The sequence below is a fragment of the Ornithorhynchus anatinus genome, chromosome X3 (genome assembly GCF_004115215.2).
Source record: "Ornithorhynchus anatinus isolate Pmale09 chromosome X3, mOrnAna1.pri.v4, whole genome shotgun sequence".
NCBI lineage: Eukaryota > Metazoa > Chordata > Mammalia > Monotremata > Ornithorhynchidae > Ornithorhynchus > Ornithorhynchus anatinus.
In genome coordinates this window covers 713,707-785,067 of record NC_041751.1, presented here as the reverse complement: position 1 = coordinate 785,067, position 71,361 = coordinate 713,707, and the positions used below count along the sequence as shown (strand labels likewise).

At 51.4% G+C, this 71,361-nt stretch overlaps 1 protein-coding gene across 1 annotated transcript; it reads left to right on the top strand.

The window, feature by feature from the left end:
- Positions 1-15,445: 15,445 nt before the first annotated feature.
- On the top strand, positions 15,446-63,789 carry CDH20 (cadherin 20). Its single transcript, XM_029053679.1, has 13 exons — positions 15,446-15,566; positions 44,969-45,107; positions 46,997-47,361; positions 47,826-48,120; positions 49,308-49,427; positions 50,018-50,185; positions 51,399-51,586; positions 53,550-53,803; positions 56,282-56,418; positions 57,777-57,898; positions 58,766-58,883; positions 59,996-60,247; positions 62,403-63,789. The coding sequence occupies exons 3-13, from the start codon at positions 47,137-47,139 to the stop codon at positions 62,903-62,905; spliced, it is 2,382 nt and encodes a 793-aa protein (XP_028909512.1). The 5' UTR covers positions 15,446-15,566; positions 44,969-45,107; positions 46,997-47,136; the 3' UTR covers positions 62,906-63,789.
- The last annotated feature ends 7,572 nt before the right edge of the window (positions 63,790-71,361 follow it).

Sequence of the window (71,361 nt, the reverse complement as noted above, 5' to 3'; positions counted from 1 at the left end):
TTAGGTAACACTTCACCCCTCCCCACCCCCATTCACCGCTATCCGAGTTCAGCCCTCATCAAGGAAGCTGATCCATTTTAATCCAAATCCAATTGTCTTTCTGTCCTCTTTTTCAATATTGTGCATTTGAGCATTTTTATATCGTGCCCGTACGGCCAGGTAATGATGTACATAAAGGCACTAAATCAAACTGGCTGGCAGGAAAGATCACTGCGTTCTGAAAGCAAAGTTAAATCTTTTAAAGACCAAGTCCCAGTTTCCATAATACCCCCAGTGGAGTGCCCGTTATAGCAATTTTCTTTCTTTAATAACCACATTTGTTTCCCAAATAACATTTTTAGGCGGTTTTGAATCTTCATTGTTAAAGGCTTTCCAGTTCTTTCATCCTACAAACGATCAGTGCTCCACGTTTCTATTCTGGCGCTTGTGAATTTATTTTCTTCACGGAACCCGTAGTCTTTTCTGTCCCCACAGATAACGTCTGTTAAGAGGCACCTCTGTTGACTGCCACATTTGGGGAGAAAAGTTACTAATGGAGTCAGATGATCGAACGCATGCTACGAAAAGTGATTCTTCTGCAGCTGTCACAAAATGCTTCTAAATTATTTTGGTTTGGTCAAGGCTTTTTGCCAAGGACTTAAAAATAGTCTTCTCTGGGCATTTTTCCCCTGCTCGAGTCTGTCAAGTTTGGGGCTGTGAAATGCTTGGCTAGCTCTCACAGGGTCTAGCGAGAAGTAGCGCGGGCTAGTGGAGAGAGCACAGGCGTAGGGGTCAGGGAACCTGGGTTCTAATCCCGGCTCTGTCACTTGCCTGCTGTGTGTCCTAGGGTGACTCAGTTCACTTCTCTGTGCCTCTTTCCTTATGTGTAAAATGGGGATTCAATATCTGTTCTCTTTTCCCCTTACACTGGGAGCCCTGAATGGAATGGGACTGTGTCTGATCTGATTGCACCGTCTTTACACCAGCACTCTGTACAGTGTTTGGCACGTAGTATGTGCTTAACAAATCCCACAGTTATGATCATCTCTCCGCAGGTAGCACTATGCCGTAGTGGATAGGGCAGGGGCCTGGGAGTCAGAAGATCATGGAATCTAATCCCAGCTCTGCCATTTGTCTGCTCTGTGACCTTGGGCAAGTCACTTCACTTCTCTGGGCCTCAGTTACATCTGTAAAATGGGGATTGAGACTGTGAGCCCCAAATGGGACAGGGACTGTTTTCAGCCTGATTTGCTTGTAACCATTCCAGTGCTTAGTACAATGCCTGTTGCATAGTAAGAACTTAACAAATACCATGATGATGATGAGATTATTATTACTATTAGTTCCAACCTGCTTTCCCATTAATGTGAACGGGATCAAACGGCCAAAACCCCAGAAATTTGCTGTCATCTCTGCCACAAGCCGCCTCTCCGGGTTTTCCCTAAGCTACAAGGGACCAAATCCATCGGAGGTCCAAACAGAAACGTTCTGTAGCACTGCAAAGGTTTCTCTCTGAAATACAGCAAGCCTTCTTAATTCTTGCCCAATTTCCATCATTGGCCTCACTTCCCTACCTTGTTAGACTAAATTCCTTGAGAAGGGGGTTCATGTCTAGTAATTCTGTTGTACTTTCCCAAGGGCTTAGTTCAGTGCTCTGTACAAAGAAGGGGTTCAGTAAATACTACGGATTGGCTGACTGATTCTGGGCCACGCGGTTAGTTGACTCCTGGCCCAGCAGGATTGGATGGGAGCTGGGTAGTGTTGGTCTCCCACTCGAGACTGTAAGCTCATTACGGGCAGGGAATGCGACTCCCCCATGGAGAGCTGAAGCAACAGATTTTCCTAGGGGGATGGCCTGGCTGGGACTCAGCCCGGGAAAAGAACAATTCAGCAGGGAGGCAGGACAGGAAGATCTGCAGGGGTAGGGGCCAAAAAACTCTTTTCTCTGAAGCTACTTCAACGGCACCTGCCGACCTCACCATCACTTCCGTGTCAGGGGAGATGTGGGAGCCGAGAGAGATGTTTCAAGCTCTGTTTTGGCAGCAGGTCGTGTGTGGGAAAATCCAGATGGTACAGACACTAATTCCTTTTATTTTTCCAGATTTCTCTTAACGTTTTAACAATTGTCTTGGACAGTTTGTTTCTCTCTGAATGGCAATGACTTAGCAGACTCTCAAAAACCTCCTCAGAACTGTAATTAAACTGGATTTGTGGTAAACATTCTTACAGGGTAGTTGCTCTTACTCCAAGTAATTTTTTTTTTCAAAAAAAGTATAACTACTTCATAAAATTCCCGAGAAAGTGAACAAATCATGATTCATTAACGGGTCTTTGGGTCTGCCTCATTATTAAACCTTCTTGGCTCCTGCTCTCAACTCTGAAACAGGCTTAGCCTTTGCTTTCTCCCCGTTGACCCATCTGATTGCTAAGATAGATGGCTTATCATCGCTTCCTCCCAGATGCTTCTTGAGGGGACTAACTAACCAATCAATCATTCGGGGGTATTTGCTGAGCACCTACTGTGTGCAGGACACTGTACTAAACCCATGGAAACTAAGAGAGGAGAAAGGCACAATGAATCCTGCTCTCAAAGAGCACAAAATCCAACAGGGAGACCACCGACATGCACACGTTATTTTCAATTTGCAGTTAGACCTGTGACCTTTGGCCATTTGATATCTACCTCAACCCTCAGCCTCACAGCACTTGTGTACATATCTTTAAATTACATTTTATACATTATTTCTTTACATTAATGCCTGTCTCCCACTCGAGACTGTAAGCTCATTATGGGCAGGGAATGTGTCTGCCAGCTATGTTGTATCGGTTACTCTCCCGAACACTCTGCACATAGTAAGCCCTCAATAAACACCATCCATTGTTTGGAAGAAAAACAGGTGAACAGGAGGCTCTAACAAGAGAAGGGAGTGTGGCCTAATGGATAGAGCCAGAAGGACCTGGGTTTTAATCCCGGCTGTGCCAATTGTGCAGTGCTTGGAGCATAGTAAACCCTTAACAAATACCACAATCATTATTATTATTACTAATAGGGAGCTCTGGGTGAGTAACCAATCAAGAGCTGAACACACAGTAGACCACACCTGCCCTGCCCCTAAGCCAGCCCTCCTCCTCACGAGTAGAACTGCATGGGCATTGCCGACTCACCGCTCTGTACTTGACTCCCGCTTCCTCCCATTCCGCTTACCGAAGACTAGTATTACTGAGAAGTAATATTACTGATCCAAGGGGATAGAAACTTCAAGGACAGGATGGGCTGGGTTGATCCATCCATCCATCAGCGATACGTGCTTGAGCGTCTACATGAACATAGTGCTGTACCGAGCACTAGGGAGAGTGCCGATCTAAGTGGACAATTCCCACTGGTCTGTGGGAGAGCTGAGAGTACAGTGAAGCTCTAGGGGGGTCAATGAGCAATTACGCAAAGGTCACGTGGAGCGCCAGACCATGAAGACAGAAGGGGGACGAGGACAGATGGAGCCCGGTGACCCCACCTTCACTCTGAGTGAAGAACTTTTCACCGTCCACAGGGAGTGGGGGCCGATGGGCCGGCGGAGCTGAAGTTGTAGCTGCGGCCGTTAACTCTGCTTTCTGCTTCTCGTTTTTCCATTTTGTGTGAGATTAATTTGTGACTGAGATTTATTAGCCTAAAGGGGCCTGGGGTTGATGAGACTCCTCTGATATATGACCTGGGATGCATATCAAGCCAACGAAAAAAGATGAAAAATGGAAATGATAAAGTTGCATTGCGAGTTTGTTGCTGAGGTAATTGAAGTGGATTGTGGGGTGTTGAGTTGTGATGGGTTGGAATAAAATCCGCGCAGATTTATCAAGATCACACTTCTGGAGGAAGAACTTCAAAATACAGATTAGTCTGCATGCTAAGATTTCCCAGTTTTTTTTAGTTAGCAGTAACATATTGAAACAAAAATCAAATTGACCCAACATGAATCCACTTCAGCCCCTGCTTACTCTTTCTCACTTCAAATCCTCCACATCACATCACTCCCTAACTGCAAAGTCCTTCCTAAATCCCACCTCATCCAAGAAGCCTTCCCTGATTAACGCCCACCGCTCCAGGTGGTGCCAAGCCAATCACCGCCCTTCACATCGCTTCCACATCCTCCTCCTGTCCATGATCCACCACATCACGCAATAATAACAAGAACAATAATAACAATTATAAAAAAATACTTGTCAAGCACTTACTCTGCAGCAAACACTTTTCTAAGTACTGGGGTAAGTACAAGTTAATCAGGTTGGACACAGGCCCTGTTCCACCCAAGGCTCACAGTTTAAGTAGGAGTGAGTAGGATTTAATCCCCATTTTACAGATGAGGTGAACTGAGGCACAGGGCAGTGATCTGCCTAAGATCACACTGCAGACTGGAGGGCAGGCAGGGATTAGAACCCAGGTCCTCTGATTCCCAGGCCCATACTCTTCGCATTAGGCCACACTGCTTCTCTAATTAATGAAGATTCCTTGCCTAACCATCAGAGAGCACCCACACACTGCATTGTTTTGCCGCTGCTGGGCAGGCTCGATATTCAGCTTATGCCTGAGCCGGCCCCGCCGTGGGGTCTCCGACTCCTTCTCTTTTCTGCAGCCTCCACAGCCGACGGGGAGAGCTGAGGGGAAAGGCTTTCCTCTGGAGTCCCTTCGTGTAGGCTGCATCCACAGTGTTTCTCAAAAGAAAAACAACCAAGAAGATGGCCAATTTTCAAGGCTCACAGTTGTTTTTTTCCCGGTCTTCCCTTCTGCAGAGCTCATTTCCTACTACTGTGTTTATATTTTATCGTTGCGTTTAGGTGTTGTCGAAGCTATCTGCTTACTGCCACGGGCAGAAACTGCAATCGTGTGATAAAGACGAATGGAAAGTTTTCTGACTTCTGGGGAAACAGCGAGACTTTCGCCAAAGCCCCACAAGGTTAATTGCAAGCCTCTTGGTAAAAACAGCCAAAGCCTCCGGGTGGTATATATGATCGATGTAGGGTTGGGCAAGGACAGGAGTTGTATTAGTTGAGAATTTCTGCTATATCCGGTGTTAGGCAATAGTAGGGGGAGGTGCTCAATTACCCAACTGCGAAGCAGCGTGTTCTAGTGGAAAGAACAAGGGCCCGGGAGTCAGGGAACCTGGGTTCTAAACCTGGATTTGCCACTTCTCTGCGCCTCAGTTACCTCATCTGTAAAATGGGGATTAAATCCTACCCCCTGCCTACTTAGACTGTGAGCCCCATGCGGGACAAAGAATGTGTCAAAGCTGATTACCTTGTATCTACCCCACCACTTATTATAGTGCTTGGCACATAGTAAGTGCTAAACAAGTACCATTAAAGAAACCAAACTAAAAAGCAAACTGCTTTTGCAGCATGGCCAAATGGAAAGAGCATAGGCCTGGGAGTCGGAAGACTTTTTAAAAAACAAAATGGTATTTGCTAAGGGCTTACTATGTGCCAGGCACTACAGTAAGCGCTACAGTAGATACGAGGTAATAAGGGTGGATACAATCCATGTCCCACATGGGGCTCACAGTCTTAATCCCCATTTTACAGATGAGGTAACTGACTAGATCTGGATTCTAATGCCAGCTCCACCACTTGCTTGCTGTGTAACCTTGGGCAACTCATTTAACTTCTTTGCCTGTTTCCTTATCTGCAAAACAGAGATAAAATACCCATTCTCACTCCCTCTTAGACAGTGGGGTAGGTACTGGGTCTGACCTTATGACACTGGATCTGCCCTCAGAGTTTAATATAGTGCTTGACAATTAGTAACCACAGAATACAAACTACAGTTATTATTATTAGTAGTAGGGAAAAGCATATCCAGCTTGGCCTGGTTTGGTGCTGAATGTGTTTCTCGGGGGCTGATGAAATGTCTCCAGAAGCTGGCTGTGCCTCCTGGGGCAGGTCCAGGTCTCCCAGCCACATAGGAGACAAACACAAACCTTCAGCTTGGTGCCCAGCCATCACCCCACTCTTGTCAGTGTCCAAAGGCTACACCGGCCCTTCAGCTTCTGTGTTCTCACTTGCCCCGATGAAGGCTCAGACCCTGAGGCCTCTGCCTAGCTTTGGCTCTAGCACTTATGAACGTGAACAGAACGTGTTTAAGCCCACCCTCGGCACTCACACACACATGATGGTTTGAATATTTGTTTTTGTATGTATCTCGATGTCCACCTCCCACGTTAGAACATAAGCTCAAGGTGGGCAGAATACTTTCATTTTTGTATTCTTCCCACGTGCTTCTCAAAGCGCATTGCTCCCAGTGGACTCTCCAGAAATAGCATTATTACTTCTCTCTCCTTCCCGGCCAGGGCAAAGGAGTGTGCCAAACACAGAGGGTCAGATAGCTCCCTGTCTGTCCTCCGGGCTAAGGCTCTGGTGACAGTGATCGCATCTCAGGGGGAGTAGGATTCACAGTAACGGCTGAGCGTTTACCTGCGTTGAGCACCAGGCCGAGTGCTGGATGGATGCAAATAAGCAAATTCAGGCACGTTTCTAGTGCCCAGATTTAGAAGCATTTCCACTCTCCAGAGTCGGTCTTCCTAATGTGCTCACCACATCCCTCCCCACCTAGGTTCAGAAGAACCTGCCGGTACCTATTTGTTTCCCCTGACATTTTTTTTTTTACTGACTCCTGCAAGATGTTGAACCTATCAATATAGAGCATATGCATTTCACGAAGTTTGGGGTGCTGATTCATTCAATAGTATTTATTGAGCGCTTACTATGTGCAGAGCACTGTACTAAGCGCTTGGGATGAACAAGTCGGCAACAGGATCTATATGCTGATCTATAGGTTTGTGTGCTTTTTGCATAATCTAATCATTAAAAAAAATAGAATGGAAAGCCAAGATACCACTTTATAAAAGCGGTTTATCCTATTGATTCAGACCGAAAAGGGGGAAGACTTCATCCTCAAGGAGGACTTGAGCCCCAGCAGACACAAGTGTAGATAGGTCCATCCATGGCGAGGGAGAGCGCTCAGTAGAGTGCACTGCATTCAGTGGGTGCTCAATAAATGTCATTAGTTCAGTTGCATTTACTGAGCACTTACTGAGTGTAGAGCGCTGTACTAAGTGCTTAATATTTATTAAGCATTTACGTGCCAAGATAAAAAGAAGAAAATCCATTCAGACAAAATTCCTGTCTCACACAAGGCTCATAATCTACAGAGGAAGAAACTGAGGCCCATGACTGGCTCAAGGTCCCCCAGCGGGACGGGGATGGAGGTGGGATTAAAAGTCAGGACTCCTGACTCCCCATCAGTGCCCCTTCCCCTAGGCCACACTGGCTCTCGTGAACTACTGGGAGACCAGAAGAGGGCCAGAAAGGGTAGGTGGGAGAGAAAAAGCAGAAAAAAGAACTCTAGGACATCACAGAACATTAACAAGTTTCGTTTCATTGCTTGGGGGTCGGTCACTTGAAAGATCCTTGGCCTCTTTGCTTCTGCAATGGAAGACAGAAGGACAAGGAAGAGAAGTAAAGCCCAAATATGATGCTATCTCTTGCAAAAACCCAACTTCATGTGATTACTGAAATGGTGTTATGTAGAACAAATGCTATTTCCTAAAAAAAGGATATCCTAATTTTTCCTCATCCCCAAACTCTATATTTAAATATTAGTCAAACTCTATTTTTAATGTTTTCATCAGTCATCTTAACATTACATATTGTTGGATGCCAAGACACCACTTTAAGCATAAGAATTTCTTCATTTAGAAGACATCCCCATATTTTCTCTGAAAAAAATCATTCTCAGGGTCTACGCCAATTTTAGCTGGCTAGATTAATTTTTGTAAATAATGTATTTTACCCAGGCTTCCTTTTTTTACGGTTGAGGATAACGACAGCGGCGTGTATGTTACCCTAAGTAAAAATATGTGATTTCATCATGTGAATTTATCCATTTGAACACTATCTATTCCCTTTATAGCTCTCTGGCAGTTGCATCATCAAGTAGTTACTGGATGCCTACTGTGTGCAGAGCACTGTGCTGGGTATCTGGAGAATACACAAGAGACAAAAATCCCTATCGTCTAGGAACGTACAGCTGGAGATTTTCCAGGAGAGGGGTGTGTGGGGGTGAGCATATGAGAGCGTGAGAATGGTACTGGGGCCTGTGAATCCAGCTGACCCCTTCCTCAGCCACAGCGCACTTATGTACTTATCCATAATTTATTTCATATCTGTCTTGACCTCTAGACTGCAAGCTGGTTGAGAGCAGGGAACGACTCTATGAGCTCTGTCATACTGTACTTTCTCAAATGCTCAGTACGGTGCTCTGAGCACAGTGAGTGTTCCATAAATACCACTGATTGATCGATCTAGGCCTCAGGGCGGAGGGGCCGAGCCTCAACACCCACAGAACCACAAACCAAAAACATTTGCTGGTACCCACCCTACGGCTTAGTACAGCGCCTGGAACATAGTAGGCGCTTGAAAACCAGCACCATCATCATCATCACTGTGGCCGGGAGCCTTGGGAAGCGGTAGTGAGTGCAGGTGGCCAGTGGATGAGCAAGAGACAACAGGGACAAGGACTGGGAGCACTAGACACTGAAGGAAACAGCCAGAGGTACGAACCACGGTGCCAGCAAAGAGGAGCTGCAGTTTGGCTACCTGGGCTCCAGCCGGGGACTGCAGCCGGGCCCCGGAGAACAAGAGATGCCCCTGGTCTCTGTCTCGCCCAGAAGGGGCAACCCAATGTGACTCTGGGGTCAATTCAATTCAATCATATTTATTAAGCGCTTTCTGTGTGCAGATCACTGCACTAAGCACGTGGGAAAGGACGCTACAACAATAAAAAGTGACCATCCCTGCCCACGACGAGCTCACAGTCTAGAGGGTACGGATGCGCTCTCGCCCCCAGCAGCCTCACCTTCCGACTCAATAATAATAATGACACTTGTTAAGTGCTTACTATGTGCCAAACACTGTTCTAAGCACTGGAGTAGATACAGGGTAATGAGGTTGTCCCATGTGGGGCTGACACTTTTAATCACCATTTTACAGATGAGGTCACTGAAGCACAGAGAGTGAAATAACTCGCCCAAGGTCACCCAGCTGAGAAGTGGCGGATTAGAACGCACGACCTCTGATTCCCAAGCCCCGGCTATTGCCGCTAAATCACGCTGTTTCTCGCTGGGTCGCCCGTCTCATCACAGCAGCCCACCCGATTTCCTTCCCTCCTTCGTCATCTAAATCACATCCACCGACCCTGGTCATTTGAGGCCAAGGGTCCCATCTTACCTGTTGAGGGCAGGGGTTGAGGAGTGGCTTTGGGGTCCGTCCCCGGTGTCCCGGCGGCCTATTGGTATTTTGATGGTATTGAGGCCTGTCTGCTCGATGATGATAGCATCTGTTAAGCGCTTACTCTGTGCTCAGCACTGTTCTAAGCGCTGGGGTAGACACAAGGCCATCAGGTTGTCCCAGGTGGGGCTCACCGTCTTCATCCCCATTTGACAGATGAGGTCACTGAGGCCCAGAGAAGTGAAGTGACTTGTCCAAGGTCACACAGCTGATCAGTGGCAGAGGCGGGATTAGAAGCCATGACCTCTGACTCCCAAGCCCGAGCTCTTTCCACTAAGCCACACTGCTTCTATCTGTTTTGTTTTGTTGTCTGTCTCCCCCGTTTAGACCGTGAGCCCGTCGTTGGGCAGAGATGGTCTGTATCCGGTACCCAACTGTACTGTCCAAGCGCTTAGTCCAGCGTTCTGCACAGAGTGAGCGCTCAATAAATACGACTGAACGAATGGCTCTCCCGGCATCGCCCGCACTGCCGAGGACTTGGCCGTCCGAGCCGCGCCCGCCGGGGGGCTGCCGCTCCTCGGGACGCTCAGAAAGTAGCCCCGGAGACCGCTGATGCCGCTGCCGCCCTCGTGCCGCCCAAAAAAGAGCTCCGGAGCCCGCTGATTGGCTCCCTCTCGCCGGCCACTGGCCAATCCCCGCCCACTCGGGGGGCTGCCGTCCTCGTGCCGCCCAGAAAGTAGCCCCGGAGACGTCTGATGGGCCCCCGCGCACGCTGCTTGGAGAAGCAGCGTGGCTCAGTGGAAAGAGCACGGGCTTTGGAGTCAGGGCTCATGAGTTCGAATCCCAGCTCTGCCACTTGTCGGCTGTGTGACTGTGGGCAAGTCACTTAACTTCTCTGTGCCTCAGTTCCCTCATCTGTAAAATGGGGATTAAGACTGTGAGCCCCACGTGGGACAACCTGATTCCCCTATGTCTACCCCAGCGCTTAGAACAGTGCTCGGCACATAGTAAGCGCTTAACAAATACCAACATTAGGCCCCGCCCACCGGGGGGGCTGCCGCTCTTCCGACCGCTCAGAAAGTAGCCCCGGAGACGGCTGATGGACTCCCCCCGCTTGGAAACCAGGGAGAACTGGGTGGAGCCGGGGCGGGGAAAGAGGGGAAAGGGAGATGCCTCTAGACGGTAAGCTCGTTGTGGGCAGGGAATATGTCTGTACTCTCCCAAGCGTTTAGTAAAAAATAAATAATAATAATGTTGGTATTTGTTAAGCGCTTACAATGTTCAGAGCACTGTTCTAAGCGCTGGGGTAGACACAGGGGAATCAGGTTGTCCCACGTGGGGCTCACAGTCTCAATCCCTATTTTACAGATGAGGGAACTGAGGCCCAGAGAAGTGAAGTGACTTGCCCACAGTCACACAGCTGACAAATGGCGGAGCTGGGATTCGAACTCATGAGCCCTGACTCCAAAGCCCGTGCTCTTTCCACTGTGCCACGCTGCTTCTCTAGTACAGTGCTCTGCACACAGTGAGCGCTCAATACATACCATTGATGATACTACGATTGACGAGACTGCTGGGGTCTCATATTGCACTCTCCCAAGCATTTAGTACAGCGCTTATACTCTCCCATATATTTAGTACAGCACTCTGTACACGGTAAGTACTCGATAAATATCTCATTCATTCAATAGTATTTATTGAGCGCTTACTATGTGCAGAGCACTGTACTAAGCGCTTGGAATGAACAAGTCGGCAACAGATAGAGACGGTCCCTGCCGTTTGACCGGCTTACGGTCTAATCGGGGGAGACGGGCAGACGAGAACGATGGCAATAAACAGAATCGAGGGGAAGAACATCTCGTAAAAACAATGGCAACTAAACAGAATCAAGGCGATGCACATTTCATTAACAAAATAAATATCTCATATTGTACTCTCCCAAGCATTTAGTACAGCGCTTATACTCTCCCATATATTTAGTACAGCACTCTGTACACGGTAAGTACTCGATAAATATCACCGATTGACTGATGGCACCGAGAGAAAGACACACACCGGAACGCCGGCCCACCCGCCCCTATTTTTAAAAAAATAGTATTTATTAAGCACTTACCGTGTCAAGTGCTGTTCTAAGCGCTGGGGTAAATATTTAATTAGGTCAGATACAGCTGTAGCTTAGTACAGGGCTTTGCGCACAGAAAAAGTATTGAGTGAATGAATACGATCCCTGTTCCACATGGGGCTCACAGTCTTAGTTTTTAATCCCTATTTTATAGGTGGGGAAACTGAGGCACCAAAAAATTAAGTGAATTGCCCAAGGTCACACAGCAAGCAAGTGGCAGAGCTGGGATTAGAACTCCAGTCCTCTGTCAGGTCTGTGTACTTTCCATTAGGCCACACTACTTCCTATTTTCTCCCTCCTTAGACCACACTACTTCCTATTTTCTCCCTCCTTAGATCTTGTGTACATTATCCCGTGATTTTTCCTTGCATCTTATAGGTTTACCTACCTACACCTTCAATTATTTGTCCACTTGTTTGGTCCTGGTGTGCTTGCATTGCTTCCTGCTCTGTCCTTCTGCTTCTTTTCTGTCTCTCTCCCTTAGGAAACCGTGAGCGTCTTGATGACAGGGAAAGTGGGGATGTTCTTTCCCAGGCATGAAATCCAGAGCCTGGCACTCCGAAGGTGCCCAATAAATGACACCATTTGATGGTTTGGAAGGGTCTTTTTGGTCTACTGTGGTCAGAAAGGCTGAGATGGACATTGCGCAGAATGTTAATGTTGGTATTTAAGCGCTTACTAGGTGCAGAGCACTGTTCTAAGAGCTGGGGTAGATACAAGGTAATCAGGTTGTCCCATGTGAGGCTCACAGTCTTCATCCCCATTTTATAGATGAGGTAACTGAGGCACAGAGAAGTTAAGTGACTTGCCCACAGTCACACCGCTGCCAAGTGGCAGAGCTGGGATTCGAACCCATGACCTCTGACTCCCATGCCCGTGCTCTTTCCACTGAGCCACGCTGCTTCTCCGATGGCCTTCCTGGAATGGTGAAAAATCACTGATAGACCTATGGATTCTGATGCCAGACAGGATACGTGTTCTAAGGAAAAGCAGGATGGGCCAACATCATACAGTAACCAGCAGAGTCTGAACAAAAAGTGGCCACCTTTTCCAGCAGTTACTTCACACACAAGCATCACCGGAACTCTCAATGGCATTTCTTTTCATGTATTTTTAAGACAACTGCTCTGTAGTGAATATGTATGGAAAGTGCATGCCCCAAAAAACCCCACCAAATGGTTTTTGCTGTGAGTCTGTCATTGGTCCGGCCAAATAATTATCACTGCAAACCCAAAAATATCTTAAATGACTAGATCGCCTAATTGCAATACCAGAGTGCTAGCTGACTCAGGAAAAGATAACAGCAAGAAAGGAAGCCCTTTCCCTCTCAATCCAACAGGGTTCACACGGCCCACCAGTGGACATGGGGGGCCGGGAAAGGCCCAGGTCTCAGAAAGAATAGAAGGGTTTTTTTTTTGTTTTAAAAATACTTGTTAAATACTTTCTATGTGCCAGGGCACAGTATTAAGTGCTGGGGTAGACATAAGCAACACAGTCCATGGCCCACATAGGGCTCACAGTCTTAATCCCCACTTGACAGATAGATGAGGTCACTGAGGCACAGAGAAGTGAAGTGACTTGCCCAAGGTCACACAACAGACAAGTGGTGGAGCCAGGATTAGAATCCAGATCCTTCTGACTCCCAGGCTCAGGTGCTGTCCATTAGACCATACTACTTCTCAGCACGGATCTTGCAAAAACAAATCCTCCAGAAGGAACACCCTACCTGCTGAAGGGGCCCCTCCGCATCCCACATGCCCACCCCACATATTCACACATCTTTACTAATAATAATTATATATAATTGTGCTATTTGTTAAGCACTTACTATGTGCTAGGCTCTGTACTAAGCACCGGGGTAGATACAAGCAAATCGAGTTGGACACAGTCCCTGTCCCATATGGGGCTCACAGTCTCAATCCCCATTTTACAGATGAGGGAACTGAGGCACAGAGAAGTGAAGTGACTTGCCCAGGGTCACACAGCAGACAAGCGGTGGAGTCGGAATTAGAACCCATGACCTTCTGGCTCCCAGGCCCGTCCTCTATCTACTATGCCATCCTGCTTCTCTGAGTGTTTGGGGTAGATGCAAAATAATCACATTAAACATAGGAAGCTCACGGTCTATCAGGTAGCCAGGTCAGATACTTTAAACAAGGAAACCAAGGTCCAGAGAGGTTACAGAGACCCAAGGACACCCAGCGGGCCAGTGGCATAGTTGGGATTACAATCCAAGTCTCCGGGCTCCCAACCCTGTGCTCTACACTAAGCTAGACTGCTTCTCCTCCATTCCCCACCACAATCACTCTTCCTGTCTCCACTCCAGTGCCACACCTTAAGGCTCTAAGGCACAGTCTCACATGGGAAAACGGGCATTCCGTCAGTCATTAATCACATTTATTGAGCGTTTACTGTGTGCAGAGCACTGTACTAAAAGCGCTTGGGAGGTACAATATAAACAGTATAATAGACACATTCCTTGCCCACAACGAGTTTACAAGTCTAGAGGCAGTTCATCCTCACCTTCACAGATGAGAAAGAAGTCAAGAGACTTGCCCGAGGTCACACAGCAGGCAAGTGGTGAAGCCGGGATTAGAACTCAGGTCTCCTGACTCTTGGGGTCCATGCTCTTTCCAAAAACTACGTTGTTTCTCATTAGCATGAATTTATGCTCTTGTTCACAGTTAGATGGCTAGATAGTGGAGTCTCTCCCTTCTCCAGTCCATACTTGACTCGGCAGTCTGGCCCATTTTTCTAAAACCCTGGTCTGCCCATAAAAAACCTGCAATGGTTGCCCATTCATTATTCCTCTCCCCATCAAGCCAAGACTCTTAACCAAGGGCTCGAGGTACTCGGTCAACTAGGACACTCTAAGACACTCCCTGGAAGGGGGATGTGGTGGGGAAGGGGATTAGAGTTAGGGAGGGATGGAGGCGTATTGGTGTGGGGGTGAGGATGAGGTAGAGGAGGGGTGTGGGGTCCGTTCCCCTGTTTGGGAAAGGCCCAAGAACGGTCCGGGTGGCAAACGGTTCCCGTGCCTCGCCCGTCGTCCAAATTTCCGCGTGTCCCACGCATTTGTCTTGGGTGGAGGAAGGGATCGGGCCCCGTTTCAACCTGTGGCCGGCTCCGGTCCCCCCTACCCGGGCCGAGCGCCCCCAGAACTGCCCTGAGCGCATCCGAGCCCCCGGTCTGCCCCAAGGAACTGGCGTAATGGCTAGAGCCCGGGACTAGGAGTCCGAAGTCATGGGTTCTAATCCCGACTCCGCCACTTGCCTCTTGCGTGACCTTGGACAAGTGACTTTACTTCTCTGTGCCTCGATTCTTTCATCTGGAAAATGGGGATTGAGACAGAGAGCCCCGCGTGGGACAGGGACTATGGCCAACCCGCTTTGCTTCTATCCACCCCAGTGCTTAGTACAATGCCTGACACATAGTAAGCGCTTAACAGATATGACTATTATTATTATTATTGCACTCCCGCCTCGCTGCAGAGGGTGGGCCGGGGGTGGGCTAATTCCGTTAGGTCCGGATGGTCCGGTCCCCCGCTGGAATATTGATGAGGAGCTCACAGCTCCCGCGGCAGGTTGCGGACACTGGCGGGGAGGAGCGGGATCGGGACAGAGAGAGGGGAAAAGAGACAAGGGGAAGGGGACAGAAAGCCAGAGCCGGAGCCGGCTGCGGGCACTTGGAGGTGGGAGAAGCGTGGAGAGGGGCACAGGAGGAAAAAAGAGAGGGGAAGAAGGGGAGAAGGAGGCCACGCGTGGGGTAGGGAGGACGGGGGACGGGGGAGGCAGAAGGAAAAGGAGAGAGGGAAAAGGGGAGAGGGGGAAGAGGGAGAGGGGCACCCTTTCTAAGTGGAAGGGAGGAGGAGAAGGAAGAGGAAAAACGAGAGGGGTGGTGGAGGAGGAGGAAGGAGGAGGAGGGGAAGGAGGAGGAGGAGGAAGAAGAAGAGGAGGAGGAGGGGAAGGAGGAGGAGGGAAAGAAGAAGGGAAAGGAGGAGGAGGAGGAAGAAGAGGAGAAAGGGAAGGAGGAGGAGGAAGAAGAGGGAAGGAGGAGGAGGGAGAGGAGGAGGGGAAGGAGGAGGAGGGGAGGGAGGAGGAGGAGGAGGAAGACGCGTGTGCCAAGGAAGAGGGGTAGTCGGACGGGCAGAGGGAGCGAAGAAGGAGCGGCCGCAGGACGGAGCGGGGCAGCGGTGAGTGGAGGGGCTGGGGCGGGAGGGCTCCCGCGCCGGGCAGGTGCCGGCCGGACGGCCGGACGGGAACCCCGAGAACCCACGGGGAAGGGGGTCTGCCGGGCGCCGCGGCTGCTGAGCGCCGAGCGCACGGTGGGAGCGGGGGAGCCCGCCACTTTTTCCGTGTTTCGGGGGGCTCCCCGCAGCCCGGGGGCGGCAGGTCCGCGGGCTGGACGCGGGGCCGCTCATCCCCGGGAGGGGCGGGCAGGACCCGCCGGGACATCAATTTGTATCTACCCCGGCGGTTACAACAGTGCTGGACATATAGTAAAATGTCCCTGCCCTGCCTCAACTTTCCCCTGGGGGGTCGTTCCGCAGCCGAAGGGGGATGCTTTTTTGGGGGGTGGGATCTGGTGCTGAGGAGGCTGAGAAGGGGGGGGCAGAGCAGGACCCTGGTCGGGCCCCCCGCCTCCTGCCCTGGGCCAAAGCTGCGAAGGCCTATGTGTAGGTGGGATGCCCCACGGCACCCTGGCATCCTGGCATCCTGGCCACCCGGACCGGAGGGGTCCGGGAAGGGCCCCGAGCCCCGGGACCCCCCCCCCCCGGGCCCTACCCCCAGCAATGGCCCGAGTCCCGAGTCCCGCCGCATCCCCACGCTTCCTTCCCGGCTCCGCCGGCTCCTCCGGAATCGCCCTCCTGAGTGGGATAAAATAATGGGAATTGTTAAGCGCTTACTCTAGGCCAAGCGCTGTTCTAAGCGCTGAGGAGAAACGAGGTGATCAGGTTATCCCACGTAGGGCTCACGGTCTTCATCCCCATTTTACGGAGGTCACTGAGGCACAGAGAAGTTAAGAGACTTGCCCAAAGTCACACAGCTGACAAGTGGCGGAGCCGGGATTAGAACCCGTAACCTCTGACTCCGAAACCCCTGCTCTTTCCAATGAGCCACGCTCCTTCTCTAAGCATCTCGAAGGTCTAACTAACTTCGGACCACAGATACGGGCGCTCTCTCTCTCCTTTTCTCTCTTTCACACACATACAGACCCACACAGACACTCACAGACACACACACACGCAGCAGGGTCAGGATCTCCCAAACGACCTCTTAGTCCGGGGAGTGGCTGCATCTGCCCCATGGCCCAGTGGCAAGACCCCGGGCTCGGGAGTCAGGGGACTTGGGTTCTAATCCTCCCTCCGCCACTTGTCTGCTCCGTGACCTTGGGCGAGGCACTTCACCTCTCTGGGCCTCAGTTCCCTCATCTGGAAAATGGAAATGGAGACCGTGAGCCCCACGTAGGACAGGGACTGTGTCCGACCCAATTTGCTTGTATCCAGCCCTGCGGTTAGTACAGTGCCTGGCACACAGTAAGCGCTTAACACATGCTCTAATTATTATTTAGGGGTCTTCTCCCCATTTTACAGAGGAGGAAACTGAGGCCCAGAATTTGGCAAGGAAGGAGGAACTGTTGTGACCCCCCTCCCCTCCCGCCGTCTCCCCGTCGACCTCTGCTCACCAGGAGGCCCCCGGGGCTTCAGCCTGTGCTGCAGAGGAGGAAACGGGTCACGGCTGGACAAGAGGCACGGTCAAAGGCTCCCTTGGCTGACTGGCCCCCGGCTCTAAGGACTGGGGAATGGACTGATTAGCCCCTGGCTAGTGGGGAGCTTGTCAATACCTATCTCTCCAACTCAGACTCGGAGACAGGTGGGACAGAGACTGAGTCCAGCCTAATCAGTTTGTACCTAGTCCAGCGGTTAAACGGTGCTGAACATATAGTAAGTGTTTAACAACAATAATAAGATGATGATGATAATGATTTGATTGCTATATTTGTTAAGTGCTTATGATGTGCCAGGCACTGTTCTAAGCGCTTGGATGGAAATACATATATATGTGTGTGTATATATATATACATATACATATGTAATATGTATCCCATATAGGGCTCACAGTCTTAATCCCCATTTTACAGATGAGGGAGCTGAAGAACAGAGAAGTGAAGTGACTTGCCCATGGTCACACAGCAGATGAGTGGCAGAGCCGGCTTTAGAAGCCAGATCCTTCTGACTCCCAGGTCCGTGCTCTATCCACTAGGCCATGCTGCTTAACATCAAAAATAATGATTATGATGATAATTCTATTTATGATTCTATTTATTGCTATTGTTCTTGTCTGTCCGTCTCCCCCGATTAGATTGTAAGCCCCTCAAAGGGCAGGGACTGTCTCTGTTACCGATTTGTACATTCCAAGTGCTTAGTACAGTGCTCTGCACATAGTAAGCGTTCAATAAATACTATTGAATGAATAATAATAATAGTAATATCAATAATAATAATGTTTTAAAACCTCTTTTTGACCAGTGCCAGGAAAGCTGGCTCCTGCCTCTGGCTCCTTACTTTTAATGGTATTTGTTCAGCACTTACTAGATGTCAAGCTGTGTTCTAAGCGCTGGGGTAGATACAGTTAATCAGGTTGAACTCAGTGCCTGTCTCACATGGGGCTTACAGTCCAAGTAGGAGGGAGAACAGGTTTTGAATCCCCATTTGACAATTGAGGAAACTGAGGCACAGAGAAGCTAAGTGATTTGCCCAGTCACACAGGGAGCAACTGGCAGAGACAGGATTAGAACCCAGGACCTCTGACTGCCGGGCCCAAGGTCTGTCTTCCCACTAGGCCCTGCTACTTCTCCATCTGGCTCCTCTCCGAGGCTCTGGCTCTGCGCCCGTCTGGCCAGAGCCCAGGCGAAGCCCTGACCTCTGCAGAGTCTGCCTCCTCCAACCTCTGGGACACTAGGCCCATGAGCTCCTCTCCTCCTAACAGGGTTGTCCCCCGGATCAGGAAATAAAATAGGGACTTTTTTCCCAAGGGTTTGAGGCATCTTGGAAGCAGACAGCATTCAAAATAGTTAACATATTTCGGAATTTAACTCCTTGTCCCGGTCTCGGGGGAGTTTATTGGCAGGTCTGCCCCACTTTAGGTGGGAAGGATTCGGTCTTAGCAAGGAGGGAGGTACGAGTGCAATGGGAACTGCAAACAGAAGAGGGTTTTGGTCATTCTTGACGTTTTGATGCATGCTTGTGGAAATGTTAATTCCACTGGGGACTGTTGGTGTGGGAGATAAAATGGGTGAGTCTACTCCTTCAATCCTGTTTCTGGCCTGTCTATGAAATGTGGTGACCCCCACCTTCCTGGAAGGCAGAGGTGATGCCATCGCTGAGGAGGGTTGACAGGGCAGAGATTACAAAGGCTCCGGGAAAGATGAGGGGCGGTGAACTCACCGAGTGACTGCTGGGCAAAGAGGCAGAGAAGGCCATGACTCCTGACCTCCCGGGCCAACATCGAGCAGAGAGTTTGGTCTCAGGGCTAGACGCCGTTGGTCACTGCTTCCCTCCCCGTGAACATACAGAGTCTCTGTGGGTCTCTCCGGCCAAGGTCTCGATCGTGCTAGAGATGACTGCGGGGCTTGCCTCTGAAACGGGAACTTCCTCTCGTTCCCTGGCAGATGAGTCACATGTCCTGAGAGAAAAGTCTCAGACACAGTCTCGAACACGGTGAGCCCCTTGGGGACTGGGCGGTGTCCAATCGGATCATCCTTCATCTAACCCAGTGCTTGCTTGGCACATAGCACCTGACAAATATTATCATTATTATTATCAGCATTATTATTCACAACTGCCTGAGAAACAAGATAAAAAGGGGGCATCCTGATGGCAGCCAGGTAATGTGGCTAGAGGCGACCATCAGGCCGTCAATTTTTACTCATCTCTCGCCTTCTCAGTTTTCTCACCGCTTCGGCACATCTGTGCCACCGACCACTTATCTGCCGCTTGTGAACTCACAACCTCCCATCACACTCCTGCCTGAATCTTACAGGCCCTATTCCTGAAGCACTAACTCATGAGCAGATCCATTTCCCTCTTCATCCGGGCTGCATTTGAATTTAGTGTTTGTTTCCCCTGCTAGATTGTAAGTGACTTGAGGGGAGAGATTGTGTCTACTATCCCTACTGCTCTTAGGGATTGATGGATTGCTTCCCTGTAGAAGGGGTGACCCCTTTGAGCTCGGGAGAGGAGGGGGGATGGGTGAGAAGGAAGTCAAACGGCCTCCCCTTCCAGATGAACCGGTGGTCAAAGGGGCTTGTCCCAAACATCCCCGCAAACCGGCACTGTTCCATGCAGCGTGCTTCCACTGTTGAGCTTCAAATGGGCTTTGCCCAGGACAGCCCTTTAGAGGGAGGAAAAATGTCAGAGCTACGGAAAGAAGAGCCTCGGTGGCTAGAACATAAATCAGTCCGAATATATGGCGGAGCGATGAGAATGGTGCTTTTCACCCTAAAAAAAAGTCCCCTCTGGAAGAAAAAGAAGGCTCATTATTGGCACCCAGGGCCGAAACCAAGGCAGCTGATGCCGAGGGGGCCAAAGGGGCAGTTTTTCTTGGGCTCAAAACAGCAGAGCAGCCTTTGCCAGAGAGCGCTGTAAACACCGAATAAAGATTTCATTGTGAGCCGGTGTGACTGGAATACCCAGGCCGCTAATTGTGCCCTCTGATCGGAGAGGAGCTGGGATCACCGGTGCTCGGAGCGCGAGCGAGCGAGCGAGCCAGGGAGAGGAAACGGAGAAGTCACAGGGCACTCAGATCTCGTCTCACCTGGTCCGGCCCGGCCCTCCAGGGTGGGGCCCAACAGACACCCCGTAGTCCCGGACGGGAGGCCGGACCTGTGGAACTCCGGCGCTCCGGAAACCTCGGGACTGGGAAGGCTAGGAGACCTGCCCAAGTCTCTGCCAACCGAGGTGGGCACAGCGTGGGGACCGGGAGGGGCCGAGAGATGGAAGGCACGTGTTTGAAGGACCCGACGAAAGTAGACGGGTGATGCCAGTGGACGGATTGCACTTCCGGGCTCTCTCTAGTGCCTGCATAGCAGGAATGGGGCCTTTGTGTGCTGTTCCGACACTTTTTACCCACACCTCCACACACGCCCCCGCCCCTCACGCAATTTTCATGACAAACTCGTGATCCATTTTTGACACTGCGATCAGCTTCTACTCTCGAAAACCTGGGATAATTCATTCATGCAGAAGTGCAGAAATACCCCTCTGCATTTTGCCACACTCCTTTCAGTGCCGAGAGCGAATGTGCTGGAAGTGGTCAAGGTGACGGTTGCAGTTCCCAGCAGATGGCGGGCTGTGACTCACTGATATTTACCGAAGACGGCACAGGAGGCAAACCAGCGGTCGATTCTGTACAAACTTAGAGGTGCGCGTAAGGTGAAATATGATGAGTTGGAGAATGAGAATTGGGAGTCAGGACTCTCCCGCCCCCCGCCCCCCTCTTCCCCCAAATTGGGAGAAGGGGTGCTGAGAAACAGCCTTGAATTTTGATTGTCAACCCCAGTTTCAGTACAGCGGATTCCTCCATTAAATGGAAAATGGGACTGAGGGGCAGGGTCGGTGCAGACGGTACTCTGGCTGATGGATTGCGATGGACTGGTAGAGGAGGAAAAAGGGAGATCTCTCAGACTGGCCCACCCCGAAACATGTTGCAATTTAGCTGTTCTTGTGGTGTTTAAGTTGAGCTTTGAAAGGCACTCGATGATGCTTGGATGCTTTTACCCTTCGTTTCTTCAGACTGAGGCCACTCAGAGTGGATGCAGCCTGGCCTAGTGGAAAGAGCGCGGGTCTGGGATCAGGAGTCCTGGGTTTAAGTCCCAGTTCTGCCGCTTCCCTGGTTGGTGATGCTAGGTAAATCACTTAACCCCTCTGAGCCCTAGTTTACCTATCTGTGAAATGCAGTTAGAACAGATTATTGAGCCCCAGCTGGGACAGGGATTCTGCCCAACCTCAAAACCTCATATCTACACAAATGCTCAATAATAATAATAATGATAATGGTATTTGTTAAGCGCTTACTATGTGTCAAGCACTGTTCTAAGTGCTGGGGTATATAGAAGATCATCAGGTTGGGCATAGTCCCTGTCCCACATGGGGCTAACAATCTTAATCCCCATTTTACAAATGAGGTAACTGAGGCACAGAGAAGTGAAGTCACTTTCCCAAAGTCTCACAACAGACAAACGGTGGAGTCGGCATTAGAACCCAGGTCCTTTTGAATCCCAGGCCCATGCTCTATCCACTAGGCAAGCACCATAATTACTAAGGAGCTGGAGTGTGGACTACAAAGCAGGATAAATATTAAGATATATGTGAGCCTGTTGTTGGGTAGTAATAATAATAATAATAATTATGGCATTTGTTGAGCGCTTCTGTGTGCAAAGCACTGTTCTAAGCACTGGGAAGGATATAGGATATAGGATAAATATTAAGATAGCTGGGGCGCGCACCCTCTGTATTCCAGGTCAGACAACAATGAGCCCATTGTTGGGTAGTAATAATAATAGTAATTATGGCATCTGTTAAGCACTTATTATATGCAAAACACTGTTCTAAGCACTGGGAAGGATACAAGGCGATCAGGTTGTCCCAGGTGGGGCTCACAGTCTTAATCCCCATTTTACAGATGAGGTAACTGAGGCCCAGAGAAGTTAAGTGACTTTTCCAAAGTCACCCAGCTGACAAGCGGCTGAGCCGGGATTTGAACTCATGATCTCCGACTCCCAAGCCCGTGCTCTTTCCACTGAGCCGTGCTGTTGCCAAATTGTACTTTCCAAGCGCTTAGTATAGTGCTCTGCACACAGTAAGCGCTCAATAAATATGATTGAATGAATGAATAAGGGTGATGAAGGCAAGAGCAGAAGTGGGGGAAAATTGTTACGACCTTAAAGGTCCAAGTTATATTTGTGCAGCACGGTCTAATTAAAGTTTGAAAGCATACTGTTTCACCGTATTACAACTGTATATTATTCTGATGGGAGAGCTACAGTTTGCTTGTCTAATCACTATTCATAATGTACTAAGCGGTCTTTCAGCATAATTTGCTAATCTTCTACTCACCAAAATTGCCTTGTTAAGTACAGTACTAATTGCAGATGGTTTAACTCAATGTTAGAAACCCAAGAGCCCCCTATAGCTTGTACCTCATTCAAATCATCAATCAAAAGTATGTATTGAACACTTAGGCTGTGCAGAACAATATACTAACTGCTTGGGAAAGTACAGTAGAGTTAGTAGACAAGATCCTTGCCCTTGAGGAGCTAACAATCTTGTTGGGGCAACAGATATTAAAATCCATTGCAGGTAGAGGAAAGCGAGAGAGATTAAAAGATATGTACGCAAGTGTTATCAGGAGGCGGGGGCCAGCGGGAGAGGAAGTGTGGCCTAGTGGATAGAGTATGGCCCTGGGAGGCAGAAGGATCTGGATTCTAATCCCAAATCCACCACTTGTCGGCTGTGTGACGTTGGGCATGTCACTTAAGTTCTCTGGGCCTCGGTTCTCTCATCTGTATATTGGGGATTAAGCCTGGGAGCCTTCTGTGCAGCAGGAACTGTGTCCAACTTGATTAACTTGTGTCTACCCCAGCACTCACTACACTGCCTGACACATAGTAAGTGTTTAACAACTAGCACAGAAAAAGTGCTTCAAGTGACCCAGGGGTGCTGACATGGCAGTAATGGAGTGGAGAGGTGGGAAATTTCATGAGGAAAAGAGAGATTGATTAGGGAAGTCCTCCTGGAATAGGCTTTGAAGAAAGGAAGGACAGTGGACTGCTGGATGTGAAGGTGGACGGGTAGTTCCAGGCAGAGGGGAGGGCACGAGTAAGAGGTCGGTGGGTAGAGGAAAGGGGAACGAAGCACAGTGAGATGGGCTTAGAGGAATGAAGCTTGCAAGCTGGGTTGTGGTGGGAGAGGACAGAAGATAATGACAAGTAGCATATATTGAGTGCCTGTACCGCATACTAGGTGCTTGGCAAATACACAACAATGAAATAAGATGGCTCCTGCCTACGAGGAGCTTAGACTCTCCAGGGGAAAGGAACATAAAGATATTCAGAGTTAGAGAGGTCGAAAACAAAGCATGCATATATATATGAGGGCTAAGGAGGGTGTTCAAGAAGTTCATTAGCATTAGAGTTGGCTGAAAGGATAACTGGGTGCTGGGAAATTGTTATTATTATCTTTGAAAAGTACTTATTATGTGTCAGACATTGCTCTAGGCCCTGGGGTAGATATAAGTTAAGCAGTTTAGACACAGTCCCTGTGCCTAAATGATTTGGGAAAAGCTTGTTGGAAGAGGTGGGATTTTAGGAGGGATTTGAATGGAGGCTGCGTGATATGGGGAGGGAACGGCGCGAGCGAGAGAGGGAGGAGGCGAGAGAGTTGAGGCGGAGTGTAACGGCTAGAAGGTTGGCTTGGGCAATGACGGGTGAAGAGAGCAGAGAGGTAACAGGGGCCAGATGGTGCAACATCTTTAAGCTGATTGTGAGGTTTTGTTGAATGCGAAGGGACAATGCGAGCCAGTGGACGGTTCTGAGGGGAGGAGAGATGTGAGCCCAGAGACGCTTCAGGAGGATAATCTGTGCCACAGCATGGCTCACTGGGCCTTGTGCTCACCTCTCTCACTACCCACCTCTTCCTCTGTTCTCCCTTCCGCCTGCAACTCCCTCCTTCCATCCAGCAGACACTACTCTCCCCATCTTCTAAGCCCTTTTCAAGTTACATCTCCTCCAGGAGGCTTTCCCTCATTCAACTCTGAATTAATCCCTGATTGAGAAGTAGTGTGGCCTAGTGGCTAGAGCACAGGCCTGGGAGTCAGAAGGACTTGGGTTCAAATTCGCCACTTGACTGCCATGTGACCTTGGGTAAGTCACTTCAATTTTCTGGGCCTCAGTTTCCTCATGTAAAATGGGGATTAAAACTGTGAGCCTCACATGGACAGGGACTGTCTCCACCCTGATAATAATGATGGTATTTGTAAAGCGCTTACTATGTGCCAAGCACTGTTCTAAGCTTAGCTTGTATCTACCCCAGTGCTTCATACAGTACCTGGCACATAGTAAGCGCTTAACCAATACCATAAAAAAACAACTCTCATCAACTGTCCCTCCAACACCCCACAACTGTTGACATCCACATCACCAAAGCATTTGAGTAATCACAACCATCCTGATGCAGTTTGCAATGTATCTTTATACTCTAGTACAGTCCCTTAGTACAGTTTAGGACTCTGCACACAGTTAGAACTCAGTAAATACCACTGATTGATTGGTTGATCCTATCTATAATTTATTTTAGTGTCTGTCTCCCCCACAAGACTGTAAGCTCCTTGAGGGCTGGAATCATGTCTATTACATTACTGTACTTTCCAACGCTTAGAACAGTGCTCGGCACATAGTAAGCGCTTAACAAATATCATCATCATCATTAAGTACAGTGCTCTGCACAGAGAAAGCACTCAATAAGTACTTCCCAACTCCAAGAGCTGGGGTAGATATAGGAAAATAATAATAATAATGATATTGTTAAACATTTACTATGTGCCGAGCACTGTTCTAAGCACTGGGGTAAATACAAGGTCATCAGGTTGTCCCATGTGGGGTTTACAGTCTTAATCCCCATTTTACAGATGACGTAACCGAGACACAGAGAAGTTAAGTGATTTACCCAAGGCCACACAGCAGACAAATGGCAGAGCCAAGATTAGAACCTACATTCTCTGACTCCCAAGCCTGGGCTCTTGCCACTGAGCCATGCTGTTTCTGTGGCTCATAATCAGATGTCATAATCCCTGCCCCACATGGGGGTTACCACCTAAGAGGGAAGACGAGCAGGTAATTTATCCCTATTTTATGGGCTAGAGAACAGAGGCCAAGAGAAGTTAAGTGACCTGCCCAGGGTCTCACAGCAGGCTGGTGGCAGAGCTGAGAGAAGAACCCGTGTCTCCTGATTCCGAGAACCAAGTTCTTTCTCCTGAGCTCTTAGGGATATTATTTTAGGGGAAGAAGAAATCTGAAGATGTGGAGTGGTAAGTTTCAGAAACTAGGAAGATTCAGATTCTGATTTTATCAACAAGTTGGTCGACAGTTTTCAAATTGAAGTAGTTTGTCCTCAGATGAGAGTTACTACCCAACCTCGAGTCCCGCAGATTTTAATGTAAATGTTTAGCTGGGGTTTTCGGTTTCACATCCGAAATTAGCTTGGCCTTTAAGATCATGCAAGAAGGAGAGAGAGAGAGAGAGAGTGTGTGTGTGTGAGAGAGTGAGAGAGAGAGATGAAGTGTTTTGAGGTGAATGTGGTACCTATGTCTGTGTTCAGGTGAGGTCGGGGTAGGGGAATCAACAGCATGTAGAAGAAATAACTGTTGATCCAGAAACTGTACGTTTTTGCACCTGAGCTCCGAGGAGGTGTCTGAGGTCAGCGTTCCTGATGCCCATCGTAGCCTTGTCATAGCCAAACTGCATGACCACGGGTCTATTCTGACCAAACCGATCCTGTCCCTCTGGGTGCCACGTCTTAGGCGGGCCAATTATGCCTCCATTACTGTGAGTTCTCTGCAGTTGCAACTAATTAAGAGGTGATTAATGCAGGGATGGTTTCGTCTGGTTCTCTGACATGTGGATAAACGGTCAGACAGGCTGGGCTGGGATTGCAACGTCCCAGGCTGCGGGGGGGGGGGGCGGGCAAGGCAGCAGAATTTTAACCCTTTATACCTTCCATTTTCATTCCCATTCAATTTCGATTGTGTACTCATCTATACATATCTGTAATTTTTTAATTTATATTAATGTCTGTCTCCCCCTCTAGACTTTAAGCTCGTTGTGGGCAGGGAATGCGTCTGTTTATTTTTATATCGTACTCTCCCAAGCACTTAGTACAGTGCTCTGCATACAGTAAGTGCTCAATAAATGCGATTGACTGAATGAATGAATGTCCCATCTCTCCCTCTAGACTGTGAGCTCATTGTGGGTGGGGAACATGTTACCAACTCTGTTGTATTGTACTCTGTCAAGCGTTTAGTACAGTACTGTGCACACAGTAAGCGCTCAACAAATACGATTGATGGATGGATTGATTGATTGATCGATTGCCGCTGTGGCCTGGCCTTATAACTGAGCTGGGGCGCGCACCCTCTGTATTCCAGGTCAGACAAGAGGAAGGCACGGGCCAACCAGGAGAGCTCAATGGTTTGGGCACTGCCCTCTCCCTCCCTTCTAGGTCCGAGCCAAGGAGAAGGAGGAAAAAGGCCTCAGTTATTTCTGGGCAGCCAGGGCGGTCATGCTGCACTAGGGCAGGGTGACACTGTAGACTGTAAACTCGTCCTCTGGGCTGTATGCTTGTTGTATATCGTTACACTGTACTCTATATTGTTACACTGTACTCTCCCAAGCGCTCAGTACAGTGCTCTGCACACAGAAAGCACTCAATAAATACGTTCAGCTTACTGCAGACTGAGGAGCTGCTAGTCAAGAGAGAGCCCAGGGATAATTAGCATCGAGATTCAATTAGCCTTCTTCCCCAAGAAAACTGTTTTCTGGGATGATTACTCTGGTTGTGATCACACGGCTTGGGGGGAAATCTGCACTGCAGCCTCCTGTCCCAGAGCTGACGTCTTTGAATTTAACCAAACTTCAAGCTCCAGAGCTTCTCTGCTGTTCCGCGCCCAGGGTCTAAAGGACAGACTTTTAGAACACCTCTCCATCACCTGGCCCTAACCCACCTGCCCGAGAAGAGCTCCAAGGCGAGCTCTGGGTGAACTTGGGGAACACCCCACCCTCCCAGGCATGGCCCGTGGGGCTCTTCCTGGGCTGACCGCACTTGCCAGCTCAGCCGGCCCACCTCGAAGCCTAGTCAACGGGCCCCCCGACTCCGTCTGGACCCCTCGGGGATGGATCCCCATTTTGGATTGCATTCAGCCATCCATCACCGCGCTCTGGCACTGCCCAGTAATCGAGATGGGCAGTACCCGGCGGGTACTGAGGTTTTCAGCAACACAGAATCCCCATCAATGGTGCGCTGGCCAGCCATCCTTCAGGTGTCCAGCCAGTCTGGACAGGCTGGAACCGCCACCGGATACTTGTATGTGTCCAGGTTTTTTTATTTCCAGCCCTCACAGTCCCTCTGCTGTGGCTTGGAAATGGTCCCCGAGTTCCCGGCTGACCAATCAATCAATCAGTCCATCAGTGGAATTTAGTGACTGCTTACCTTGTGCAGAACACTGTACTAAGCACCTGGGAGAGTACAATAGAGTCAGTAGACACAAACCCTGCCCATGAAGTACTTACAGTCTAGTGAGAGAGACGGTCATTAAAATTAATTACAAATTGGGGAAGGGGCAGAGTATAGGGATATGTATAAATAAAATACCTAAGTATTGAGGATAGGAAAAATACCCATAAGCACTACTATTTCCAGAGGCTTCTGCCTGGAAACTGAAGATGTGACCCGAAGATCACCAACAGGAATCGGGGAGTGAATTATGTTTTTCAGCAAATTTTATTTAAGGTCCATTTGGGAATTAGAAAAGGAAAAATGGGAACATAGACTCTTCTTCATCTATCCAAGTCGGACGGAGAGCAAACCCGCCGATTCTCCCCCTGACGCAGAGACGCTAGCAGAGGAAGTGAGGGCTTTAAACACATTTCTCACAGTCCGTGGAGAATTGGCTCTTTTAGAATTCATGGATTCCCGTTGCCTTGACAGAACAGGCTGGAGCCCCTCTCAACGGCTCCGAATGCACATTAGCGCGATCATAATTTTTGTGCAGAAGAAAAATCAGCCAATTGGGCAGCGCGACCGAAGAAGGCTTTTGTGCACTCCAAGGCCTGTTTTTCTCTTTTGAATTACAAAGGCAATTCACACTACAAACCCCATTAAGAGTAACCTCAACCGTCAAATTCTTTCTAAAAATGTTCAAATCGTTCTTGTCCCCATGCGTGCCCGGAAGCTTGTAAAACCTTTTTCCTTCTTTCTAGAAATTGTATTACTCCCCCTTGTGTCTTTCTGCATTTGAGAGGCAACTTTATCACCTCGGCGCCCCTTCCTGACCTTGGGTGCCCCAACCATAGCGACTTTGCCTCACAGACCCTGGCCATGAGCTTGTGGAGGGAATTGCTTAGTCAGTCAGTTGTATTTATTGAGTGCCTACGTATGCTGAACACTGTCCTAAGAACTTGAGAGAGTACAAAAGAACCTAATTTAATCATATTTATTGAGCACTTACTCTGTGCAAAGCACTGTACTAAGGGCTTGGGAGAGTGCAATATAACAACAAATATATGTGTGTAACATATATGTATAGGCATGTACATATGTACATATATTTACAGAAGTATATATGCATATATGTATATACATACAAATTTGTAGAGAGAGAAACAGTATGGCATTGTGGATAGCGCACAGGCCTGGGATTCAGAACGTCATGGTTCTAATTCTGACTCTGCCACTTGCCTGCTATGTGACCTTGGACAAGTCACTTCACTTCTCTGGGCCTCAGTTACCTCATCTGTAAAATGGAGATTGAAACTGTGAACGATTGAGACTGTGAACTCCACATGGGACAGGAACTGTGTCCAACCTGACTTCCTTGTATCCACCCTAGCACTTAGTACAGTGCCTGGCACAAAGTAAGCATTTAACAAATATCATAATTATTATTATATATTATATATATGCTCTTTCTGTCCCCAAAACATTTCAAGTTGGCTTTGAGGTTGTCCTGCTCTCTGAGGAGGCCCTAGTTCAGCTGCCCTGGCCCAAAGTGCTTGACAAATACCATTAATAAAAGGAAGGGGGGGGACAGAAGGCCCTTATCAACAGACTGAAAGCGGTTTCAACAGTGGCTCCCGGCAGGGCAGTTACCCAGCCCAAAGGCAGGGCCTCTGGGAGGTCTTCCGCCACCCTGCATCCTGCCGGATGGAGGGGATGCTGGAAGACCTGGCCATCAGGGATCGGCATCTTCTGCCACTGACGAAATGGCTCAGAACCAAGGGCCCCCCCCCACCCCACACCCCCATACACGGAGTTCAGCCCACGTCCAAGAGGACAGCTTTCTGCCGCTTCTTAACATGATGCTTCCTCATCCGAGTACCATTTCCCCTCATCAAGCAGCTGCAAGAAAAACATTTCTCAAACTTTGTGAAGTGCGATGGAGATTGGAGCCCCGATGTTTATTCTCTGACTTCCTCACGAGCTCTTGGCTTTGTTAGTGAGAGCTCCTTTATGAAAGAAGTACCTTGCATACAGGTGTCTTGGCTAGACTAATTCCTGACAAATACAGGTGTCGCCTTTGGGAAGGTTAATCAGCGTGATTATCTCTAGAAGCCTAAAACACATCAGCCAATCAGTCGGTGGTATTTACCGAACACCTACTGTGTGCCGAGCAGTGTACTAGATGCTACAATAGGTGTTTGGCCCATTGCTCCGCACACCTTAGATGTTCAATAAACAAAGAAGATCAAGCCAGTAAAATCAAAGTTCAATAGTTTCCATTTCCCAATTTGCAAAACTACCTTTGGGGAATTTTTTAATGTTTTACTTTTCCCACTATTATAACATTTTTGCTCTCCCCATCCAATTAAAGAACGAGTTCAATTTAAATGTGCAGTGAACTAATCCGGGCACCGCTCCTTCATCGAGAGCCTTCCTTTGGCCTAGTGCTGAAACCTCAGAATCAGCAAGGGTTCTCTTTGGCTGCTTCCTGGATGAGGACCAAAAAAAAGTCACCAGAAGCAAATTCATTTCGTCCGAGCCCCCGCCTCCCTCTGCTGCCACAGTCAAAGCCATCTCGGAATTCTGCCCAGCCAGCACTCGGCCACTCCTCCCTTCACGCGGGAGGAAATTTTTCTCGGAGCAGGGGTAATCAATTGATGTCCTAAAGCAACCGATCGATCCTCCTTGTATCTTTTCTGTCTTATTATCCCTGCGAGGCACGTCACAGCCCATAGGAAGGATGGGACCCGGGAGCGGGAGGAGAGAAGTAGCCCCTCTCCCAGAGCTGATAGAGAGAGGGTCTGGCAGGGTGAGCCTCCCCTTTAAGCAGAAGTCTGAGGGACTCCACTTCATGTTGGAGAAGGCTGAGCTAAAGTTCAACCAACCCCACGCCTGGGGGGTATAGGTCAGAGGGAAGTGGAGGGATTGATGGCAGTCCTAAGGGGCCACCTCCTCCAGAAAGCCTGCCCCAAGCAATTCCCAACACTCCAAGTTAGCAGCCAACAGCCAGCCTTAGCAGTTTATCTTTTCACTTATTCTCAGCCCTCAGGCCAATGGTATGAGCTGTCTATCCATCTCCCCATTAGACTGTAAACTCCTCGAACTCCTCAATTATATCCTCCCAAGTGTTTAGAACAGTGTTCCGCTTGCACTGGGGCTTCCTAAATATGCTGCGTAAAGGACTGATCTCATGTGTGAAGACTGCTTTAAAAGTGGGTAAAAATGTTTTTGTAAGACAAGTCCCCAAAAAATGAGAAACAGGGTGGAGAGGTCAGAAGCAGTGTAGTCTAGTGGGAAGAGCATAGGTCTGGGAGTTAGAAGGACCTGGGTTCTAATCCCAGCTCCTCCCTTCGTCTGCTGTGTGACCTAGGGGAAGTTACTTTACTTCTCTAGGCCTCAGTTCCCTCAACTGTAAAATGGGGGTTAAGTCAGTGAGCCCCGACTGCTACCTCAGTCCAAGTCATCTCGGAATGGCTTGGGTATGGGTGTGGGACATGGACATGGACATGGACTGTAACTTGTATCTACCTCAGCTCTTAATATAGTGCCTGGCACATTGTAAGCACTTGTAAATACCATATAAAGAAAGGTTTTAACAAGATTACTCGAGAAAGTGCCCAGGAAGAGTCTGACCAGCAAGCGTCTGGGAAGTCTGAAGTCTTCCCTGGAGCACCTAAGGTGGGCCTTGGGTGGCAGGGCTCCGCCCAAGTGTGCTGTAGCGGCACCTTCCCATTTCTGCTCACGGTTCCCAGCCCAAGCCGTGTTCTCCCCACCGGGAACCCTCTGTGGCACTTAGAGCTCTCTGTCTCTCTGCCTCTGTGTCTCTCCTCGTCTAAAACTGGGATCAGCCCCCGGATTGAGCGAGCAGCTGGGCAGGCCACTCCCTCCAACTGCACTTGTACTGTGCCAGCCAATCCGAGTCTCACTGTAAAAGATGGGCATTTCCATCTGAGCGGGAGCCGGATTGAGAGGAGTAGCATGAAAGGAATTCCTGACTACCTTCATTGGTTTGCCTGTCCTGGGGGAAGAGGCACTATACCTTCAGACCCTATTGCAACAGAGCTGTGAGAGGTCAAATAAAAGATATCAGTTCATGATAATAAAGGAATGGAAGGAAGCTTTCTACTCTCTGATGAGGCTTCTGTGCATTTGTCTCCCTTTCTTTCTCCCTTTCCTCCTCTCTCCCTTTTCTCCATCTTCCCTTCCTTTTCCTCACCCTTTCTGGGACCCCTCAACTGCAAACTATTTCACTCGGTTATCCTAATGATTTCATCATTCTATAAATTAGCCACAATCCCTTTTCCTCATCTAGGTGTCAAAACTCTTCTAACCTTCCCAAGGGTTATCTTGTCTCTTTTGGAGACTTGCATTTATGTAAAATCTAATCTATTCATATGTTAGAAGCAGGATGGCCTAGTGGAAAGAGAATGGGATTCTAAATCCGAGGACCAGTGTTCCAATCCCGCTCCTCCAATTGCCTGCTGTGTGACTCTGAGGGAGTCACATAATTTCTCTTTGCTTCACTTTTTTCATCTGTAAAATGGGGATTAAATACCTGTTCAGCCTCTTACTTAGACTGTGAACCCCAAGTGGGATAGAGACCGTGTCTGACCTGATTAACTTAGAACAGTGTTTGACACTCTGTAAACGCTTAACAAATGCCATAATTATTATTACCATATTATTATATCGGTTTGGAAGGAGGGCAGATTCCAACAGACCTAATTACTGGTGCAGTGTCAAGATCATTCCCGGCCCATGGCCTGAATGCTTTCACGATCCCGTTTCAGGAAGAGGAGTAGTTGGTTTGCCAATGAATTAAGGGGAGTGGAGTGAAGATTTGGACATCCCAAAGGGAACTTAAGCCTAGGTCTGTTTGAGCTAAGCGAGGTGGAGAGCTGATCACTTATCCGACGTAGGCAATGTGGATGATTAAGACAATAGGGACTCCTACCTCTGTCCTTCAGAGATCTGGCTCTATGGGTAAGGAAATCAACTAGACTGTAAACTGTTTGAAACCAGGAATAATGTCTACCAACTCCCAAGCTCTTAATAAAGTGCTCTGCACAGAGCAAGCGCTCAATGTATGCCACTGACTGACTAATCTAGAGAAGGGAATTATGAGAAAATGCAAATGCCAGTTGGGTAAAAGCTACACAGCAGACAACTGGCAAAGCCAGGATTAGAATCCATTAGAACTCGCAGGCCTGTGTTCTTCCGAATATGCCACCCTGCTTCTTCGGCAACACTGGGAGAAGCAGTGGTTAAGTGGCAGGGACTGAAGGAGAGAAGGGAAGGCTGTTTTTCCTCCTCCTCCTCTAGTTCCTCATCCTCCTTTTGTGCCTCTGCTCTGATGACGTGGCCATCCTGGCTGCTGCCAGATCATTTTCTGGATATTCCCGGCCCTGACGGACCAGTATGAGGGCTTTCAAGATCCCTGTGGGTCCCTCTATCTTTTGTGTGTCTCTGTCTCACTACGGAGCCTTTTCTCTGGCTGAGTCGCCGTGTGTCTCACTCACCCTTGGCTGCCACCCCCAATTAGACCACAAAAAATGTGACTGGGCGGTTAGCCCCACGGGCCCAATTAGGCCCTCCGACGGTGACTCCTCCAACCAATCACAGGGTGCATGGAGGGCTCCTCTGAGAGCCCTCGGAACGGAAGGCCTGACTTGTGGAAAGGCGCCAGATAGCGGGAAGTGGTTTCTTTCGGTGTCAGCAAGACTTGCCGGCAGGTTCTGCTCCAGGGAGAGCGCTGTCAGCTACAAGGTCGGCTAAGATCGCCTGACCTGGAGAAACAATGCTTCATGGGAAAGGCAGCCCCCAGATTCCAGCTTTTCAAATACAATTTGTGGAAGAAGTGCCCATTCTAGCCCAAATAGTGCTGGAAGAGTGGACAACTACTGTGACTTCCCTCTCGGCATCATTAAGTAAGTCTGGTTATTAAATTGCGACCTGAGCTCTCTCTACCGTGCCATCAATATGGGTAATTAGCTTGACTATCACTCAGACTGAAACATGGCCTCTATTGTAGCTACGGATACTTTAATTAGCTCAAATAAGCAAATCCTCCCACTGTTGTTGGTTGTTTTTTTTCCTTCCATGAACTCATGGTTATCTTTCTCCTTGGCAAGTACCATTCTGGAACAGAGGGCTGGGTTAGCTAATGAAAGGAGAGAAATGCATCTATCAGAGACCCTCATCTGCATCCAATATTAACGAGCCTGAGTCTTCAGGCCGATGCTCTAAATTGAGAACTTGGGGAATTAAGATCGTCCTCTATCTCTTCTATTTGTGGGCATGGTATTTACTGAGCACCTACTGGGTGCAGTAATCATCATCATCAACATCATCATCGTGGTACTTGTTAAGTATTTACTATATGCCAAGAACTGTACTAAATGCAAGGGTAGATACAAGATAATCAGGTTGGACACAGTCTCTGGCCCACATAAGGCTACCAGTCTAAGGGGAAAGGAGAAAAGATATTTAGCCCCTATTTTACAGATGAGGAAGTTGAAGCACAGAGAAGTTAAGTGACTTGCCCAAGGTCACACAGCAGACAACTGGCAGAGCTGAAATTAGAATCCAGGGCCTTTGACACTCAATCATTCTGGAAGGGGAGGAAAGTCCCTCTCCAGGTGAAAAGTTTTCCTGAAAATCCTCTGGAAAGTAGCTCAATCAATCAATCAATTGCATTTATTGAGCACCTATGTGTACTGAGCATTGTACTAAGCATTTAGGAGAGTACAATATAATAATGTAACAGACACATTACCTGCCCACAACAAGCTTATGGTTCAGAGGAGGAGACAGACATTATTATAAATAAATATAAATATGTAAATTATGGATGTAATAGGAATACTAGTAATAGTATTTAAGTGCTTATTATATTCTAAGCATTGGGGTAGATATAGATTCAGCAAGATGGACACAGTCCCTCTCCCACATGGGTTTCACAGTCTTAATCCCCATTTTACAGAGGAGGGAACTGAGGCTCAGAGAAGTAAAGTGACTTGCCCCAGGTCACACAACAGACATGTGGTGGAGTTGGGATTAGAATGCAGGTCTTACTGACTCTCAGACCCAGGCTCTATCCACTAAGCCATGCTGCTTATGCATGCATAAGTGCTGTGGAGCTGGGACGGAGAATGAATTAAAGGAGTAAGTCAGGGTGATGCAGAAGGGAGTGGAAGAAAAGGAAAAGAGGGCTTAGTCAGGGAAGGCCTCTTGGAGTAGATGTGTTTTCAATAAGACTTTGAAGGTGGGGAGAGTAATTGTCCGTCGGATACGAGGAGAGAGGTCGTTCCTGTACCAAATTGGAGCTAAGTCAAGATGTTCTCTAAGGGCCGGGTGCCTGGTAACCATGGCAAGCCCAGGGCACCCAGAGCAGGCAGGAAGAACCAGGCCACAGGTGCCCTCTCGCCTGGAGGAGCCACGATGCCCAGCATGTGCCCCATTACTTCCTGCCTCGTCCTTGTACTCCCTCCCATTCCCAACTATTGGGAATCTGGGCAGTACCCCCAATGAGCCTGGAAGCCCCTGAGGGTGGTGCATGTCTTGCTTCTCCCATCCGTTCCCAAGCAGCAAGTAAAGTGCCTGGAGCTCTCCTGATACCATTGATGAGCTGAGTGATACACGAACAAGACCAAGAAGGAGAAGCTACCTTCTGGAAAGGGAAATTCCTAGCAAAGCAATTTTGAAAAGTCCTCGAATTTCCAAGGCAGAACCAAAAAACTTTGGTCCTCCCAGCCGAGTCCTGCGACCGGGAGGTTCGAGGCATCGCAGGACATGGGCTGGAGATAATCTGTCCGGCGGAAAAGGCAGCGTCTGCTCCGTTGCTGACATGTCCTCACCAAAGGAAGATAAATGGGCTCTGATTGTGAAAAGCAATTATTCTGCAGAAAGGATGGAGTCAGCCTTCCCTAGCGTGATGAACAATGTGTTTACTGTAAAATGCTAATTAGCCCTTAAAATTATTAATGTAATTATTATTCATCTCAGGAACACAAATCTGCCAAGAACTAAAGGGGACACCATTGGTTACTTGAGTAGGAGTTGATTTGAAGTTTTATGTGCTTTGAATTATTCTTTTAAGACTGAAAAAATGTTTTTTTTTCCAGTAGAAAGAATAGAGGGAAGGTTGACAGCCCCCGCCCCGCCACACCCCCAAGAAGGGAATGAGGTGGACGCTTGGGGGTTGGAACTCCGGAGTCCCTGGGCACATCTGCCCGAGTCAGTGTGGGAGGGTCAGAGAGGTCGAGTCCCAGCGAGGATCACCCCACGAGGACAGGCATGGATGACCCAGGTGGACGGGCGTAGTCCCGTGGTCCAATGGGCAGGATCAAAGGGAAGCCTGGGGAGGCTTAATTAATGTTTTGCATTTCTGGCCCTCCCGAAACTCCCTCCGGGCAGCCTTCCTTGATTGATTTCCTTCTCCCATCCACCTCCTCGCGCTGAAGCACTCCCAGCCACCAGTAACACTTTTGTACAAGGCAAATTACATACTTTACTCTTTAAGCACTTCTATTACATTCACTTTTCCATCAGTCTCTTCATCTTCACATTTTTTGTGTCTGTCCATCAATCTATCAATGGCATTTATTGAATGCTTACTATGTGTTCAGCACTGTACTAAATGCTTGGGAGAGTGTTGTACAACAGAATTAGCAGACACGTTTCCTGCCCATAATGAGCCTACGGTCTAGAGGGGGAGACTGTTCCCCTCAGTTAGACCGTAAGCTCCTAATTGTCATGTTCTCTCCCAGGCATTTAGTAGGCACAGTGCACTGAAAGTTAATGGGGCTCAGGGGAGAGGTTTAGGGGAAAGAGCCCTGGCTTGGGAATCAGAGGTTGTAGGTTCTGATCCCACCTCTGCCATTGTCAGCTCTGTGACTTTGGGCAAGTCACTTCTCTATGCCTCAGTTACTTCATCAGTAAAATGGGGATTAGGCTGTGAGCCCCACGTGGGACCACCCGATTACCTTGCATCTACGTCAGCGCTTGTAACAGTGCTTGTCACATAGTAAGCGTTTAACAAATGCCATCATTATTATTATTATTATTATTGTGGGGCCGGGAGAATGTGCAGCACTCTCACCTGTGACTGTTACTCACCACAGTAATCACAGTATTCATTCAGTACTTATTATGTGCCGCACGCTATGCTAAGTGAAGGGATAAATACGAGACAATCAGATCGGACAGGATCCCTGTCCCACGTGGGGCTCGCAGACTAAGAGGGAGGGAGAGTAGGGATGGGATCCCCATTTTACAGATGAAGTAACTTGCCCCAGGTCACTCAGCAGTCAGGGGGAGGGCTGGGATTAGAACCTGGGTCTCCCATACCCCGACCCCAGCTGTTTCCACCAGAAATGGAAATGTAAACTCGTTGTGGGTAGGAAATGTCTCTACCAACTCTGACATATTGTATTCTCCCAAGAGCTTAGTACAGTGCTCTGCACACAGTAAGCACTCAATAAATACAATTGATTGACTTACTGAAATTTGTGGAGTTCAGGGTCTGGGCTTCACAGATCTAGGGGCTTCTTCGAGTCCCATTCCAACCCGCAGCCTCGACTCTCTCAGCCATCTATGGCCTCTGCGGAGCCCCTCCGCAGAGCTCGTCTGGGGAGCCCATCTGGGGAGTCCCTCTGCGGGAGCCCCTCTGCCATCTCCGGAGGACACAAGAGTGAAAGATGATTTTGGCCTTTCTCTCAGCGCACACGATCACTATCGACCTCGCTGCAGTAAATGGTATAAATAAAGCCCTCTGACCAAGCCGGGCTCACGAAGGATGTGGCCCACATCTACCATACCACCTCTGTGCACCTGCCCAAGGGTGACCTACCTACAGGTGACCTGGAACCCCATCGCTAGCCTCCGGGGAATGAGGGGAAGAAGGAAGAAACCTTCACCATGGGCCAAGCCCACCCCAAGAGTTAGTTTTTCAGAAATGCCTCTGGAGCTTCCTAAGATTCTCGGTCCGGGGGCGGACAGAGAGAGGCCAACACCCAGACTGCCCGGTGGCAGTCTGGGAATGGGGTGAACAGCGCTTTGCTCAGGCAACACAGACCCAGGCTCTGAGTTCGGATCTCGGCCTGGAAGGAGGGCCTCCTGTGGCTCTTTCTCTGACCACTCCAGCGCGTCGGGCGGACGGGAGTCAGGCGGAGGGGAGCTGACCTGGTGTCCAGGTGCCACTGTGAAAGCAAGTGTGAGTGTCACTGAGCCAGATGTTCTCGCACAGTGCAAATCCTGTGTTGGTCTGTGACTCCCTGTCCGGTGTTCAGGGCCAGCGTTGCTCACACACCACAGGTGGCAGCAGGGGTGGCATGTACTGAGCACTCATTGCATATAGGGCACAGTATAAGACAAGACAAAACCAAGCACTTGGGAAAGGACAACGAGGAACATAAGACAGGTGCGGTCCAACAGCACCGTTGTCCCTCCCTCAGCGGGACTTTGGAGTTTGGAGAAGCGACATGGCCTAGAAGAAAGAGCACACATCTGGGAGTAGCAGAACCAGGGTTCTAATCCCAGCTCCGCCATTTGCCTGCCGTGTGACCTTGAGCAAGTCACTTCACTTCTCTGTGACTCAGTTTCCTCATCTTCAAAATGGGGATTCAAAACCTGTTGTCCCTCCTATTTAAATTATGAGTCCCCTGTGGGACCTGATCATCATGTGTTTAGTATGGTGTTTTGCACATAGTAAGCACTTAACAGATACCATTATTATCATGATTATTATTATTTTACACTGTAGGGAGTTAGGGAATGTTCTTAGAAGCTTAAACTGATGGAAAGAACAGGGGGCTGGGAGTCGGGAGATTCAAGTTCTCATTCCCATTCTATCTCAGGCTGGCTGGGTGATCTGGGGAAAGTGACAATCTCTCTGGGCCTCAAACTCCTCAACCATCAAACGGGGTTAGATTACAGGTCTCATGTGGACAGGGATTGTGCCTGTGTCTTGCCACCGACCCCCTTCTCACGGTGCCTTAATATCGCCTATCTTGCCACCGACCCATCACCCACACCCTGCATCTGGCCTGGAATGCCCTCCCTCCTCAAATTCGGGAGAGACAATTACTCTCCCGTCCTTCAAACCCTTATTGAAGGCACATCTCCTCTGGGCAGCCTTCCCTGACTAAGCTCCCCTTTCCTCTTCTCCCATTCCCTTCTGCGTCACCCTGACCTGCTCTCTTTGTTCTTCCACACTGTCAGTCCACAGCACCAATGTACATATCTGTAATTGATTTAGTACATTAATGTCTGTCTCCCCACCTCTAGACTGTAAGCTCAATGTTGGCAGGGAATGTGTCTGTTTATTGTTATACTGTGCTCACCCAAGCACTTAGTACAGTGCTCTACACACAGTAAGTGCTCAATAAATACGACTGACTGAATGAATGAATGAATAACTGCCCCTGGGGAACTGGCATCACCAGTGCCCACTGCCACCTTTGTTTCCTCAGGAAGGGACACGGTTGAACCGAGGAGAGCCGGTTCTGATGCTCATGTGGGAAATGGAAACAGAGTCAACATTAATCACCAGTTAAAGCCACTGGAGTCTTGCCTTAATTCGGACAGTCTGAATTCACTATATCAACCACCCCCACAACCGGTTTCAGCTAGCTCTTAACCGTGCCATGCAGGCAGGGCCTTGATCTCCCAAGCAGAATGGGGTGCCATGTACTCTGCCACCTCGCCTAACTGTTCCCAACTCGAGTCCACAGAGAACAGACAGGACTGGGCTGACTCTGCAGAAACAGGAACCCCGGGCTGGGGAAAACTCGTTTCCGCAATGAAATGCTCCCAAATTCACTGAAGCCCCACTCACAGCAATGACGACGACGACATGTTTCCACATGTAAATTCTCCTGCGCTTCCTGGGCACCCCATACACTGGGATGACGACGACCGAGACGATGACACGTTTCTACAAACAAATGCTACTGCGCTTACCGGGTGCCCCACACACCGTGATGCCGACAACTGCGGTGAGGACAACGACGGCGCTGGAGACGGTGCTGACGTTCATAGACTCCCAGGTCGTGTGTGCGGTGGGCGGCTGGCACAGGGGCAGGTTGTGCCTGCCTCATCTGACCCTCGGCCAAATTGAGGCACCTGTGGAAAAACAAAAATTCATTCCAGGGATTTGTGAGGAGGCTGCTGCCAACCACCTGGTTCACTGGGGAAAGTCAGGGTGAGGAGTCAGGAGCCATCCCAGAGCTGGCTCCCCTCTCCGGGGAAGGACAGGTAGTACTCGGGACAGCTCTCTGGGTATAGCCCTCAAATGCCAGGGGAAAAGGCAAGCTTCTATCCCCTCCAACTCCTCTTCGACTATCAGTCTGCTGACTGCAGGTGATGATAGGGTGTGGGGGGAGGAAAGAGAGGAAGACACAGAGAGAGAGACAGAGAGAGAGACAGAGAGTCTGCATGACCTTGGGGGAGTGGACTTTGTACACTCCCTACCCCACCTTCACTCCATCTGGCCTAGCCCAGGCCTGAAAACCAGTAACTTGATGAACCAGGCTTGAATTTCATCTCTCATCACTTTCCATATCCACCTGGGGCTGACTGGGCTTCAGCCTACTGAAATGCCCAGGTGACTGGAAAGGAATGGAAGAGTCGAAGGAAAGAGGATGTGCAACTGATCCTCAAAGTGGAAAAAACATTCTCCGAAGAATTGGGACCTTGGATCCTGGGAACGAAGACACAGGTGTGCATGGAGTTTTCACAGTGGTCTTGGAGCCTAGGAGTGCATAGGGTGTTGTACCTTAAAGTGTATACTGCGTTTTCACAGTGGCCTTGGAGCCTAGGGATGTGTACACTGTATTGGAGCGGTGGTTGTGAAGCCTAGGAGTGCATGGGTGTGTGTGTACATGGGGGTATACAGTGCCTTCGAGCAGAGGTCATGGAGCCTAGGAGTGCATAAAGGGGTGTATGCATGTGAGTGTATTCTGCATTTTATCGGTGGTACTGGAACCCAGACTCCATAGCACAGGCCACTAATTAAATCTTAAAAGAAACTGTTGATGTGAGTTGAGATATCTTCCCCCATCCCTTTCACCAGATTTCCTCCACAGTGAGTTTACTGCTTGGATTCCAATGTCAGTCAGTTGTATTTATCGAGCGCTCACTGTGTGCAGAGCACTGTACTAAAGTGCTTGGGGACAGTATGATATAACAATAGTCACATTCCCTGCCTACAGTGAGCTTACAGTCTGTATGGGGAGGCAGACATTAATATAAATAAATAAATTACAGATACATACATAAGTGCTGAGGGGCTGGAGGGGGTGAATAAAGGGAGCAAGTCAGGGCGATACAGAAGGGAGTGGGAGAAGAAGAAAGGAGGACTTAATCAGGGAAGGCCTCTTGGAGGAGATGTGCCTTCAATAAGGCTTTGAAGCAGGGAGAGTCACTGTCTGTCAGATATGAGGAAGGAAGGCATTCCGGGCCAGAACCAAAAATGTGGGCAAGAGGTCGGCGGTGAGATAGACGAGATGGAGGTACAGTGAGAAGGTTAGCATTAGTGGACTGAAGTGTGTGGACTGGATTATAGTGGGGATGTGGCATATTTCTGTTCCACACAGGCACCTGACAAGATCCTGGCCACAAAATGCCCATTTTCAAGAGCCTCTCCTTCAGCAGGATTTATGAACTAATTCTCCCACTAGTCAAAATGGGAAAATCAGAGGAGATTGTAGCAAATCCTTTGGCATAACTTCACTGGAAGTTCCCAGGCCAACACTTTAATTAAAGGGAATTTCTTGGCTTCTAAAATATAATTGAAAGAATATTGACCAAAGGGGAAATCCTGAGCAGAGAGAGAAAGAGACAAAGAGAGAGAGAGAGACAGAGAGAGACGGAGAGAGAAAGAGACAGCACTAGCTCACTGTGGGCAAAGAACGTGTCTTCCAACTCTTTTATATCGTACTCTCCCAAGTGCTTAAAACAGGGTTCTACACAGAGTAAGCACGCAATAAATACCATTGATTGATTGAGAGAGAGGAAGGGAAAGGAGGGGAAGGGAAGGGACTTGGAACTGAGTTTCTGAAGATGAACGTTTATTCATACACCTAGTGCTGACCCTCTTTTCCCCACTTCTTCCATCCCTCCCCCCGTTGCCCCCAAGTCCCTGAGGTCACCTGAATTTGAGATGGGAAGCAGGTTTCTGCATTGATCTGGAGCAGGTCAGATGCCACCCTCCCCACCCACCCACCTCCCACGCAGAAGTTAGCAGTTGTGAGGTTGAGAGTCATGAGCAAATGCTGTGCATGGCCGGAACCGACCCAGGATGGCCGGCTGCCTTGGGTAGGGAGGAAGCGTTATTCCCACCCCTCTCGGTCAGTCAGTCAATCGTATTTATTGAGTACTTACTGTGTACAGAGCACCATACTAAGCACTTGGGAGAGTAAGACATAATAAAAACAGACACATTCCCTGCCCACAACAAGCTTACGGTCTAGAGGGGCACAGCGATGTCGATGTGCCGGTGACCATTCGGAGCCCGTTCGGATGTCCTAACAGGAGATCCCTGCAGGGGAAGAGCCCTCAATGGCCTCGATCCCGGGGAGGAGGTGGGGGGAAAGGGGCCATGGTCCTAAGGATGGAAGAGGAGCAGAGGGGGAAAACGAGCAAGACAGAATGAAAGCCCCTCTCCTGTACCCGTAGGGCCTCAGCTGCCCCTCCCCTGGGCTATTCCTGGTCCTGCTCCGCTTCAGGGTCTGACCAGAGCAGGGTCCCACTATGATAATAATAATGATAATGATGATAACAAAAACCGCAGGAAAAATAATGGTATTTGTTATGCGCTCATTATGTGCCAAGCACCGTATTAAGCAATGGGATAGACACAAGACAGTATCAGGTCAGACAGAGGATCTGCACCTAGGCTTCCCCTTCCAGCATCTAGCTTGCTACTCCTCCTTGAGGGCCCGAACCATGTCTTCTGACTCTCATGTTCTCTCTCAAATGCTTGGTACAGTGCTCTGCAAACAGTACGCGCTCAAGAGGTACTATTGGCTGGGGAGACAGCATGGTTGAGTGGAAAGAGGGTGGGGGCCAAGCTGCCCCCTCTACCACCCAAACCCATAGTGACCTCACTGAGCCTCTACAGGGAGTCTTATCTTTCATTAAAATGAACGCCTGTCCACATAAAAGTGAAATATGGAATGCAGACTTGGTGTTGATAAGTAGGAAGCGTAAAGGTGATTTTTAGTGAGATGAATTTATCCTGCCACAGACAGAGAGAGAATAAAACCCCTTTGCAATCCCCTGCGACATGACTGTTCTGCCCAGATCAGGACTTTTTTCCCTTTGGAGCCCAAAACAACACACCATTCAGACCGTCTTTGGGGCTGGATTCTAAAACAGAAGATGCCATGAGTTTGTCTAGTGTGTCTGACGGTCACAATCGACGCTACTGAATTACAGAGCCCTGATAGACGTGTGGCAGCCACACCATGCTTTCTGGCGATGGGGGTGACCATACCACACTTTTTGGGGGTGAGGGTGGGAGCGGTCAGAGAGTTTTTTCGGAGGGATGGTGGCAAGCGTGCGGCACAGTCCCCGACCACCCCTGAAGTCGGCCCACCCCACCTTTCCTTGCTGTTGAAGGATGAAGTAACTGGGGAATGAGGGTGGAGTTTAGTGGGGGCTGGCTCCCCGGGGCTGAAGCTAGTGCCCCTCCCCGCAGCCTCATCCTCTCATCCCCTCAATCCATCATTAATACATCATCAATCTGTGAATCCCCACGCTTCCCCTCACCCCCCCCTCCAACTCCACCATTATTTCCCAGTTACTTCATACTGCCTCGTCACAGGTAGAGGGCTTCATCTTTGAACACTAGGCTTCAGTTTCCCTTCCATTTCTCTTCTCTCTCCCCATCTCTTCTTTCTTTTTTATTTTAAATAGTATCCATTAAGCACGTACTATATGCCAGACACGGTATTAAGCGCTGGGCGAGATACAAGATTCCCAAGTTGGACAAAGTCCATGTCCCACATGAGGCTCACAGTTTAAACCCCATTTTACAGATAACTGAGGCCCAGAGAAGTGAAGTGACTTGCCCAAGGTCACATAGCCAAGAGGCAGAGCTGGGATTAGAATTCAGGTCCTCTGACTCCCAGGCCCGTGCTGTGGCCCCTAGGCCACCCAATTTTCCTCCTCTCCCTTGTCTCTTCCTCACCCTCTTCTCTGCCTCCCTCTGTCTCTTTCCCTTTCGCCTCTTTAGCAGAGTGGACTCCTGCATTAATTTAGCCCAAATGAAACTGTTGGGATGAAATACCACCAAGATGCATTTTAAAGTGCATTTCCTCCGAAACAAGCCCGTAACTTTATTAAAAAGCCTCAGCACTAGTCAAAAGGTGAAGGAAATATATTACGTTATTATGAAAAAAGAATGAGGTTATTTAAAAAAATAGCTGAAAAAGCAGTTCTTGCTCAATTGGCATGTTGGGGCTTCAGAGCACAGTGACAAGGGGAGCTTTTTCTTAGTAATTTCTTTTTCTCTGTTCGCGAGCCGGGGGGAAACAGCTTTCAACTCTACCCCACGGGGCACTTTCCAACTGCCACAGTAGCCTCGGCTTCCACCCAGCTTCGAAAGATGCGAGATGGTGATTGTTCCGGTCTCCGGGCAACCCTGTTCTAGTGACAGGCCAGACAGGATGGGCCAGCCAACACTCCCCACGACCACCCGGCCCACCCCGGCCAGGAGAAAGTGCATCTCAAAGACAGGCATTGACTTAGATGGAAAACCCCTGTGAATCCCATTTTTTGGCGAGGGGGAGGAGGACGGGACGTCGATCCTGGAACTTAGTAGAGAAGTGGCCATTGCCTGTCACAGAAGCTAAGGAAACGCAACACGGAAAGCAGACTGCTCTTGCAAAGAAAAATCTGGGGCAGGGCCGGGGTGCCACTGGAGGGGCTCAACCCAGAGAAGATGTCCCCTGGGGCATGTTGCCAGACACTACCTCCTCCCCGAGCCTTTAATGTCAGCAGGGGACAGGTGCCGCTCCCTCAGGGGCGCTGCTGGTCCTGATCATCTCTGGGTAGCGGCAATGATGGTGTTTATTAAGTGCCTACTGTGCGTGCAGAACCCTGTACTAAGTGTTAGGAAAGAATCCCCTGGCAAGAGTTCAACGCGGGCCCTGGCCCTGGTCGTGTGCGCTGTGGGACGGTTCGCCACTCCCAACACGTCGAGCCTGCCCTGGGCTCGACGGCCCAGTCGAGTTGGTGATTTCCTCCGCCTATGCCTCCCCAAGAAATTCCCTCAGGGGAAGGTGGTGCCTGAAGCCATGCCCTGTCTATGCTTCCCACAGATCCGGCTGGATGAAAAAATAGCCAGTGGTCGGCGGTCAGTGCCAGAAGAAGGCCAGACTCCATGCACCCGACTCCCCGGCTTGGGTGACAAGTTCAGAGGAAGCGAAGGGCTGTGCCCGACCCAGGACCCGGAGGAAGGTAAGCTGCAAAATCTTTTCCTTACCCAGTGGCTTTTCTCTTTCCCCTCAGGTGAGGATTTTGAAATGCAGAAGAGAGCTGGACTGTGCCCCATGGACAGACTGTGGGGCCGGCAGGAAACACTGGAGGGGGTCCTTCCAGGGGGCTCTCTTTCTAAATGACAGGTGACGGAAAGTGCGATATGCCAGTCAACCTGTAATGCAGGCATTCACCGACCCAGCGGTCTGCGGGATTCTTGGAGATGTCTGCTCCAGAGGCGGGCCAGCCGGTCGGTCAACCCTGACTGTCAGCCCCGAGGTTCGGTTTGGGAAGGGTCACCTGGCTGGGGGGTGGACAGGCCATAGAGCGGACTGCATCGAGCAGCGGGTCTGAGCAGAAAGGGCCCGGATCTGGGAGTCAGAGAACCCGGGTTCTAATCTCAGTTCCACCTTTTGCCTCCCACATGACTTGGGCAAGTCATTTCACTTCTCTGGGCATCAGGTACCTCATCTGTAAAATGGAGAGTCAATACCTGTTCTCCCTTCCTCTGAGACTGCAAACTTCCTGTGGTCAGAGATAGGTTTGGCCTGGGTGTCTTGTATCGACTCCAGGGCTTAGTACAGTGCCTGGCACAAAGTAAGCACTTAACAAATGTCATGCTGGTGACGATGATGATTACCGTCATTATTACCGCCCTGACGACTGGCCGCCTCAGTGGTGCTGGCGTGAACTTTGAGGCTGGGACAAAGGACCATTCTAAGAGGAAAAGCTGCCCCACCCTAGGGGTTAATGCCCCAGCAGATTCAAGAACCAAAATTCTCAGCGCACACACTGTGCCCTCTTCATCCACCTTCCTTCACCTTTGTCCACTTCCCAGTTCTCACTCACTCTACCCAGACTCTGGGGAAAGACAGAAACTCTGATGATAAAACTCTGACATCCACTGGCACTGATGTATTCCAACTGGGATGGACGCATTAGTCCAAAGGATGTTTCCATGGCAGTGGTAGCTGCTGCTGCTGATCTTTAAAGAAAGGCTGGGTCTTCAGGCCTTTCTTTTAAAGAACAACATTGAAACCACCCAAAATCATTTATCTTCTAGTTGGAGAGAACTACTATTTTCTAGAAAAATCATCCAATTAAATGCTCACTTGTACCAATTATGAAGATATTTAAGCTTCAGCTGAGGGTCTGTGAGGGCCTGGTCAGTGTGGCCTGCGGGGCCCACTCCAACCTCAGCGGCAGATCCCTCGCAGCCACTGTTCCCCCCTTCTCTGGAAGCTGGGTCATCATTTCTGCCATCTCTCAGAGAAGCCTGGCAGCACTGGAAATCTCAGCTTGGCCTTTCGAGCTCTGTTCATTATGAGGGAGGGGTCGAGAAGGAACCCATCCACTGTGGTACACGGGTTAAAAATTGCACTGAGTTGGGTACGACGAATTCCCATCAAAGATTCAGTGCCCATGGCGATGGGGAGTAGTAATGGTCAGTTTACTGAGTACTCTCTTGGGGCAGTACACTGTGCTAGGCACTTGGGCAGTACAGAATGAACAAGGAGCTCCAACTCTACTGGGGGAGACCAACGAATTGAGCAGGTAAGGTACCCAGCAAAGACCCAGCGACGAGCATTTTCCCCTGAGAGAAAGACAGCAGGAAACTCCAGACCGACGACGAAAACCACAGTCCAGGGGGGACGTGCCGGCCAAAGGGAGAGGTCGGTGCCCCACTTCGAGCCCACGACACACATCACAGATCAGCCCAGGCTCTCCCAAGTGCTGACTACAGAGCTCTACACACAATAAGCGCTTTATAAATGACACTGATTAACTGACCGATCGAATGATCAACTGATCGCTTGCGCTCGACAGCTTTCCTGCCGGCGAATACCTCGCTGTGTTTTCCTCCCTTACAGAGAGGGTCCCCAGAAGCCATCAGTGCCGGGGCTCGGCGTCCCCATGAGCCACGTCCACTCCGGGGCGTGCCCGGGCGCCGGGGGCCTGAGGGGAGCTGGGGCCGGGCCGGGCCGGGCCGGCCGGACCCACCGGAGCTAGGATGAGCGGAGTACAGCGCTGGCTGGGACTGGGGGTCAGCTTATACGTCTGTGGGCTGCTGGAACCGAGCACCGTGGTCCGGCCCGGCCCAGCCGCTGCCTCCCTAGGGACCCCCGAGGACCCCTCTGCCGACGGGCCGCACCCGCGAGCGAAGAGAAGCTGGGTTTGGAACCAGTTCTTTGTTCTGGAGGAATATACGGGGACAGAGCCGCTGTACGTCGGCAAGGTAAGGTCCCCCCAGCCCTCCAGTTTATGGGGAGGGTGGGTGTGTGTGCGGGTGGGTGGGTGCGAGTGGTTGTGGGTGTGAAGGTGGGTGCGAGCATGAGCGTGCTGGCGAATGACCCTGGCTGGAGGAGCCCGTCTCCTCGATGAACCCTGCCCCTCTCAGGCCCTGGCTTCAGGAGAGGGTTTGGCAGCTGCTGCCTGTGTCACCCTACTGAGAAATGTTTCCAGGTCACCCCACAACCCCAGGGGGTTGCTCTTAAGAGAAGTAAGACCCAAAGGCACTTCTCTTGGCTTGATCGCTTTCACTCTGATGTTACAATTCCAAGGTCAACGGGCCTTTGTGCGGGAGCCCTATCAGCCCGTCTCCCTCCCTCTCTCTCTCACGGGGAGGAGCCCGAAACCCCCAGAACCTGCCTGCCGCCCACGGGGGTCACCCGCGGGGCCGTCCTCTGCTCCTCTCCGCAGCTGCACTCGGACATGGACAGGGGCGACGGCTCCATCAGGTACATCCTGTCGGGAGAGGGCGCGGGAGCCGTGTTCACCATCGACGACGCCACCGGGGACATCCACGCTACCCAGAGGCTGGACCGGGAGGAAAGGCCGCAGTACACCCTGAGGGCCCAGGCGCTGGACAGGCGGACGGGGCGGCCCATGGAGCCAGAATCCGAGTTCGTCATCAAAATCCAAGACATCAACGACAATGAGCCCAGGTTCCCGGACGGGCCTTACGTGGCCACCGTGGCCGAGATGTCTCCCGTGGGTAAGTGTGGTCGGGACCTGAAGAGGGGGGTGAGGGCCGGGATGGGTTTTCCTGGACCGAAACAGATGGGCAGGTGCTGCCCAGAGAAAATCTGGGGACCAGAGAAAAACCCACACGGCCGCTCTCTCCGTGGCCCTCAGATTGCGGAAGGGAGGGAGGAAGGGAGGAAGGGAGGGAAGGGGAAAAGGTGGGGGGACGGGGGTAGGGGACGGGGGCGGGGAGAGAGAGAGAGAGGTTCACTGCCTAGTTCAGAAAGGTGACTGTAAGCCTTTTGGGTGCAGAGACCATCTCTTTTACCTGTCCGGTTTTCTGCCAAGTTGAGTACTATGCTCTGCATGCAGTAGGTGTCCAGAACAGTTCCCTGCACACAGTAAGAACCCAATATAGTGCCCTGCACACAGTAAGTTCCAGTACGATGGCCTGCACACAGTAATAAGCACTCAGCACCTAATAGGCACTCAGTACAGTGCCCTGTCAATAGTAAGCACTCAATAGAAACTTTCTAACTGAAGAAGCCCAAACTCTACCTTCCCCTGGTCTGAGAAGAGAAATAAGAAAGTCCTGTCCTTGAGGGTTACCTACCCGCCGCACCCACCCCAAAGAGCAACAGGTGTGAACCTATGTGTCTACACTGCACGCAGATGTGCCCTACCATTCCCTGCACCGAAACGTGAAGGTGAGGATCAGAAAGCGGTGTTTAGTTTTTCACACCGGTTTTTCAGGGTAAAAAAGGCTTTTGATCTTCTCAAGGGCCAAACGTCTCTTCCTCCCTCCCCAAGACATCGTGCTGCCAATCAGAGACCCACTTATGTCAATCAATCAAACCATCGATGGTATTTATTGAGCGCTTACTATGAGCAGAGCACTGTACTAAATGCTTCGGACCGTACGACGCAACAGAATTAGCGGACACGTTCCCTGCCTAGAATAAACTTACAGTCGCCAAAGAACAGAAGGCACCCGAAGGCGCTTCCATCCCGCATGCCGCAGGGACACTGTATGGTATCTATCTGGCTCTCGGCCACTAACGAGTTACAGAGGGAGTCTCAAATATCGGGAGAGTTTCCCCCCTTTCCCTGCCCTGCACAACATGACCCCTACAGTGCCATGCATCAGGTCCAGGTTAGGCTGGGCCGGGTCGGTCCCATCATCTCTCCAGCTGTGACGCCGTTTCCCCGTTCTCTCAGGCACCTCTGTTATCCAGGTGACGGCTACCGACGCCGATGACCCGAGCTACGGGAGCAGCGCCAGGGTGGTATACAGTATCCTTCAGGGCCAGCCCTACTTTTCTGTGGACTCCAAAACAGGTACAGATTCGACCCGGGATTCTTGGGAAAGGTCCCATCCAGTCCCGATATCTCACGGCCATTGAGAATCCCAGCTCCGGCCCCCTGGCCGGCAGGACTGTCACGGAGGGATCCAGACAGCACAGAGCCAGGCTGCCCCGGGGGAAGCGAGAGAGCAGCTTGGCACCCGCAGATGGAATCTATGGAGCCAACTAATCTCTGATAGAATCTGGGCTCACCAGAGGAAAGAACGGAGTCTTCGAAGTAGGCCTGATACCCCGTCCTACAATCTCTCCGTCTACAGGCCGGGTGGGTTAGCGTGGGTCCCTCCGGGGCTGGCCACAATAATGGAATACATGTGCTTTAAGGAGGATGAGGGAGAAGAGAGGAGGCAAACATTTGCCTTACAAGGTCACCTGGCAATGGGGCTGGGGGGAAGAGAGAGAGAAGGAGGAGGACTCGGGTGGCCCCACTTGGGCTAGACCGGGCCCTCACTGTGGGTGCTGTTTCTCAAGGGTGGGAGAGGGGGAAGGGCCATTCGCAAGGATTGGGGCAGGAGGAGATTGCTGGGGCCTATTTAGAAAAGGAACCCCAATTTCTCCACCATGCAGGCTTGATTAGGACCGCGCTGATGAATATGGACAGAGAGGCGAAGGAGAGCTACGAAGTGATCATCCAGGCCAAGGACATGGGGGGACAGCTCGGAGGGCTGGCTGGGACTGCCACTGTCAACATCTCTCTCTCTGATGTCAATGACAACCCGCCCCGATTCCCTCAGAGTAAGTCTCCTTGCGTGTGTGTGTGTGTGTGTGTGTTTATCTTCACAGGGGCAGCGTAGATGTAGTCAAACAGTTCTCCTGCAGTGTGTGTTTTCATTTCACAGTCTGGCTCTGTCACTGAAGGATATTAGGGGTTGCTCTTCCCACAGCATGAGTCTGTTATGGTAGAATATTTACCTCTACAAAGACACGGGTAGATTTGGGGCCGGGAAAAACGGTCACGCACATGTGTTTGTATCGGGTCAAGACTAGACAGATTCAGCCGTAATATGAGAAGAAGCGTGGCCTGGCGGAAAGAGCACGTCTGGGAATAGGAGGACTTCAGTTCTAATCCCAGCTCCCCCACTTGTAGGCTTGGGCAAATCACTTGAATTCTCTGTGCCTCACTTACCTCATCTGTAAAATGGGGGTTTAGACTGTGACCTCCTATGGAGGAAAGAGACTGTCTTCAGCTGATTATCTTGTATCTACCCCAATGCTTAATACAGTGCCTGGCACGCAGTAAGTGCTCCACAAATCCCATTTATAAATAAAAAAGATTTTTCAGTAAAGTAACCTTCCTCAAGAATACAACATGCTCAGTAATGCGAGCTCAGTTAAGTTAAAGAACTGTTCAGAATACTGTTAAGAAACAGTGCCCCCATGTGCCTACCATTTGTGAATGGCCCTAATTTTGACTTTCGGTGCAGGGCGGGGAGCCCTGTCCATGTCTGTCCGTCCTTGGCACATTCTCCATCTGTTGCTCGCTTGCCAGAGCTGGCTGGGGTGCTGTGACTCATCATTTGTATACTCTTCAGAGGGTCACCGGGTTCATCGATCCATGCTGTTTGCCAAGTGTCGGCCCTCGGCAGAGCGCTGTCCTGAACGCTCGGGTGCCATTGTTCTTGTCTGTCTGTCTCCCCCGATTAGACTGTAAGCCCATCAGAGGGCAGGGACCGTCTCTAACTGTTACCGACTTGTTCGTTCCAAATGCTTAGTACAGTGCTCTGCACATAGTAAGCGCTCAATAAATACTATTGAATGAATAATGAATGAATATGGGAGAGGGAGGAGGCACAGCCCCTACCCTTGAACCGTTTCCCACTTTTGGGGGGAGGAAAGATCCGTCTCGGAGGCCGGTTCTGCGGGAGAGGCGGTCTCGGGCTCAAGGGGAGGCCCCTCGGTCATTTTCAGCAACGGGTCTTTGTTTCCCTCCTGCGCATCGTACCCACAGAGCATTATCAGATGAGCGTGTCGGAGTCGGCACCGGTCAGCTCCACGGTCGGACGGGTGTTCGCCAAAGACCCGGACGAAGGAATCAATGCCGAAATGACGTACAGTCTGCTGGAGGGCGACGGCCTGGATGCCTTCGACATCAGCACCGATCCCGACTTTCAAGTCGGCATCATAACCGTGAGGAAGGTAGTGTAACTTCTTGGGCCTAACGAGATTTTCAACTCCGGGGTGTTGGGTAAGCAAGGGATAGGTGACTGTGTAGGCGAGTGTGCTTGTACAGGTGAGTATGCGTGCACGTGGCGGCGGGGGGGGAGAGGGAGGGACACACGCAAGGGCGCAGATGAGTACGCATGCGGTCACTGAAATCCCCCTTTCCTGTTGCCACCAAATTTGCTCAGGATTTCCTTTTGAGTCCTAAAAAGCAGCTGGAGCCTGTTCTCAACCCAGGGTCTTGTGAAAGTCCCCCCAGAGCTCTTTGCCCACTTGACTCTTTAGACATTGAAATCACAGTAGCAACTCAATTATCCAACCACGTGAATGAACCACTGAATAGTTGAATTAAAACTAGGCACCTTTTAAAGTAGAGCAGGGCCATCCAATCGTGAATACCCGAATTAAGAGGCAGGGTTCCTAAATTACACCTTGAAGATCCATAGGGATCCAGAAGTCCCAAAGAAGTTTTGAGCCCAGCAGCCTGGTAGCGTCCAGGTGCAACCCAGGGTTGGAAGAGAACTGGATCTTTCAGGAGAGGCCACAGTCAGGTTCCAGGCCCAGATTAGGCCACTGAGCCAGGCGGAAGGGGAGGGGGGAAACCAAACAGCTGCGGCCCCCGGGGTCAGAGCACATGAGGATGCAGAAGGGAGAGGCCGGCCGGCCAGGGACTGGCCATTTGCACGTGAGCCGGGCCTGAGGTAACCCCTCCTTTGACAGTGGAGGCCTGGGAAGGTGAGCTGACCAGAGCGCGCTCCAGTTGCCCATTGAGTCTTTGGCCTTTCGCTTCACAGTTTATTTATATTAATGTCTGCCTTCTACTCTAGAATGTAAGCTCATTGTGGGCAGGTAATGTTCCTGCTATATGCTATAGTGTACTCTCCCCAGTGCTTACTGCAGTGCTCTGCACACAGTAAGTGCCCAATAAATACGATCGATTGATTATGCAATCCCTGAGCTTGAAACTAAGATCTTTTTAGCATGGTCAGCCTCCAGTGGACCGGCCCCAGATTCTCTGTCCCACCGGGGGGTTTTGGCCGGACAGATTTTCATCCCTCCTGAGGTGTAGGCAGCGGCTTGGCTCTCGCCGACCACGCCCTCAGACAAGCGGAGCTGGAAGAGTCGGTAAGCATCAATAAGAGTGTGAGCTCCATGTGGGGCAGGGACTATGTCTAACCCAATTTGCTCGTATCCTGCCCAGCATTTAGTACAGTGCCTGGCATATAGTAAACACTTAACAAATACCTCAGTTACTATTATTCTGGTCCTCTGAACCCCTGCACTGAAAGAGCATTGTTTCCACCGGCACCATTTGGTTTATTTTCCAGAGTGTAATTTCCCAAGAGGGTTTTGTCACGGTGGTTGTTTTCCTGGATAACTGTCACTTCAGTCTTTGAAAACACATTTTCATTTCTGCCATGAGGGGACTGTGAAACAGATTACCGCTAAGAAGGAAATGGCCAGGGGAATACTTTCTGGTTGTAGCACCGGTGATACGAAAGGCAAGATAGATACTGGATAAGCAGGTCAGACACTGTCCCTGCTCCACAAGGGGGATTCCAAGCTAAGAGAGAGGGAGACCAGGGCAGGGACCTTATACCTAGTTTACAGAGGAGGAAACTGAGGCCCAGAGAAGTGAAGTAACTTGCCCCAAGCCATCCAGCAGGCCAGTGGCCAGGTCTCTGGCCTCCCAGCCCTGGGCTCTCTACACTATGCTGCAGGTTCCAGATGATCTGAACAACTATTCAGTTAAAAACCTAGCCAGCATTGAATGTGCCGGGCAAGGGAGGCCAGTCCCCTGCTTTCCTTCCACAACCTGGGGACTCAGACCCCAGACTTCGCACCTCCGGACCGCGCTGGTGGGTCGGGAGGAGGGAGGGGCTGGGCAGGGACCAACCTGGCCTGTGTCTGACCGTGCTGCCCCTCTGGGCCCTTTCAGCCGCTGAGCTTTGAGACCAAGAGGAGCTACACGCTGAAGGTGGAGGGGGCCAACCGGCACTCCGAACTACGTTTCCTGAGCCTGGGCCCGTTCCAGGACACGGCGACGGTACACATCAGCGTGGAGGACGTCGACGAGCCTCCCGTCTTCGAGCTGGGCACCTACTTTGTGGAGGTGCCCGAGGACGTTGAGATTGGCGCCACCGTTCGGACCCTGTCCGCCGCCGACCCGGACGTAACCAACAATTCCATCCGGTCGGTCTGCACTTCGCACCCTTCTCCCGCCTGCCTCTCGGACTGAGCCCTGCCATTTCCTCTGGCCGCTCTCCACCTCTCCTCACCTTCCTTCCCCGTTGCGACGGCACCCGTTCGCTTCCGCCCTCGGTCCCTCTAATTTTTACTTCACGGAACAGCGCGCTGGGGGAGACGCGGCAATGGGCTCGCTGCCCTTGGTTCCTGACCCAGAGCCGCTGGCTTCCTCCCCCCTCATTCCCCCTCTCACCACCCCCACCTTTTCATGATATTTGTTAAGTGCTTACTATGGGCCAGGCACTGTATTATTATGTTGTACTGTTCCAAGCGCCTAGTACAGTGCTCTACACACAGTAAGCATTCAATAAATACCACTGAATGAATAGATGCAAAAAAAAATCAGGTTGGACACACAGTCCCTGTCCCACATGGAGCTTACGGTCTTAATCCCCATTTTAAAAATGAGGTAACTGAGAACCAGAGAAGTGAAGTGACTTGCCCAAGGTCACCCGGCAGACAAGTGGAGGAGTCGGGATTAGAACGCGGGTCCTCTGACTCCCAGTCCCGTGCTCTTTGCGTTAGGCCATGCTTCTTCATGCTCCCTCAGCTAGTCCGCTCTCTTCGGAGCCCCAGGACAACACTCTGCACAGAGCAGGTGCTCCATATAGTACTCTGCACACAGAAGGTTCCTGGTACAGCGCTTTGCACACAGAAGATGCCCAGCACCTCACTCTGCAGACAGAAGGTGCTGCACAGAGTAGGTGATTAGTAGAGCACCCTGCCTGAAATAGGCCACCAGTCCAGCACTCTGCACAAAAGAGACATCAGGCCAGCCCTTTGCAATGAGTAAACACCTAGTACAGGGCTCTGAGCCCAGCAGACATTGTAACCGGGACCATTAGCCCATTTAAACTTCCAGCCACGTAAGCTGGGGTGGGCCGGGCTCAGAGGGATATGTACGGCCCGGTCGTCGGCTCCAGGGACCGCAACCGCTCAGGGGCAGGGGGCAACTGGGGATCAGGGCCACCCGCCCCGACGGCTCCAATCCCCCAACCTGCCCTGGCTGCTTGCAGCATTTTCAGGGCTAGACAAGGGCCCCAAGAGTGAGGCTACCTGTCCCGTCCAAGTAGCTTCCGGGCGCCTGGGGCTGGCTGTACTGCCGTGACAGCACTTGGGGTAGTGACTTTGGGCATGTGTGAGGCACTTCCCATGCACAAAGTGTTGTGGAGGATATAAGAGAAATCAGACCAGGTCCTCGTCTCATCAGGGGTTCCCAGGCTCAGAGGGAGAGAGGGCAAGGAGCTGACCCCCATATGACTGATGAGGAAAAGTAAGTCCAGAGAGGCCATGGGACTTGCCCCGGGTCCCTCAGGAGGCCAGCGACAGAGTCGGGAGTGGAAGCCAGCTCTCCTGACCCTTGGCTCTCTCCACTTGATCGTGCTGCCTCTAATTTTAAGAAATCACAAGTATTCCATCACAACCCGGTGCCCTCTCGTACTGACTTTAAATAGGCAACCAGCCACTGTGGGCTTGTTTTGGCAACCTTCTCAGTCCCTCACATCCTTTCATACTCTTCCAAGGCTGATAAAGGTGCGCGTGCACACCTGCATACACACCACCACTCCCTCAATCAAAAATTTTAAGTGTAGTATTTCTTATATCACATTAATAGATTTTGCAAAGATTAGTGGGTTCCTTCCTTCAAAGAAAAACCCATGGTTTAGCAAAAAAAAGATAGTAGTTTGAAAAATCCAAGTAGTAATTCCAACGGGTTCCCCGATCACATGGGGACAGAAGGCAATCCCCGGTTCCCAGTCTGGCTCTGGACTCCCACGCAGTCGAGGGTCTGAGAGTTCGAGGGTCTGACACACAGACCGCCTTCAGAATGGCTCTCTTATGGGTGGGTGGGCGGGAAATGGGTGCGATAAGGCTCTCAGGCAGGGAGAGCACGGTCGGAAGCCAAACAGTTGAGAGAGGCAGAGACGGACAGTGAGGCAGAGAGCCAGAGACAGAGAGGAAGTGGGTCACAGACAGAGACCCAAACGCAGAGACAGGGAGAGAGAAACAGAGACACGGAGGCAGCACAAGTCACAAAGACAGAGACAGGTTCCAACGTGTTTTTCCAACTGTGTGGTGACACTTTGAGGTAGAGACAAATATCCCAGACAGAGACCCGGGGGCAGCAAGACATGTCAGAGACTTAGAAACAGAGACAGAAATACAGACTCTGCATACATGGGTATGGCGAGGGGGGTGTGGGCGACACGATGCCATTTGGGTTCCGAGCTTCACCTCCCCATTTTTCGGGCTGCTCTCAGTCACCCCGAAAGCTGGTGCTAGATCGAGGTTCTAGTGTGCGGCCGTGGACTTTTCGAGATATTTCTCAGCAACAGAGGATTCCCACTGGGTCAGCTCTCTCTCTCTCTCTGGTGTCCTGGTCATCCGCAGCCAGGCTCCAGGTGACTAATATGTGTGTTGCAGATATTCGATCGACAGAAGCAGTGATCCGGGCCGATTCTTCTACGTAGACATCACCACGGGCGCTCTGATGACTGCCAGGCCCCTCGATCGGGAAGAGGTTCCATGGCACAACCTCACCGTTCTGGCGGTGGAGATGAGTAAGTGGGACAACCGGACCACGTTCCTGCCAGTGCCATCACTGAGTATGGGGGGGACAGAGCCTAGAGCCTTGCCACGTGTTGAGTCCGGTGCCACATTGTTGGCAGAAGGGAGTGGCCCCCATTAGGGTCCTGAACAGGAGAACAGACTGGGAAGTGGGAACATTCTGGGAGGGGAGGGAAGATGCCTGGGGGAGCCCACCTCTACTTTGCTCCTAATAGGGCTGGGAGAATCAATCAGAGGTATTTGTTCAGCATTTACTGTGTGCAGAGCACTGTACTAAACACTTTGGAGAGTACAGTGGATTTGGCAGATACGCTTCCTGCCCACGATGAGCTTTTACAGTCTAGAGGAGAGGACAGACATTAATATAAATAAAGAAATGACTGGGGGGCTGAGGGTGGGGTGACTATCAAGTGGTCAGAGGGGACAGATCCAAGCGCAAGAAATTATGGTGCGATGAGCAAAAATATGCTGAGGGAAGATGCTAAGGATGCAGGAGATGGGAGAGGGGTGCCCAGGCTAGACAGGTACCCCAGAGTATTTGCGAAAGCTTGATCTCGCAGCGTTTCTCTGAGCCTTATTCCTGGACTTGATCCGAGTGGAAGCTCTTGGTGGGCAGGGATCCCTGGGTTGCTCTTGACAAGCACTGAGTGCAGTGCACCCAGCCTAGTACGGTGCTCAGTAAATATTATTATAAGTATTATCACTATTATTATTAAACCACTATTATTTGGTCTCTCATCACCCTAAAGCAAGAATTAACCCAGTGGCAGTGAACTCGGGGTATACAGCTTCATTTTCTCTAAGGCCCTGGGAGGGAGGACGAGAAGAAAGGGTGAGGCCAAGGGAAAGATAATTTGGAGGCCAGAGCCAGGGGATTCATCCGAGCCCAAAAGGCACTAAATCTCAGCACTAAAACATGAATTTCCCCCAGTGAGGAAATCAGGCAGACCCACAATTGGCCTGATCTCATGTCCTGGAGGAACACTGGGAGAGGGGTGTGTTTCTGTAGGATATGAACTCTGGGGATAATTACAAAAAGAAAGCTCTTCTTCCCAGTTCACCCACAAACCGTCTCCAGTTGATTTTCAGCAACACAGCTTCCCCATTTTCAAACTGGCATCACCCCCGTGTACACCTCAGGGACGACTCCGGGGACTCGCGGCAGGCATTCACTGTTGGGATTCCTAGGGCTAGTCCGAGCCCGCACTGGGACCGCGGGTGTCTCCTTCCCCATTTCGTTCAGAACCAGACCGAGCGGGCCGCCTGCCCCGCTGGCCAGTCAGTCGGCCGGTCAGTCGGCCGGTCAGCCGGAGCTGCCTTTCCCGGATCCCAGATTTCTCTTCTCCTTCAGACAATCCCGCCCAGATCGGCAGCGTCTCTGTCACCGTGAAAGTCCTGGACGTGAACGACAATGCCCCAGAGTTCCCCGGGTTTTACGAGGCTTTCGTCTGTGAAAATGCCAGAGCAGGGCAGGTGAGCGTCCCAGAAGAGGGAGCCGGGTGACAGGTGTGTTTGGCTAAGGAGCGCACGGGAGGGGACGAAAGGTCAGAGAGCTCTCCCAGCCAACCCCATTGCTCGTCGACACATCTCCACGCCCCCTTCAACGTTAACTTTTCATCGCTGGCGGCCCTCCCCTACCCCCCTTGCCACCGCTTTGGCCTCTCCCTCCCCCAGTCTGCTGGTGCCCGGTTCTCTCCACTCCCCCTCCGCACCACTCCGGGGCACTGACCCCGGGCTCCATCGCCCTGGGCCCGGGAGGGAACTGCCCTTCTTCTGGTTACAATGCGGTGCTCTCTGTCCTCCATCCAAGAAAGGACATCCCGAGAGTTTGGCATCCTATGATTTACCAGCTCCCTGGGGGCAAAGACATCCCGGGTGACCTTTCCACCCGAAATTCCCACCTGGAGAGGTCCCAAACCGATCCCAATTGCCTCAATCTGCCTGAACGGTCCTGGGAACGTTTGCGGAGAGCTCCCATCTCTCCCTCTTTCCCTGGAGGCCCAAGAATGGTCCAGACCCTAGAGGGAAACTGCGACTCCAGACAATCCTCGGGGGAGTCTCTCTCACTGCTCCCAGTCCCGCAGCAGCATCACCAAGTGGTTGCACCCAGGAGACGTGGGTTCTTGCCTGTTGGAGTTCCACCTTTGACTCTGGACCCTGTTTTCCTTCCCTCTCTCCCTCCTTTGCCCTCTCCCTCCGTCTTTCGCTCCCTTCACCCACTCCCTCCCTCTCTCGCTCTCTCTCCTACTCTGTCCCTCTCCCGCCTCCTTCCTCCCTCCTTCCCTCTTCCTCTCGCTCCTTCTGCCTCCCCCTCTCTTGCCCACCCCGGCCCTCGCTCAGGTGATTCAAACCCTGAGCGCCGTGGACCAGGATGACCCTCAGGACGGCCAGCACTTCTTCTACAGCTTGGGCCCCGAGGCAGCCAACAATGCCAACTTCACTCTGTGGGACAATCGAGGTAGGTGGCGGCAAGTCACACGGCCAACGCCGGGAGGGGAAAGGGCTGCCGTCGTCACAGAGTGGCATGAGGCCATGGCGGCGGCGACCACCGTCTCCGGCCGCATCCCCGCTCCCGTGCGGCTCCAAGAGGCCACGTGACCCGGCCGGATGCCGGGCGGCTGTTTCTTCCCCGCCCGGGTACGCCCCTGCAGCCGCAGCTGATTGCCGGGGGTCAGGCCCGGGATCGAAGGCTGGCCCCGGGGGGGGGGGGGCGGGGACGTAGTCACATTGCAAGGAGTCACCTGGGAGACTCGGGATGGGGACGTGAAGTTGAAAATGAGCTCGGAAGAAGTACTGGGAAAACAAGAACCCTTAAGCAAACCAGGCCACCCCAAGCCGTGGGTGGGATAGAGAGTGTTGGTGCCACTCAACCCTGGGAGAGCTTGCATTCTAGCGCAGAAGGGGAGGAACCAAAGAGAACAGACTCGCCCGGCCCTTGTCGGACACCTGCAACTCATTGTGTAGCAAGCATCAGGGAACGGCACACCCACAGAGGAAGGTGGCGTCGCCAGTGTGGCTGGGAGGGAGGGAATCGGGGAAGACCTAAATGAGGAAGCAGCATGGCACAATGGGTACAGCATGGGCCTCGGAGTCAGAAGGACACGGGTTCTAATCCCGGCTCTGCCACTTGTCTCCTGTGTGACCTTGGGCGAGACACTTCACTGGGCCTCAGTTGCCCCATCTGTAAAATGGGGATTGAGACCGTGAACCCCATGTTGGACAAGGACTGTGTCTGACCGGATTCAATTGGATCCACCCCCGGCGCATAGAAAGCGCTTAACAAATACCACGATTATCACTGTTAGGAGTGACAGTTTGGCGGGCGTTTGAGAGAGGGGTAGAATGTTATGGGGAGACCTAGAGGTGACAGTGGGGAAAGAGATGTTAATGTCGAACAATGGTTCGCGGAGGGTTGGGGCAGACTGCAGGAAGGGACTGCACAGCCCCCTTCCTCTGCCGTCTCCCCCAGGGACGGGGTGCGCTTTCTGACCGTTGGCCTTTCCGATCAATCAGCCCATCGATCAGTCGCACTTACTGCACGCTGACCATCTTTCCCTCCCTCCTCCACAGACAACACGGCCCGAGTCCTCACCCGGAGGTCCGGGTTCAGGCAGCTGGAGCAGAAGACCTTTCAGCTCCCGATCCTGGTGGCGGACGGCGGACGGCCCCCGCTGAGCAGTACGGGCACGCTGACGGTCCACGTGTGCAGCTGCGATGAGCACGGTGACGTGCTGTCCTGTGACGCCGAGGCCCTGGGGCTGCCCGCCAGCCTGAGCCCGAGTGCTCTCATCGCCGTCCTAGCCTGCGTCTTCGTGCTCTTAGGTAAGACGGGGCGCTCCCAAAGGGTGCCCAGACAGCCGCACGCCCGGCTTTCAGTCAGCGCCCGGGCAACCTCGCCGCCGGGACGGCTTCCCCAGACCCGGCCTCGCAGCGGTTCGTGGGCACTGGGAGTATACAGAGCACCGTCCTGGGCACCGGCTGTGTGCAGAGCACTGTCCCGAGCTCCTGCTGCGTGCAAAGCGCTGTCCCGGGCGCCGACTGTGTGCGGGGCACTGTCCCGGACACAGAACGCCGTACTGGCTGCGTACCCTCTCTACTCGTAGCAGGTACCCAGGAAAGCACTTTACACACAGTCGATGCTCCCAAAATACTATTCACTGATTAACCGATAGGGAGTAGACAGGTCTGCCACGGACACGTTACGGCCCCTTTCGCCCAAGAATTTCCGTAAGTGCAACCGGATGCAGTCAACGATTCCGACGTCACTTTGACAACGTGAGCACATCGGGATTTTGTCTCCTGACTTAATGGCTGGAGGGGGCGCCGGGGGCAGGTTGGGGGTCCCGGGTGATGAGGCCCCGGGGAGACGCTTAAGTAAATGATGATTGACAGATTCAGGAGAGGCGACAGGGTCCTGTGATTCCCGCTTGACGCCACAGGGTGGCCCCACAGACACTTCTAAGCCACAAGGCGGCCTGGCCGCCGTTGATAATAATGTTGCTATTTGTTAAGCGCTTACTGTGTGCCGAGCACTGTTCAAAGCGCTGGGGGAGATACGGGGTCATCGGCTTGTCCCACGTGAAGCTCACAGTCTTAATCGGCGCGGCTCAGTGGAAAGACCACGGGCTTGGGAGTCAGAGATCATGGGTTCTAATCCCGGCTCCACCGCCTGTCAGCTGTGTGACTTTGGGCAAGTCACTTCACTGCTCTGGGCCTCAGTGACCTCATCTGTCAAATGGGAATGAAGACCGGGAACCCACGAGGGACAACTTGATCACCTCGTATCCCCCCCACCCCCCACTGCTTAGAGCAGTGTTTTACACTTGGTAAGGACTTGACAAATACCTCCATTATGATCATTCATCCCCATTTTACAGAAGAGGTAACTGAGGCGCCGAGAAGTTAAGTGACTTCTTAAGTGAAGCCACGCTGCTTCTCAGCTGTTAGATAGATGGGAGGCTATCACACCTCTTCCCAAGGTCCTGACCACGGTGCCTTCCCGTTCCTGAAGGAGCCCCACCTCGGCCTGGCCCTCGCAGCCACCTCCTGGGCAGGGAGGGCTACCTGAAGTAACGGCCCTCGTCTTTTTGACACGACCAGCTGGAGCCAGCCCTCCACGAGCAGGCTGCTAGGGATGCCGCGGGACGGGGTGGGAGAGGGGACCGTAACAAACCCTAACGGGGAAAGGCGGGCTGGTCCCCCGGAAAGAATACGGGACCGGGAGGCAGGAGGACCTGGGCTCTCGACCCCGCTCCACCACTTGTCTGCTGTGGGACCTTGGGCAAGTCACTTCGCTTCTCTCATCTGTAAAAAAGGGATTAAGACTGTGAGCCCCGTGTGGGGCATGGACCGTGTCCAACCTGGTTAGCTTGTATCTACCACAGCGCTGAGAACAGTGCCTGGCTTAACAAATACTATAAAAAAAAAATGCAGCGGGACACAGGCCCATATTCCTCTTCGTGGACCCCTCTCACTATGAAGATGGTTCTCCCCGTCCACATTTCCCCACTCAGCGGTCGGGTCTCGGTTTCCCATCCAGGCCCCAGGCAGGTGAGAGAGAAATGCAACGGTCTGCTCTTGCTGTTGCCCATCCTGTGCCCGCCAGCTCCCAAGAGCGGGCTCGCCTGGCCCACAGAGCGGGGAAGTGGCAGGGACCCGGGGCTGGGAGTAAGAAGGCACGGGGCCTAGTGGCCGACATCCCCTGGCCTGCTAGGCGGGCCCGGGAGAAGCATTTTACCTCGCTGGGCTTCAGTTTCCTCCTCTGTAAAATGGGGCTCAGATTCCCAATCGCTCTCCCCTCCCTCTTAGACCGTGAGCCCCCAAGTGGGACGGGGATCGTGACCTAGCTGGTCACCCCACTCCTCTCCTCAACACGCATCCCAGCGTTCGGCTCCCTCCCTCCCCTCCGGCCAGGTGGCCAGGAAACCCGCTCCCGTCCCGCCCGTGGCTGAGTCCCGGTCCCTCTGGCTCGGCACAGTGCTGGTGCTCGTGGTCCTGTCCTGGAGGCGGCGGCGGAAGCGGCCCTGCGTGCCGGACGACGAGGAGAACGTCCACGAGAACATCGTGCGCTACGATGACGAAGGGGGCGGCGAGGAGGACACGGAGGCCTTCGACATCGCCGCCATGTGGAACCCCCGGGAGGCCCGGGCGGCGGGGGGGATGGCGGGCGGGTGCGGGGACCCGTCGCCCGAGATCGCCAGCCTGTCTGGGCAGGTGGCCTGGGGCGGGGGCGGCGTGCAGGGCTACGTGCTGGCCAAGCTCCACGAGGCCGACGCCGACCTCTGGGCTCCCCCCTTCGACTCGCTCCAGACCTACGTGTTCGAGGGGGCCGGCTCGGCGGCCCAGTCCCTCAGCTCGCTGCACTCGGCCGCCGGCTCCGACTCGGACCAGAGCTTCGATTTTCTGACGGGCTGGGGCCCTCCCTTCCAGAAGCTGGCCGCCATGTACGGGGTCTCCGAGGCCCGGGGGCCCCCGTGGTAGCCAGTGCGGTATTCTCCTCCTTCTCTGAGGCTGCCAGGAATTGCGAGGGTCACCGCCGTCCCCTCGGAAGCGGGAGCAAGCTGAGGATGAAGTGTGTTTGTGGGGGGCGGGGATCCCACGTGTGGCTGAAGGAAGCAAGCCTGGGGGTGGTCTTCTCGGGGTGGGGGTTTCAGCAGGCCTCAGGCCTCAACCGCGGCTCCTCGGTTGGGGGGCGGGGGGAAGGGAGTGGGGGGGGTGGAGGAGGGGATCGGGGGGACCCGCTTCCGCTTCTAATTTGACTCGATTCCCTTCGAGGGAACGAGCGGGCAGATTGGACAGCACAGAGGCAACCCGACAGGGCGCTCGGGCCTGGGAAGCCGGGCCACCTCTTCACCCTGGAGGGCCGAGGTTTAGGAGCCTGTCCACCTTGCATGGGGAGGGGCGGGAGAGGGGGGTTGGGAGAAAGAGGGAGAGGGGCGCCACCCCGACTCTGTCGCGCTCGAGTCTAACGGCGGAACCTCGAGTCACGGACGCTACTACTAATATAGCTCGACGACCTTAGCCTGCGTGGATCCTCCTCTCAGCTCTGCGGCCGGGGCCACTGCTAAATTTTAATCGCTCAGAAAGAAACCGGAGAAATCGGCCTCTCTGGCACTGTAGTGGACTCTTCCGCCTGCCAAACACAGAGATCAGCTGCTACTCCGCGAAAACAAGGGTCTCTCTCGGCTTCGCCCGGGGGTCGGCGGCTTCCTTACCCCGGCCGGGAGGGCCAAGCCATGTTTACATTTGGTGGATGATCTGCCCGAACAGACACGGCGTAGAAGAAGAAAAAGGATGTGAGAAGATGACATGTATAAGTTTTGTAAATTTGTTAATAATTTTGGTAATAAATATGATATACTGCACCTCAGGCCCTCACAACTCCCTTTAATACAAGTTCAACTGTGGGGAAGGTCTGGAGGGAAGTAAATGGGCAGTTAAGGGTGCTGGGTCCAAATCCACCGGCCACCAGGAAGAAAGAGAAGCATGAAGGCGAAGACCTTAAAAATAGGGATCTGATGGGTGGAGAGTGCTGTGCTAAGCGCTTGGGAGAGTAAAGAATTGGAAGCGACATGAACCCTGCCCTCGAGGAGCTGAACGTCAATTCAGAGAAGTCGGGGGGTCATCTGAGGACACCAAATGAAGTGAAAGAGGGGCCCCTGGGGTTACATAAAGTCACTGGAGGTGATTGACGATCTAACTGTCTAACTGCTCTCTGGACACTGCCCTGCAGCTCAGCAATTTCAGAGAATGCAAAGGACATGGAATGCGGTCCTGGAGCAGTCAGTTGATTCACGGCGAGTTCATCTGGGTCAAATTAGACACTTTTCCACTGATCTGGACACTAGAGTACACTAGAGGTAGACGAGCCAATCCCTGCCGTCCAACATCTTACAATCTAAGGGGAGAGGCATACTAAAGAATTTACAGATAGGAGAAAGCGGAGCATTGGAAAGATGGTAAGTGTTTAAATAGTGGCATTTGTAAAACAAAGCTGCTGGGGGCATATGGGAATACATAGATGCTGAAGTGGGGCATAACTGCTGGGGCCGGGGAGGGGAGTGGAGCCGGGTGGGGCGGGGGGAGGGAGGGTTTCAGAGGACTCAAATGGGAAGAGCTGAGGGCTGGTGATCTGGAAGGGGGAGGAAGACCTAAGCAGGAAAAAGGGCACGAGCATGGGGTTGGAGGTGGGAAGGTTGAGAACAAGGTACCTTAAGAAGATTAGCTTGGAAGAAGTGAAGAGTGCAAGCTGGGGTGTAGGGGGAGAAGACAGGGGATAAGTAATCAATCAATCATATTTATTGAGCACTTACTGTGTGAAGTGCATTATACTAAGCGCTTGTACAATATAACAGAGTTGATAGACACGTTCCCTGCCCACAGTGAGCTTACAGACTAGAGGGAGGGAGTGGGAGGAAGAGAGCCTCGTGGAGTATCTTAGAGTCAATGGACAAGAGTTTCCGTTGGGAGCTAAGACTAATAGGTTTTTGAGGAGAGGAGATGTGCTCAGAATGAAGATTTAAGAAAACGACCCAGGCAGCAGAGTGAAGTAGGGGCTGGAGATTGGAGAAAAAATAATGGTGGCATTTGTTTTAAGTGCTTACTATATGCAAAGCACTGTTCTAAGAGCTGGGAGGATACAAGGTGATCAGGTTGTCCCACGTGGGGCTCACAGTTTTTTTAATCCCCATTTTACAGATGAGGTAACTGAGGCACAGAGAAGCGAAGTGACTTGCCCAAAGTCACGCAGCTGGCAAGCGGCGCAGCTGGGATTAGAACCCACGACCTCTGACTCCTAAGCCCGGGCTCATTCCACTGAGCCACGGGAGAAGCTGGAGGCAGGGAGATCAGTGAAGAAGCTACCAGAGCAAGCGCTGTTTTACAGTAAGCACTCAATAAATACGATTGAATGAATAATACAGTCATCTAGTCGGTTAGAACGAGCACCTGGACCAGCAGGATGGTCGCTCGGATCGTTTCTCCTGTCTGTAATTTATTTCAAGGTCTGCCTGCCCCTCGAGACTGTGGGCAAAAATCGTGTCTTCCAACTCTGGGATGTTGTACCCTCCTAAGCGGTTAGCACAGGGCTCTGCACACAGTAAGTGCTCGATAAATATCGCCGACTGACTGGCTGGAGAGGGGAAGGGAAGCTCTGGGAAGTTTGGGGAGAATGGAAATTCCTCAGGACGGCTTGGCAATATCCGTCCTGGGCAGGAGGTGGCACTAGGGCCTTGGCTTTCAGAGCGAAGCCATGCCCAGGCCGCCCAGAAGGCCTCCACCGACTCTGCTCGCCTCCAGGACCCAGAAGCCCAGTGCTCGGCCACAAGACGTTTACTTGTTTCCAAACGCGAGGGCGTGTTTTCCCCCTTGGGGACGGAAGCCTTGAACACTAAATAGAACAGTGCTTGGCACGTAGCGCTTAACAAATGCCATCGTCATCATTATTATTATTAAATAGGCGACAGTGTTCTGTCACCGAACATTGAACCTTGGGCTCTCCCCGCTGCCACGCTCTGGGGCCTGGGGAGAAGAAGAGTGCTTCGAATCAGTATCGCCAGGGAAGGAGGGAGATGGAGGGGGTGACTTCCAGCTCCTGCGGCCCAGCAGAGATCCAGGAAAACTGTGTCTTCTGCCTGGGGAGATGTCAAGGGTCCCACTTTTGCCACCAGAGAAGAAAAGGCCCCTACACGGGAGGTGGTAAGCGCTCAGTAAACACTCCTGATTGACTAAAGAGGACGAAGCGATAGACAAAAAACACACAGTATGCACCCGGAACCACACTGCCCACCCAGAACCACACCCTGCACGCAGCAGGGGCCCGGGACCACACTCTGCCCACCCAGAACCACACCCTGCACACAGCAGGGGCCCGGGACCACACTCTGCCCACCCAGAACCACACCCTGCACGCAGCAGGGGCCCGGGACCACACTCTGCACATCCAGAACCACACTCTGCACACAGCAGGCACTCAGAACTATACTCTGCCTGCCCAGGGTCAAACCCTGCACACGACCATACTCTGCCCTCCTACGGTCACACTCTGCACACAAGAATGACGCCCTTTCTACCGAACAATGGCGGAATGGGGGTAGGTGGATGAGGAGGGCCCAGAAATTCAGGGAATGGGAGAAGGAGAGAAGAAGGGAGAGGAGCAGTGACTGTAGGACCTGGAAGTCACCCCCTCCGCCTCTTCCTTCCCTGGCGATACTGATTCGAAGCACTCTGCCCGATCCGATCGACGTGGAGCTTGAGGACTGGCATTAGCATGAGGAGGGGTCCTGGGAGTCGGGCTCACATATGGCATCCCAGGCAGCAGGTGGGGACGGCCAGGCCCCCGCACAACAATGGACAGAAGAGTTAAAATGAAAGTCACGTTGGCCACACCAAACAACCAGCCAAAAAACACCAAATAAAATCCAACTGGGCGGGTCAGCCAGGGTCAGTGGGGGGCGGATACGGGAAGGCTGCAGGGCATCTCTAGCCATTTCTGATGCACTCAGAGCACAAACACCAGAACTTAGTTTAATAAACAGGTGGAGAAAAGCATAGCTAAAGCCGAGGCCAGTGGTGCTCTGCTACTCGCCTGCTGCGTGATCTTGGGCAGGTCACTAACTTCCCTGGGCCTCAGTTACCTCATCTGTAAAATGGGGTTTAAGATGGTGAACCCCATGTGGAACAGAGACTGTGTCCAACCTGATTATCTTTTATCAATCAATGAATGGTATTTATTGAGCGCTTATTATGTGCACAGCACTGTTCTAAATATGCGTGGGAGAGTACAATACCACAGAATGAGCAGAAACATTCTCTGCCCATAATGAGCTTACTTGTATCTACTCCAGAACTTAAAAATAATAATATTAGTATTTGTTAAGCGCTTACCATGTGCCAAGCACTGTTCTAAGCACTGGGGTAGATACAAGGTCATTCATTCATTCATTCAATCATATTTATTGAACATTTACTGTGTGCAGAGCACTGTACTAAGCGCTTGGAAAGTACAATGCCACAGTAAAGAAACAATCCCTTGCCTACATCAGGTTTACAGATACGTCCATATATACACAAGTGCTGTGGGGCACGGGGGGTGGGTAGAGGAAAGAGAGCGAGTTGGGGCAACTGGGAGAGGAGGGGGAGCTGAAGAAAACGAGGGTTTAGTCTGGGGACTCTCGGAGGAGGTGAGCCTTCAGTAGGGCTCTGAAAGGGGGAACTGTGGTCGTTTGGGGGATTTGAGGAGGGACGGCATTGCAGGCCAGAGGTAGGATGAGGGCAAGGGGTCGACGGCGGGACAGGCGGGAACGAGGCACGGTGAGAAGGTTAGCACCGGAGGAGCGGAGTGTGTGGGCTGGGATGTAGAAGTAGAGAAGGGAGGTGAGGTGAGAGGGGGCTTTGAAGCCAATAGTGAGAAGTTTTTGGTTGAGACGGACGTTGATGGGCAACCACTGGAGATTTTTGAGGGGGTGGGGATGACATGCCCAGAATGTTTCTTTTAGAAAGATAATTCGGGCAACAGAATGAAGTATGGACCGAAGTGGCGAGAGACATGAGGTTGGGCGGTCAGAAAGGAGGCTGATGCAGTCATCCAGCCGGGATAAGATGAGTGACTATACTACTGTGGTAGCGGTTTGGATGGAGAAGACAGGGCGGATCGTGGCGACGTTGTGAAGGTGAGACCGTCGGGCACTGGTGATGGATTGGATGTGTGGGGCGAATGACAGAGCGGAGTCAAGGATGACACCGAGGTTGCGGGCTTGTGAGACGGGAAGGATGATTGTGCAGTCCACGGTGATGGGAATGTCAGGGAGAGGACAGGCTTTGGGAGGGAAGATAAGGAGCTCTGTCTTGGACGCGTTGAGTTTTAGGTGGCGGGAGGACATCCAAGTAGAGATATCCTGAAGGCAGGAGGAGATGTGAGCCTGGAGGGAGGGAGAGAGAGCAGGGGAGGAGATGTAGATTTGGGTATCATCCACATAGAGATGATAGTTGAAGCCGTGGGTGCAAATGAGTTCACCAAGAAAAGAAGGGGACTAGGAACTGTCCCCTGAGGAACCCCTACACTTATGGGGTGGGAGGGAGAGGAGGAGCCCATGAAGCAGACTGAGAAAAAATGGCTAGAGAGAAAAGAGGGGGGTGGTCGACAGTGTCGAAGGCAGCTGAGAAGTCAAGGAGGATTAGGATGGACAGGAGTCGTCGGATTTGGCGAGAAGGAGATCACTGGTGTCCTTTGAGAGGGCGGTTTCAGTGGAGTGGAGGGGGCGGAAGCCAGATTGGAGGGGTTCCAGGAGAGAAGTGGAGGCAGCGAGTGCAGACGACTCGTTCCAGGAGTTTGGAAAGGACGGGTTGGACACAATCCTTGTCCCACATGGGGCTCACCATCTTAATCTCCATTTTACAGATGAGGCACAGAGAAGTGAAGTGACTTTCCCAAGATCACGCAGCAGATATATGGCAGAGCCAGGATTAGAACCACAGAACCCGACACATAGTATGGGCATATCAAATACCCTAAGAAAAAGCGGTCCCTTCCTCCCTAGCCCTCTCATTACGGAGGGCCCTGCTTTCTCTCACCCTACCCCCCGGGCCACCCTGGCCCTGCTCAGGCTTCTAACCTATCAGTGGCACCTGCAACCTAGCTCACAAGAGCTGACGACGCATGGACACAAGCCACATAGTCCGACTGTGTGTTGTGTATACGAATCTGGGTTGTTATGGTTGACAGCCATAATATTATGGGCTCCGGGCTGGATACAAAGGAGAATTGTTAGGGTGACCCCCGAGTATTCTGGGGCTCCAGTCCACCATCTAATCCTCTCCATGGAAACCTTGTCCATCACTGGAGACACTAGTTTGAATCAGAGAAGGGGAAAATGAAGAGTTGAGAGAAATGAGAAGTAATGACCATGGGGCTCCCAGAATGGGATAGGGCCCAAGGTGAGGGCTCAGTATATTCTACTGATGATGACGACGATCAACAATCTCACAGAGGGAGAAAGAGACAAGACCTGGGTTCGCCCTCACAGGCAGACCGACAGAAACACACACACACACATAAACACGCGCACTCGCTTAGAGAGGCGCGGTCTTCTCCGGGGTAGGGAGAAGCCAGTCTCGGCTGGTCCTCTGACCTTTCGAGTCCTCCCAGAAACGCACACGGTGATGGCATCAGCACTTTCTGGGCCCCTGGGCCTTCAGGGACCTTTGGACCCCAGGACTCTGCCCGTCACATCCACAGATGCCAGGAGAACCAGGCACTAAACATCATGGTAAGCCCGGTCACGAGAGGATGTCAGCAGGGGCTCGCGGCTTCTCAGCATCATGGGACGGCAGGAGTGGGGGAGAGAACAAGGCCCTGAGATTTAAATATTAACCTGGGCGAGAATGAACCTAATACAGCGGGAACGTCGACAGCTGGGAAACTGACTCCAACCTCCGGGAGGGAAATGAACATCTGAGGATTTGTGTTGTTGTGGGATCATTAATCACAGAAGCCACCGTCTCCATCCTCTCACCGGGCCTGGAGTCCCCTCCCTCCCAAATCCGCCGGCCCACGGCCCTCGCCACATTCAAAGCCTCCTAAAATTCCACCTCCCCCGATTAAGTCCGAGCACCATAAGCCCTATGACCCCAACTGCCAGCTGTTGCATTTAGGTACTTAGAGCCTCAGCCCTTTTGTATATGCATTTATTCCACTGTGCGCTCAGTCATTTATTTTGACTATTTGTAAGTATTTTTACATCTGTGTCTTCCATCCGAATGTGAGCTCCTCGTGGCAGAGAATGTGTTCCATCTGTTTTATCTTTTCAAAACCTTTTGTATATTGCACTGCACCCAGGGAGCTTGCAATAAATGCATTTACCACAACCATCAAAGTCTACGGGGCTGGGAAACAGGAGACCCAGGCTCTCATCCCAGCTCTGCCCTGGCCTGCCGTGCGACTTCGGGAAAGTCACTTAGCCTTTCTAAGCAACCGTTTCGTCACCTGCAAAATGGGAGAGATGATGCGCGCTCTCCCTCCCCCTTAGACAGTGAGCCCTGGGAGACCGTGTCCTCCCTGATTATCATGGGTCTAACCCAGTGATCAGCAGCAAGCTCGGTACACAGTAGGCCTTTAGTGAATACTAAAGTAAATAGTTAATACTTGTATCATGGAGTGGTTGTTTGCAGAGAAGGAGGGGAAGTCACTGAAGAAATACAAGGTCAAATCTCCACTTAAATGCTCCCTTTGTCTCTTTCCCTTTGACTTAGGATGAACATGGACAAAATCAAAACTTATGACACATCTCTGATGACTGTTGGCATGATGTAACTCTACTCCCCGATTTTACAAAAAAAAATAGCGTTTTTGTTTTGAAAGCATTTTCACGTTACTTAAGTCCCTCTTGTCCTCACAACACGTTCCCTGTCAGGCAAAGGCAGGTATTATTATCCCCCATTTTTGCAGATGAAGAAACTGAAGCCTGAAGAGATTCAGTGACTTGCCTCAAGCCCCCCAGCCAGCAGAGCTGGAACTAGGATCCCGGGGTTTCTCCGACACCCAAACCCGCGCTAGGTCCACTGCCTCTGCAAGACCCCCTCGGGCGCCCGCAGGATGATACGGTTCACTTGGGGAACAGCAATTAAGTGCTGTGTTAAATCCATGTAGCAAAGTCAAAACTACGCCTCAGTTACTCATTACTCTGCTGCCCCTGTAGCGTGAGCAGGGTCCTTGGCCAAGAGACGGTGGCCTGATTCCCTCACGGACCTGTGGGGATTTTCATCGGAGCGGGATCTCAGGGGACGGCAGCGGGCCACGCAAGCAGAGAATCAGAAGGATGACTGTGGACTGTAACGCTGTACTCTCCCAAGCGTTCAGTACAGTGTTCTGCACACAGTAAACACTCAATAAATACAATTGATTGGCTGTGGCCAAGCCGGCTTCTCGACCTGCCCCTCGG

Coding starts and splice junctions, on each gene's coding strand:
- CDH20 (XM_029053679.1), top strand. CDS start 47,137: ATGAGCGGAGTACAGCGCTGGCTGGGACTGGGGGTCAGCTTATACGTC. Junction 53,804..56,281: donor GTAACCAACAATTCCATCCG/GTCGGTCTGCAC, acceptor TGTGTGTTGCAG/ATATTCGATCGACAGAAGCA. Junction 60,248..62,402: donor CTGCGTCTTCGTGCTCTTAG/GTAAGACGGGGC, acceptor GGCTCGGCACAG/TGCTGGTGCTCGTGGTCCTG.